Genomic DNA, 71,530 nt, shown 5'->3' on the forward strand with positions numbered 1-71,530 from the left:
GGCTGGGCCCGTGAGCCATGGCCGCGGAGCCTGCGCGTCCGGAGCCTGTGCTCCGCAACGGGAGAGGCCACAACAGCGAGAGGCCCGCGTCCGGCAAAAAAAAAAAACAAAAAGAAAGGACCTCTCTGGCCCTCTCTGAACCTCTGGGAGGCCCCGTCCTGAACGCAGCCACAGGACAGGTGAAGACGGGTGGGATCTGTGGGAGGTGGGAGATGGGACAGGGTCTGAGAAAGTGCCCACACTGGGGGCCCTGACAGGGCAGGAGGGTGGCCTCGGGTGTGCAGTCCAGGCTCTAGTCCCAGCTAGGTCTCTTGCTGGCTGAGATATCTCAGCCGAGCTATAACCCACTGTGTCTCAGCCCTTCGGCTGCAGTGTGAGGGTAACAGCAAAACTCCTAGAGAAGGTGTCAGGAGAATTAAATCTGCCTCTGGCACCGGGCCTGGCACATTACAAGTGCTCAATAAAGTTTCGTGATTAGTGTTAAGATGATCGAGGGAGGATTATTGCAGCTGTAGTCTTGCCTGGACCTGCCTCAGAAATGCCTTTTCTAAAGGCAGGAGCCAAAGAAAGAAGATTTAGGATTAACTCTTCCAAAATAGCAAATGTTTTCTCTTTGGCATTAGGTCTAACACCAGCTGCATTGTTACACCCCAGGAGAAATGTGTCCTCATCAAGACACAAAAGGCTGGTTTCAACCCACAGAGGGAACAACAACACAACAAAAATAGTCTGAAATCCTGAAAAAGCCAGTAGCTTCAGGTACACATTATCCAGTCCACCTTTGATTTGGGGGTTCACTGAAGCATGGCTGACGCGTGGTTATCATGGGCCCTATGTGTCGCTTCTGTAAATAGACTTTTGTTTAAAAAAAAATTGACTGACTTGGAAAAACTGAAAGAAATATGAGGAGCAGGGAGAAACATTTTTCTCTCTATCCCTTCCCAGGAAATTGACAGGTCTGAGGAGCCTGGCTGTTCACACAGTAATTAACCTCTAGTAGCCTCTGTTTCTGCCCTTGTACGTGGGATACACACAGTGGAGACTAGGAATTCTGGAGTCAGACTCCAGGGGGTATCTTCACACCATCACTTTCCAGTTGCTTGGCCTGGGACCAGTCATGGGGCTCCCTGTGCTTCTGCTTCTTCCTCTCTAAATGGAAGAAATAATGATACCTGCCTCCTGGGGTTCTTGTGAGGATGCTAACACGTGTATGGTATTCAGAACGGTGCCTGGCATAGTAAGTACTCAATAGATTCTAGCTGCCGGTCACAAGAATAGTGCACCCAGACACCGTCGTGCAGAATAATGAGGGAGTAGCAGTAGCAACCATCGTTATTGCTATTTAGACCGCCCTAGGACCTCTGGGCTTGTGGCTGCAGGTCCCTTTTGAGGAAGCCTTCAAGAAGGTCACACCAGTGATGGTTCAAGGCCTGGGAGACAACCTCCACCTACCTGAGATCTTCCCAACCTTCCGAGGGCAGAGACTCTGCAGCTCGAAGGCATTTTAATGTCAGAGTGAAAAAAGCTGGCCTTCGTGGGCAGCGAGTCCACATTCCTCATTTATAGGTGAGGAACCGAGGCTCAGAGAAGGCAAGCGACCCACCCAAGGTCACACAGCAGAATATGTGACCTGAGCTGGGAAGCCGGCGCAGGGCTCATGACTCAGCACAGCCCCGCCCTGCTCTTTCCCTCCCACAGCTCGTTCTGCCAGAGCTTCTGGCACCTCACACAATCCTCCCACCTCACCATCTCCCAGGTGGGCTCTCTATCAGGTTATGGGCTCATCTAATTCTTGGCCACATCCTGCTGAAGACCCATTTTTCTTGCTGAATCAAGCCGCCATTAGGTCCTGAAAGCCCCATAAGTCTTCTATGGACGAGCACATCCTTTAATCTATTATTCCACAGTCCTATTTATATATATTTATCCATATGGCTATATAAATAGGGCTTTGAGACATATAGTGGCAGGTTATTGCTGTAGCATAGCTGTTCTCCCCAAGTGGAAAACAGAAATGATGTATGGCTGAGCTCTTTTCCATGTAGAAAGCTCCCATCTGATTTATTAAGAGTTAGGTGGCAGCCACATGCCCTGGAGGAAGAGAATGTATTGCAAAGTTATCTAAGAACAGGACACTCTCGGCTCCAGACACCAAAAGGCAAGGCTGGGGTGTGGCAGGAGCTCAAGGAGCCTTAGAGCACCTGCTCACAGACACCTGCCATGTCCTGGTCTATTAACTAGGAGCCCTTTGTTGCAAATTTAAGCAAAAGGGGAGTTTGGTATAAAGATACTGGGAGTTTGGTATAAAGATACTGGGTGTCTCCGGGAGCCCAGAGAGGAATGTGGCTGGGTATCAGGAATGGCTGAGTTTGGAGAGATGAACACCCGTGTGTCTGTCTGTCTGTCTCTCCCTCTCTCTCCCGCTCACATCTCTGCTTCTCTCCATGCCTTGCTTCCAGTCTCCCTGCTCCCTGCAGAGTGACATTCTCCACATAGAAGAAAACACTCCCAAGTTCTCCTCTTACTGCTTCCACAGGCTGACTTTGCATTTTCTCTGACCCCGAGTACAAAAAACCCATGGACTTGAACTCCTGTCCCCTGCTTGGTCCAAGGGCCATAAGCAGGGTCATGAGAGACCAGAGCAGCTACTTCAGGCAACATATGGACAGACTGGGTGTGAGAAGAAGCAGTTCCCAGATGAAAGCGCAGGGATTTTGGTGAGGAAGTGCCAGTAGACAAAGCCACCAGGTTGCTTGTCCTGTTCATTTGCTCCATTCGCTGAGTAAACTCAGAAAAGGCGCTTAACCTCTCTGTGCTCCAGCATCCTTAAGTGTAAAATCGGAATTGTGGTGTGCTCCATAAAGGCAGACATTTGCAACTGTTGCATCTCCAGTGCCTAATCAGAGCCTGGAACACGGCCATGTTCAATAAGTCTCTAAATAAATAAATAATATCTAAACCTCCATTTAAATGAATGGATGGTAACTCCCTTGTAGGGTTGTTGGGAGGATTCATTGAGGTTAAAAATAACTAACATTTAGAGGGCACTGACTTGCCAGGAACTGTTCTAAGCATGTAATTTAGTATGTGAAATGTGCTTAGAATAGAGCCTGGTGCACGCACCCACACATAAGAATAAACTAGGGTCCCAGGAAGTTAGGCAACGTGCTGAATGGCAAAAGCAGGATTCAGATCGAGGGCTTTCTGAAGCCACAATGCTACCTTCCCCATCACCGACATCTCTAGTCCAGTAGTTTCCAACCACGGATGGAGAGGTGGAGTGAGTATAAATCCAGGATGTGGAGCACATGTCCATATGTGTATAAAACACGGTGTTGAAGAAATATGTTGATCACAGATACATTTATGACCATTTCAAAATATATTACATGTCACAGTGTTTAATGAAGTACAAATTCATTGTAAATCATTCATGAACTCACAGTAGCCTAGGATGGTGTTGTATTTTCTCAATCACAGAATACTGTGAGTACATCTGTTTTTTATGGGGAAGGTGGTGGAATTTTAATTTTGAGTGAAAACACTCAGATTAGGAACCTCTGAGCTAGCGCTACCTCCTCGTGCCACAGATGAGAGTCAGGCTGGGGTGGGGGCCCAGGAAGTGACTCACCCAAGGCCACACGGTGAGTTAGGACAGGCTCAGGGCTAGAACCCAGTCCTGGGACAATCAAGGTTTCCGGAGGGCAAGGGTATCACACACTAGCAGGATGGTAGGGGGCACAGTCCCCTTCCTTTCTGACAATTCCAACACAGGTGATGGGGAGTTACAGGGAGTGCAATGCAACTCTTATAAGCACTATGGAGACGACTTGGCATTTTCCGGTGAAGTTGAGGGTATATACACCGTGTGGTTTATGATTGTACCCTAGAGAAGCTCTAGACACGTGAATAAGGAAATATGCTCAAGACGGTTCACTGGAGCTTTAAAAAATGGAATAAAGTAAATGACCATCAAGAGGAAGACATAAGTTGAAGCATTCGAAGACTTTCTTTCCAGTGGTTAGAAAGAATAATCCAGTTACATCCATTCACAGGAATAAACCTCATGGCTGGAAACAGGACAACGTAGGCTGACGCTGGACCTGTTGTGAGGCCTTAGTCCCTTCTCTGCTCCAGGCCTCAGTTTCTTCATCCGTAAAATGGGAACGTGTGATTAGACCAGTGGTTTTCAAACTGTGCTTGGCAAAGCCCTAGAGAGGCTTCACAGTTTCTGCAAATTTAGATGCAAATGTCACCTTTCAAAGAGATTTTAAACTATTTTAAAACTGTAGGAAACAGTATGCACACTCCAACGTGCTTTGTACAAATGTTAACCCTTCGCAGACTGGTGGTGCCAGGGCAGCGGGAAGGCTGCTCCGCTCCCATTCTACAGAACCCAGAGTGAGCTCCCCGCCTTCCCCGTTTCATCGGAGCACATCCTGAGACCGCAAGGCAGCAGCTGTTAAAATCTGTTGCCATTTTCAACTGCTCAGCTGAGAAAGTTAAGGTCTTGTTTCAATGTTGTGTAACCAAAGCAAAACACAGCAATAATTTCTGTGTTTTAGAAGATGATAATGGTCACCCATAATTTCAAATTTGTACTTTTTGTTAAATTTTATTTACTAATGCAATAAAATTGTTAAAATGACCTTTTTCTTTCGCTAATTTTATATTCACAGGAGACTTGTAGTCCCAAGAGTTCCTGAATACCCCCATACAATTTCAGTTTCTCCTACTATTTGCTATCATACATTACGGTGGTATATTTGCCAAAACTAAGAAACCAACCTGGGTATATTACTATTAAGTAAACTCTAGATTTTATTTGGATTTCCCTGTTTTTTCCCCCACTAATGTTCTTTTTCTGTTCTAAGATCCAATCAGTCCAGGATACCACATGACATTTAGTAAAATTTGTATTTTCCTCAATCTCAATGTCCTCATTTAACAAATAAATGTGCTAAATGTAAGCCCGTAGTTTTATACTAATAAAATTTTATCTGTTTTGTGTAATGAAATTCCAGGAAGACTCTCTGGGGGAAGAGAGCAGGGATATACTGTTTTTTTAAACGGTTTGCAAACTCCTGGAGGAGCTGATCCTTGAGGTCGGTGTGATCCCAGCAGCCCGTGGGGCACAGTTCCAGCACTGTTGGGTCTACCAGGACTTGCTAAAGAGAGCTAAGTCCCCAGCTCTCAGTGCGGAAGTTTCATGCCCTCTTTAGGTTGAAATTGCCTCTGGCTGTTCATGCTGAAGGGACTGGGATGCTCTTCTCCAATAGAACGAACATGAGCCAGGCGTTCATTTATTCATTCGTTCTTTTGACAAATGTTTAAGCACCTGCCATGTGCCAGGCAGTCTAGGAGCTGGGGCTACCGATGGGTCAAGTAGATGAATTACTGCCCTCGCAGAGCTTATATTCTAGTGGAGGAGATAATGATAAATGAGAGAGAAGTAAACTATACGATGTGCTAGATGGTGATGCCTAGAGAAAAAAACATAGTGGGAAAGGGACATGAAAGGTTGGTGGGAGGTGAAATTTTAGATAAGGAAGGAGCACACATCCTGGGGAAGAGCATCCTAGCAGAGGGATTGGCAAGTGCAAAGGCCCTGAGGCAGGAACACACCTGTGTGCTTGAGGAACAGCAGGAGGGCCAGTGAGGCTGTGGGGGAGAGACCAGTTAGGAGGCTGGATGGAACCTGAGGGGCTGCCCAGAGCCTTCCAGAAACTATAGCTGGAGACTTTCAGGCAGCCCTGAGGCTCTAGGTCAGCAGCAGGGGCTGAGCACTCACAGGCTGAGCTTTCATACGAGTGTGACCATGTGTGCATCCCCGGGGCAGCAGGAACACACCCTGACGGACAGTGGGGCATCTCAGATGTGTCCCTACATGGAGCGAAGGGTAGAGTAGGGCTGGCCTGGGTACCGTGCTAGGGCGGCTGCTGGTACCTCTCCTGACCCAGCTCCCTGAGGAGCCACAGACACAAGGAATGGGTGTTAGCCAGCCTGCCCTCGGATGGGGCCCATGGGGCAGGAGTGAGGCAGGGCACTGCCCAGGCAGGTCTCCCTGTGCTGGCAGCAGGCCCTGAACTTAACAACCCACGGAGAAATGAACACTGCAGCTCTTGGGGCTCTTGAGAAATTAGGAGAAACTTGGGAAGAGGAACTTCCTGCAATTCGTGGCATGGGTTGGGGGGGGGGCGTTAGAGATATTTTTGTGTTAATATTAAACCGAAATGTCCTTCTACACATGGCTAAATCTACAAAGTGTGGTCCATCCATTCAATGGAACTCAGCAGTAAAAAGGAAAGCGCCATCGATATTGGCACCAACATGGATGTGTCTCCACAAAGGATGCTGAGTGAAAGAAGCCAGCCAGAGGGACTTCCCTGGTTAAGGATCCACCTGCCAACGCAGGGGACACGGGTTCGAGCCCTGGTCCGGGAAGGTTCTCACATGACATGGAGCAACTAAGCCCGTGCGCCACAACTACTGAGCCTGAGCTCTAGAGCCCGCGAGCCACAACTACTGAGCCCACGTGCCACAACTACTGAAGCCTGCGCACCTAGAGCCCATGCTCTGCAACAAAGAGAAGGCACCGCGATGAGAAGCCCACGCACCGCAACGAAGAGTAGCCCCCGCTCACCGCAACTAGAGAATGCCCGCGTGCAGCAACGAAGACCAAACTCAGCCATTAAAAAAGGAAAAGAAAGAAGCCAGCCAGAAAAGAGCACATACTGTACGATTCCACGTATACAAAGTTCCAGAAAACACAAACTAATCTACAGTGACATAAAGCAGATTGCTGATTGCCTGGGGATGTGAGGGCAGCAGGGAGGGACAGGAGGGATTTCAAAGGGACTGGAGTGAATTGGGGGGGCGATGAATACGTTCATGACCTTGACTGTGGAAAGGGGTTCCCAGTTGTGTACATATGTCAGAATTTATCAAGCTGTATGCTTTAAATATGTGCAACGTATTGTATGCCAATTTATACATCAATAAATTTGAAAAATGTAAATGGAGTAAACACTCCAAGTAAAAGTTAGAGATAGAATGGGAAAAATAAAAGGTGTGACTTTCTTTTCCAAGATTTTACATATACTTTATGTATATATGTACATTTATATGTTTAAAACATGATTAAATGTTCTATATTTCATGCATGTTAAAATTTTATACATGATTATATACTATAATGTACACTTCTATGTATTTTATTTGTATTATATAAATATTTGATTTTTATGTCTTATGAGTTTAGACATTTATAAATATATTTAACATACTGTATATAATTTATACATATTGTGTGCTATATAAAATTTTGCATTTATTCATTTTATATATTATGAACGTACATATTTTTAAAATTTATTTAATTTATTTATTTTGGGCTGCGTTGGGTCTTCGTTGCTGTGAGTGGACTTTCTCTAGTCGTGGTGAGCGGGGGCTACTCTTCGCTGCGGTGCATGGGCTTCTCATTGTGGTGGCTTCTCTTGTTGTGGGCTCTAGGCACGCAGGCTTCAGTAGTTGTGGCACGCGGGCTCAGTAGTTGTGTCTCATGGGCTCTAGAGCACAGGCTCAGTAGTTGTGGTGCATGGGCTTAGCTGCTCCGCGGCATGTGGGATCTTACCGGACCAGGGCTCGAACCCGTGTCCCCCACATTGGCAGACGGATTCTTAACCACTGTGCCACCAGGAAAGCCCATGAACATATTCCTGTGTGTGTATGTGTTTTTATAAAGGAAAACCCAGGCTCCCTAAGGGGTGATTGATTCAATCGCCTCATTCCATCAGCCAAAGCTCTCTCCAAGATTTCTTCAAATTCCCAACTGTTCAAAGTTCTAGACTTCCAGCCTCTGTCTCCTGGCTGTGGCTTTATCTGCACCCCGGTATTCTCCCCACACCCCTGCTACTCCCCAAGTAACCTCGAATGCAAAGCTGCTGCCTAAAAACTGAATTTTCCGTGAATGCTAGGGAATCACCGCAGCACCTCACAGCAAGCAACTTGAAAGGGCATCTTATTCCTCGGGCCACCCTGGCTGGGGTTTTCTCCTCCGCCCCACCGCCCAGCGCTCCTCCCTCCCGGCTCCCACTTTCCTCTATGCCCCGCCCTGCTGGGCCACCTCCGCTTCTTCTCTTCCAAGCAGGGCATTCTGCCTGCCCAGAACCTCCTCCCAGACTCTCAAAATGTTCCACAGAACAAAAGACCAACAGAGAGGTAGTTGACAGCTGTTGTTTTCCAGCCTCCTACATATATATATATACAGGTTTGTAACTGCACATGCATATGTATTCATGTGTACACACACACAGGCTTACCCCCCAAACACCTACCGAGATGCTAACCCAAAAAGCAGCTCCCGAGGACCGGCCGGCCACCCCACCCCCTGGGTTCCTTTCCCCTCCCCACGCCCACGTCCCAGGGGCCCTCAGAGCTGCTGCCTCACCCCCTCACTCTCTGAAGTGTCTTTCCTTCCTGTCCTAAAGTGCTACTCCACGTCCCTGCTCTCTCCCTCCGGGGCTTCGTTTCCTGAGTTAAGTAGCAAGCCCGCCAGTACAAAGGCTGAATAAACAGTCGGTAGAAATTAACTTGAACGTTCAGGGAGAAGAACAAAGACTTTCGACATGAGCCGGGGAGGGAATCATAATTGCCAGAGAGAGAGTAGCCGCGGGCTCCGGGCTGCAGGAGACACAGAAGCAGGGGTGTTGACAGTGGTGGAGACAGGCAGGTAGGATGCTGATTTGATAAGTAGAAGGGTGAGAATTCTATTGTAATGGAGATGCTGATGGAAAGGGGAATTGGGACTGAGAAAGGAGAGGGTTTCTGCAGGCAGCCAGCTGAGGATGTGTGCCCGGATGGGGGGGCGGGGGGGGGGTCCCAGCCTCACCACCCAGCCCAGCTGGGAAGGAAAGGGCATCTGGCAGCAGGGGCCTGGGCAGCAGGCGTTTTGGTGGTGTCATCCCCCTGGAGCCATAATTATGGCCAAGGAGGCAACCCACGGTGGTTCAAGGGGACAGAGGAGCGGGGACCAGCAGTTGGGTCCTCAATGTGGAGGAAAGGATCCAGGGAAAGGGGGTAGACCCCACCCTGGAAGAACCCAAAGAAGCAGATAAAGATGGTCTGTTTGAGAGACTTCTTGAAAGAAGCATTCAGCCAATGTTGCCCTCACACCTACCCCATTCAGCAGCTGAAGGGCATAAATAATAAACAAAATATATAATAAGTGCATCCTAGATGTCAGAAACTTTAGGTCAGTGTTCCACAATTTGAGATGGCACTATTATTATTGACCCTAGTTCACAGATGAGCAAACTGAGGCCCAGAGAGGTTAAGTAACTTCCCTGAGATCACACAGCTCTTAGCCAGTCGCAGCCAAAAAATAAGGAAATAGTCACGGAATTCCCTTTGCGGCATTTCATCCTCTTTTAACTGAGTTTCTGTAGTATCTGCTTGAAGGCAAATGCACTTAATCGTTTATTCTGTCAACAAAATATTTTTGCGGGCCTATGATGCTCTGGGTCCTGTTTCATACACTAGTTACAGAAAGAGAAGACATGTCCTGCTCTCAAGAGACTCACAAATGCTAGCAGGCGATGTCTCAGTAGAAGGGTGCTCCACGTGGTGACGGCCCGGGCGGCCGTGAGGGATGGGTTGGGGGGGTACCGTTTCTCACCTGGTGGGGAGAATTCAGAAGTACTTCCTAGAAGAGAGACCTTCAACCGGAAGCAGAGACAGCTTTAGCAGAGGCAAAGAGCAAGAGAACTCGACTTGCCAAAGTTTGGAAAGACTGGAGTTGAAGGTTGAGGGGGGTGGTGAGTCCGGAGGCTCTGAAGGCCCACAGCATTCTGGAAGCCTCTCTGGACACACCAGGGGTCTCCCCTGAGGGTGGTGAGAATGGCCGGAGCCCCCATCCAGCCTGGAAATGAGGATAAAGAAATCTTCTGGGAGTGTTTCCCTCCCTGAGAGAAATGGAGGCAGCTCCCTAGGACCTGTGGCTGGTCCACTCAGGTTAGTGGGCGAGGATCCGAACATCAAACTGTGACCTTTCAGAGGAACATCACGCCATGCCACCTCCCCGGACGCCCAGGAAGCTGCAGGAGGGACACACAGTGTCCCTGTTGCTAAGTTGCTTCATGTTCTATATGTTCTCAGGTCCGAGGACACACCATAAATATTCATAGCTGGAAATACAAGTGAGGCCCCTCCGAGCTCTGGAAGAAACCACCCAGGACACCTGGCTTTTGTCATCCTGCCTTTAAATGCCAGGTGAGAGCGGAGGAAGAACTATACCCTCTAAAACCCGGCTTCATTCATTTGTTTAACAAAAGACATCTCCATGCTCTGTGGCCTCTTAATTTCCGTAGATGTTAAAGTGCAGAGAATTAAAGAATCAATGGGCAATTAAGGAGGCACTGGCAGGTTCTGGCCAAGAGCGTTTTATTTATTTATTCAGCCAGCCACACTGATTTTTAAAGCGCTAACTTTCCATTTTGTTTCTGACATCAAAAATAAATCAAACTAAACTGTACACGTCATAGCTGAAAAAAATTATTTGCGCTATGCATTGCCCCTTTGAAGGTGGGGCCACCTGCAAAAGGAATTTTTGTCTGTGTCAAAGAAAAAAAAGATATGAATTCATTCTGGCACTGGCCTCCCCTTAGGACACAGATAGGACTGAAAAGATAGAAATACGATTTTTTTTTTTTTGCCGTACACGGGCCTCTCACTGTTGTGGCCTCTCCCGCTGCGGAGCACAGGCTCCAGATACGCAGGCTCCGCGGCCACGACTCACGGGCCCAGCCGCTCCGCGGCATGTGGGATCCTCCCGGACCGGGGCACGAACCCGTGTCCCCTGCATCGGCAGGCGGACTCTCAACCACTGCGCCACCAGGGAAGCCATAGAAATACGATTTTAATACACTAGTGATTTTTCCACCTAGTCTCAAGGTTCTTTTTGATTTCAGAACATCCATCTTCCTGGATCATCTTGGGAGGGTTGCAAGATTTTAGTCCATTAACACAGTGGTTGCTTTGATGAAATTTCAGAACGGGTAGAAAAAACAGCCACCGTGGGGACATAGGTTGGCCAGCCTCTGTGTTTCTGCTCCTGCTCCAGGACCTTTCATCTAAAGTGCGGGTTCCCTAGTGACCCCCCACTTTTCCCCTCCATCCAGCTGACACCATTTGACATGCCTAACCTAAAAAGAAAAAATCGCCAGCCAGTCTCTTGTTCCTTAACTGCTCCCCTATTTGGACAAGCCCTGTCCAAATATGGACAACGTGGATGTCCCTGCACCAGCGACCTTCACTGTCCCCCTCCCCAGCCTTCTCCCCTGCCCCTGCTCACCCCTCTCCAGCAAGACCTCTATCCACTTCCACTCACATTTACCCAAGCTACCCCAAGGTAGATTCTAGGACAGTGATTCTCAAACTTAAGCGTGCAGAACCACCTAGATGGCACGTTAAAACAGTTTCCGATTCAGTAGATCTGGGGTAGAGCCTGAGAATCTGCATTTCTAATAAATTCTGAGATTGAGACCTTACTTGAAGAACCACTGTTCCAAGACAAATCGGTTGGTAGAGGCCATACTTCCAGAAACTTGTGCTATGGCGCCATCTAGTGATCTAAGACCACAGTGGCAGCAATCTGTGCTGGGCGAATTGCAGACCCTGAAAATTACCCAAGAAATTCTTGGCTTGCGGGGGAGTGCTTAAACCTTTGTTATCTCTACTTTTTTTTTTTTTTTTTAGGTAAGCTTTTTTATCGAAGTTAAATGATTTCTCTTCGTCCTCTGAGCAACCACAGGCAGAACTGAGACTGGAGGACAAGTCTTTTGAAGCCAGAAATTCAACTGTACAGACTTTGGTGTTTGTCCCCGAGATTCTTCTAACCTAAGGCATGACAACTCTGACACACTGGCAGACAGCAAAACAGCTACCCAGGTTACACAATATTTAGTTGCTAATTTAATTTAACCCAAAACAGTCCTCAACACTTCTGGCATCCAGGTTAAAGAAGGAAATAAGTGTTCCACCTTTTCACAATCTGAAGCAAGGGGTTAAAGAGGAGATCAAATTGCCCCAAGTTCTAGAAGCAGCAGGTCTCAAATTTAAGAGGGCAGGAGTTTAGCTGGGGGTTTTATTGAAAATGCAGATTCCCAGTCCCATTCTTAAGAGTTTCTGGTAGGACCCAGCACTTTGCATTTTTAACAGTCACTCCAGGTAAACTCTGAAGCAGATGGCATGAGCCCCTGATTTGAGAAAGACAGTCTGAAAAAGTAACCTCCTGTTACTTTTGGAGGTTAGGTTACAAGATGTTACAAGATGCTCATGTGCTTACTGGATGATTCCATTCATATGAAGTTCCAGAACAGGTGAGACTAATCTTGAGGTGATGAAAGAATGATGATTACCTGGGGGAGGGAGTATTGACTAGAAAACTCCATGAGAGAAACTCCGGGAAATGTTCCTCTTTATCTTCACCAGAGCGTGGTTACCCAAGGTGTAACTATATGCAAAAATGTATACAATCTACACTCAAGATCTGTGCACTTTACACACAAATATAGAGTATACATTGTACCTCAAGGGTAGTAATATATATACACACATGTATATATATTTACCTCAGTGCCCAGGCTGCAGCCCAGCTCAGTTAAACCTGCATCTCTGAGAACAGGTCCCAGGCATTGGTAGTTTTAGAAGCAGTTCCAATACACAGCCAGGGCTGGACACAACCCACCCGCCTGGACCCGTGCTTCTCAAACCCTGATGTGCACACGAATCCCCGGGAGTCTTATTAAGATGAAGATGTGGGTCAGTGGGGGGCCTGAGAGTCTCTCCAGGTGTTGCCAGCACACTGGGCTTGTGGACCACACTTTGCTGCCCCAGTGAGGGCCTTCCTGGTCCACCCAGGGCTCTGGCCTGGTCACCCAACCAGGAACAAGCCTTCAGCAGGGGGCAGTCTACAAGACACAGAGCTGCCCCTACAGAGAACCCCAAAGAACCTCAAGATTCTGTAATTCTCAACGTCTGAAGACTTCACGGTTGGAAGAGGCAGGACATACTGAGTTGGGTTTTTAAACTGGGGGGACAAGTGCACACGTGTCTACAGTGGGGGGTAGCTCAGCCAACTTTCCCCGCAAAGGACTAGGTATTTCGGGCTGTGCAAGGCAGCTTCTTCTGTCACAGGTTCTCAACTTCGTGGCTGCAGCAGAAACGCAGCCCTAGACGACAGGTAAACAATGGCCGTTGCCGTGTGAGTAAAACTATTTACAAACACAGGCCTGGCTGTGACCGTGTTTACGCCACACTATCACGCGTGCGGCTGAATAGGAACACGAGAACCTCATAATAGTCTCCCCAGAGAGGAAATGTGTGTCTGGGGGACAGGAAAGGAGGCAGCCTGGCATTGTTATCTTCACGTATCTTTGGAATTGTGTACTGTGTACATTCATTGCCTTTAAAAAAACCAAAAACAGAGACAGAACTCGCGCACAGGACGTATTTGCAGACAGCCTGCTGTGAAGCTGCGTCCGCTCTTCTACCAGCCCCTCGTCCAAGTGCCGCGAGCCAGACCCACGGGACAAGCCCCATCTCAGCGGGAGGAGGGCCTTGCTTCTCCTCCCCTCCCCCCACTTTCCCTGGCCTCCCCTTCCTTCAGCGGAGCCTGGTGGAGGCCACCTCCTGCCGGGAGCCCCCCCAGCAGCACAGGAAGGTTGGCCTCACTTGTCCTTGTCCACATGGCTCCTTTGGCTCCATAAAGTGAAGCAGAGGTACTGCATGCAGGGAAAAGCAGGCAAGTCTGGAAGGCTTGGGTTCAAGTCCAGCTCTGCTGATTCTGAGCCCCGGGTGCCCACCTCAACCAGTGGTTGCCAGGATCCCATAGGAAGTGAGGGAAGGCAGCTCCACAGCAAAGCACCATCTGTGCAGACCTCACGGAGCCCACCTCCCAAACAGAGGTGCTTCTTAAAGGGCCAGAGTGTGCCCCATCCTTGCAGCCCTCTAAGCAGGATGCCTGGCATACGGCAGGCACTCAACGGAGAGGAAGAGATCAGTGGAAATAGGTAGCGCTCCTGCCCTTCACCAAGTCAGGGGGGCCAGGAGAGCTGAGAAAACCATCCCTGCTCGAGGTAGGAGGTGGTTGCCTTCCCCAGCTTCTCACATGCCGTCTGTCGCCACCAGATGTCAGGGGGGCCTATTGCTAGCAACGAAGAGCCAAGATCTCTCCTAGATCATCTGCTTTGTAAAAATACAAAATAAGGCAGCCTCATTAAGCGGAATCTCCAGGAAGGCCCTTACACACCAGTCTAAAATCAAACCTGGCAAGTGCCTCTGTGCTCGTCTAATTCGGTTAAGGGGACACAGAGGGCAAGAGGGCAAGGAACTTGCTCCAAGGCCACGGCCAGAGCTCTGAGTCCTCAGAGGAAAGTCTGGGACCCAGAATGGTTCTGTTGCTCAGCACAAGCTAGGAGAGGCCACGTGAGACCCCCAGACCTCGTGACTCACGCCAGACCTGCTTTGTACACCACACCCTGTCTTGGGCTGGCTGCAGCTCTGTCCTACACCATCTTCATGCCGGGACCCAGGCACATGGACTAGTCTCCATTTGGAACTCGGTGGACGCCGGGCCAGAGGGAGAGGCCCAGTGAGTCACACGCTGGCTCTTGAAGCATCTGCCCTGGGACAAAGGCCACCTCGACCCACCTTTTGCTGAGATGCCCGAGTGCCAACATGTGTGATCCTACTATGCACAGGGGGGAGAGCGGGTGGATTTTTTGGCAATAAGGTGTCCACTCCAGCAGAGATGCTCAGCCTGACAAACACTGGTGTGTCAGGACAAAAAGACAGGATTCATACATGCAAGGATTCATACCTGTTCAGAAAACAAAAGAACTCAAAAGAAACACAACAGATAGAAGTGAATCAAAATAAAGAACTTGGGAAGAGGTATGTAAGAAACAGGTGAGCAAACAGAGCTCCCAATAGGGAGTTGGACCAAAAACTTTCTTGATAACGTGATTGAAGTTCAATATCACCATTTAAAGATTCCTGAGATAGAGGCATACGTGAGACGTTTGTAATCCTGAACTGAATTCTAGATGATTTCAACAAAACCCAGGAGACAGTGTGTGTGTGTGTGTGTATGTGTGTGCGCGCCTGCGCGCGCATGCACTTGTAGGAAAGGCAAAAATCTGACATTCTACTGAGTTTCTTCTTATTCAGGGAGAAAGTGGATAACTGAAATCCACTGATAACATGGAATCAAGATGCTGCATGCCAACTTACTACAGGGAAAACTTCTGACAAATAATGATGAAAGCAAAAAAAGAGCCAGTTAGAAAACATAATAGGACAAAGAAATGACAAATAATATTGCAACAGTGATCACAATCAACAAGTTATATTGACTTTCCAGATTTCGCCAAAAAAAAAAAAATTCTAGCAATGTGCTGTTTACAAACCACCTACCTCCTGTAAAGTGATAGAGAAAAGATGCTTTTGTTTTGAATATAAGTTCAAAACAAGAAGAACCAAACAGGAAGACATTTTATTTTTTGGCCGCACCACGTGGTTTGCAGGATCTCAGTTCCCTGACTAGGGATTAAACCCGGGTTACAGCAGTGAAAGCCCAGAATCCTAACCACTGGACCACCTGGGAATTCCCACGAGCTTTTTAAAACTAAGCTTCAACCAACTTATAAAAAGAAGCTGTCGAGGAAAAACAGGAAAACATGATAATACCAATATACAATCCTTTAATGTACTTTTCTTAAAAATGGACAGATAGTATAGGCAAAAAAAACGGGGTGGTGGTGGTGGAGGGAGACAGCAAAAAAGAAGATTTAAATAATTTACAAGTTGAATTTGATAGAGTACATAACACTTTATACCAAACCAACAATATGCGTTATTTTCAAATGTGATAGAACGTTTTCCATGATCCCCCCCCCCCCCAAAAATCATTCTAAAGTTCGTCTGGAGAAATAAATGCAAAAAAGAATCCAGAACTTTTTTTTTTTTGCAGTACACAGGCCTCTCACTGTTGTGGCCTCTCCTGTTGCAGAGCACAGGCTCCGACGCACAGGCTCAGCGGCCATGGCTCACGGGCCCAGCCGCTCCGCGGCATGGCGGATCTTCCTGAACCGGGGCACGAACATGTGTCCCCTGCATCGGCAGGTGGACTCTCAATCACTGTGCCACCAGGGAAGCCCTAGAACTTTTTGAGTAAGAACATATCCATGAGGCTGCTAGTACTGGTGTGATGGTGACCAATGGAAGAGTCCAGTCCTGAGCTGTACGGACTGGCAGCCTCCAGCCACCTGTAGCTGTGGAGCACCTGTGCTACTGTGAGTCTGAACCCACAGGCTGGAGTGTAAAATACACACGTGGGATTCCAAACTCAGTATAAAAACACTGTAAAATATCTCAGTATTTCTAAAGTCCATTACATGATGAAAAAATGGGTTAAATTATTATTAATTTCATCTGCTTTTTCCTTTTTACTGAGGCTCCTAAAAATTTAAACTATGTCTACTGGACGGCACTGGTCCTGAAACGGGCCTGGGTTTTCAATTTTCTGTCCACATCCTTTATGTGGACCTGTTCACGGATTCTTAGTCTTATTTTCTGATCATCATAGAGTTAAAAATGTTCACTCTCTGGCCTAGATGCTGCCAAGTTTCTCCTGGACTTGTTCACATAAAAATAGGCAAAATGATGGATCTCTCCTGCCAGTTTTTCCAGTTCTCAGTCCCACAGCTTTCCTGTGGGCTGGTCCGTTAGCCACTGCGGTGTGTGTTCGGGGAAACGGCACGAGGCATGATCCTCATGCTGTTGCAAAGCAGTCGTGGCTGAGAACCTGGCTTTGAGTCTCAGCTCCACTCCATCCGCAAACTGGTCTAGTCTCAATCTTCTACCTGTGGCATCAGGCCCTGCCTCGCTGGGTCGTCATGAGGACTAATAAGTATTACCTGTAAAAAAGCACGGCGTCTGACAGGAAGTTCTCCAGCTAAACCTTGTTCGATCTTCAGCTTGCAGTGGTTAGGTGCCACCTCTAAGCTGTACAAGGTGCAGCAGTAACCCCAGAACCCAGCCTCCACGCTGACACCCCACGAGGTCTGGTCACTCCTCCCGTACCCAGCAGGGCTCCAAGGACCAGAGAGGGGCTACAGGGCACACAAACACCTGCAACGAGAACAGGCTGGATGCTCTAGCTCCCGTGCTCAGCCACCCACCTCTCCCTTACACCCTTCTCCAGCCCTGGCTTCTCCCAAGAGGTCAAGTTCACCCTTCAGCTGGCCCCTAATGGCCCACAGGTAATTCAAAGAACATATCAAAAATGTACTCGCCCGGAGGGTCGCCGTCTGGCCGGGTGGAATAAGCACCTCTGTAAAACCGGAAACCTGCTCCTCTGTAAAAGCAACAAGATTACCGGCAAAATGGTCAAACTGAACTTCTTCAGAACTCTGGCAATTAATCAAAGGCCCACAGCAATCTAAGAAGTGTTCATCCGAAGAGTACATGCCTTTCAGCAACTTCCAACTCACTTTCCCTCCAATATTCCACCCCTGAAGGTTAGAACCCGAGACACCAAGCACAGCCCACCTCCGCATCCCCACGGCCTCCCCTACCCCGTCCTGGGGCCTTAGCCAAGGACCCTGACCCCGTCATTTGTCAGACCAAGAGCCACGCCAGAGGAAGCCTGTCTCGGCTGGACCACCCTGGCTTTGGTCTCTGCTCCTTCACCTCGCCCATCCTCCTTCCTGCACCAGAATCACGTGGTTCCCACCTTCAAAACCCCTCCACGGCTCGCAAAGATAGAGACCAAACCCACACACCCAGCTTTGTGAACCCTCCTCAAACTAGCTTGAAGGCTCCCATACACCCTTTCCTGCTCCAGTGATGCAAACTGTAGGGAACAAAGCTGAGACCTGAGTATAATCCGCCTTGGCCGAAGTCACACCCAACTGCCGCTGGGACTTAGGGCTGTTGGCAGGTAAGACCACATGAGAGCTGGCAGTGGGCCAAGCTCTGTGCAAGCGGAGATATCGGCTTGGCCAGAAAGTTCATTCGGGTCTTCCCGTAACACCCTACAGAAAAAGACCCAGACGAACTTTTTGGCCAACCCAACACTTCCATTTCATTTCATTGCCTTACGAGGTTGGTACCATTATCTGATCCCACAGATGAGGGAAACTGAGGCTTTTATTTTAACCACTTGGTCCCCACAGCTTGGGAGAGTGGCTGCAGCTCTGCAGGAGGATGCCTTCAGTGTGAAGGACCCCAGGGCTATCTCAGCTCCCCAGAGACCCCTGGAGGGGTGGGCAAGCCCAGAGGCACAGAGGCCTGGACCTACCTTTAAGAGGAGGGGCCCCTGGATCAAGACTTAGCTCTGCTCTCACCATGTAAATGTATTTTTTTTATATCATTCTTAGCACTACAGCACCTTAAATAACTTCACAGATCTATCAGGAATGCACAAAGAATTTGGGAAACCAGTGCTTTAAACTCAAGCCTGGCTATTTGAGACCATCACTGGGGGAAGCCAGAGGAAGCTTGGCTGCCATCGTGTGGGGCAAAGGCAGGGAAAATACCAGACGGAGATTTCTGGCTAAACTGTCTTCAAAGGAGCCATGGGTCTCCTAGTTTAGTTGGGACCCTACAGCCCATCACACTTACAACCATCCTTCACTCCCCTTTTTCACCATGGAAAAAAATGGACTCAAAGTTACAAGGTATACAATTTGAGATTTATATAAGCTTAAGTTATTTAAACTGCACAGTGCTGAATGCAGTCTAAAAAAGAATCAAACACACACCACTGCAAGGTAATTCAATGAGCTGCTTTTTTTTCTTTTCTTTTTTTTTAAACAAATTTGTACAGAAAATAAACAAAAACAAAAATCCCCGGATCACACCTATACCATACAGTCACCCTGTCAGGTATGCAGGATGCGATGGGAGCTGGGACGGGCAGCGGTAGCCGGCACAAGTAACTTCTGCTCACAGACAACATGGGGTGTGGAAAAATCGTGGGTTCCCTTTGTTCTCCAGTGTATCTTGTACAAAATAATTACATTTTTTTAAACATATTTACAGAGTTTGCACAAATAGAAAATGGTTACAAATTACAACAGGATTGGCAAGACAACAGTTCCCCCCTCTCCCACTGACCGAGGCTGGAGGTATGATTGCTTTGTATTTACAGATGCATTAAAAAGTCTGACTTCTTAGAGACCTAGACGGAATTTATAAAAAACGGTTAAATATCATAAATTCATTTGTAAGCTGTACAAGTGATCGATGCCCATCAGTCAGTTCGTGTCTTGCTCCCTGAAGATAGACTCTGAAGGTAAAAGAAACCCTTCCCCACAAGCAAGCAACACCTCCCCTGGCCTGTCTGCCACAGGGGCTTGGGTCTGGGTAGCGGAGGAAATAGGAGTAATGGAGGAACGGAATGGAGGGGGGCAGGACAACCTAGTTGAGACAGTTCTCCTTCCACTTTTTTAAATAAACAGCTTGCAACCAGGTTTAGCCAACTGGCTTGTTACGTGCCATCCTATGGCTTTGAAAAGAACCCACAGTTCTTTCCTTGTCTCAGAGACGAAACATCTCAACATGACTACAGTACAGAAAGAAAGGACTTTCGGGGGAGGACAAATGTTTGTAATTCTGATGTAAAGTCTTTGCCTTGAGTACCAAGCCCAACTTCAACAGTGCAAAAAAGACTCCAGAAGCGGCGTGGGGAGGGGGTCAGAGGCTCGAGTAATAGCTGTCCACCCACTGAGCAAGTCCTCGCTCCACCAGCGACCGGTTTATCAACACCACCTAGGAGAGAAAGGTCTCTGGAGAGCATGGCCACGGCACCAGGGACCACTTCCCAAGCCAGCGTGGGTTCCCCCCTCACAGCAGGCGCCTGAGTCATGGGGTGGAAATTTGATTCATCTTATGGGCCAACAGGGGATTGATTCACTTACAGGTTCTGTCGGCATGCAAACAGCCTTTCCAATAGGCTGAGGAAATCTAGGCTTTAGTACCAGGAGATGAAGGAGAAAACCCAAACGGACAAGGTCCAGGAAGGCTCACGGACATTCCATTGTGGGGACTGTCACGAGCACTGTAGGATGTTTAGCAGCACCTCCGGCCTCTACCCACTAAGATGACACTAGCATTACTCCCAACTGTGGCCACCAACAGCGTCTCTGGGCGTTAAAAGGGAAAGAAAGACAGAACTCACTTCATCTCCAATCACACTCCAGAGCTGAATCAGAGGAAGGCCAGTTGGACTATACCTCGTCACCTGAAAAAAACAAAACAAAAACCAAACCCTCCACACCATGTTTAAAAGCTACCCCATGCACCTCTCCTTAAAGACTGCTGGCCAACCCGGGGTGTGAGGCACAGGAAAGCAGGCACCGAAAAGTCAGTTCCCAAGAAGCCCAGAGAGTTAGGCGAGGCCGGGAGGGACTGCAGATGCCAGGGAGGAGGCTCCTGAGACAGACCCTGTCCGGCCTGCCCCCCACCCCGCCCCCAGCCACACACCTGAGCCAGCAGTGCTGCATTGCCTGTCATCTCACTCATAGCTGCATCCGCCTCAGGTGAGAAGTGGTCATCGTCTTTAGAAGGAAAAGCAGCATTTAGACTCTCACTGAGGCGAGGCACTCGTCACTCACACAGCTTGCAGGTGTTTTCCAAGCAGAAGACTGCACACACTCCCGTGGACTTAAGAACTCCATGGGGCGTAGCCACACCTACGCCAGGTTCAGAGCCCCAAGCCTCCCCGGGGCTCCAAGTGGGTACACTCGGGGTGCCTGCTGCATGCCAACCGCTGGGGGACGGAGGGCAAAGGGACAGAAACTCTGCCTTCAGCGGAAATACCACCACCACCGCCGCCACTTATGTGGGGGCCATGTGGACTGAGCACGTTGTATGTGTTCTCACACCGAATCAAGAACACGCTTTACAGGCGAGAGCACGGAGACACAGGCCAGTGGCCAAAGGTCAACCAGCTCCCAGAGCGAAGCAGGTGGAATTCAGATCGAGGCAGCTGGCCACACAGCCCAATTCAGGCAGTGACTCTAAGTGGGCAGGGCACGCAGACTACATCTTTGTCAGGTTATACAGGTCACGTCCTTGTACAAGGACATACCCAAGGCGAGAGGCAGTGAGGACGGGAGGGGCAGGATTAAGGTCTGGGAACGTCTTATGAGCCACGTTCTGGCAGGTGCCTCTTGTTGGAAGCCGGAAGCCTCTCAAAGCTGGAGGTCTGGGCAGAGTCTAGAACAGTGGACCTGAAAGAGTGGTCCATGGACCAGCAGTACTGGCATCGCTGCAGAACTCGTTAGAAATGCGAGTTCTCAGGCTTCCGCCCAGACCTATTCCATCGGAAGAGTGGCAGCAATCTGTGTTTGCTTAAGCCCTGTAGGTGAGAACGAGGGTCTCAAAGAGAAAGACCTACTTTCAACACCTGCCTGCACCCCCCCCAAGCCAGAGGCCCCACCTGTTACCTGACAGGGGCATCACGCTGTCCAGAAGGACCTCTGCTCCCTGGAACGGCAGGGTCACAAAGTCAGACCTAGAAAGGCAAGAAAGGCACAAGCTGAACACGGACTTCACGGCTGACTCACTCTGGGCTGACGTTCGCCTTCTGCTTAGCGCCGTGACCCCCACAACCCAGGGTGAAGCCACACAGAGGTACACACGACAGGCAGCAGGCCACAGCGCCCAGCTCGCCCTGCCACAGGCCTGGCCTCAGAGGCGCTGCCTGCGTCCCGCTCCCAAAGAGAAGCCGCCTCACTTTTGCCTAATGACACTTGGGGGAATTCTTCTACCAGACGGGCCTTTCTAGCTCCATCTGGCTGAGGCGAGCATGGAGTTTGTTTATATCATACTCTGCTAAAACAGAGTAGGCAGCAGCAGGGAAGAGTCAACCCACGTCCCAGGCTCCAGCTCTGCAGAAACCACTCCCGACTCACCGGATCTGCCGGAGCACGTCTACTTTCACTCTCTTGTATCCACCGTAGTCAACGTAGCGAATCTCGACTTCATTGGTCTCCTCGTAGGAGGCCACCACTTGGGCTCGCCACCAGGCACCGTCCACGCCAGGGGCAGCGCAGATGACCGTTACTGCAGGGCAGGACGAGAGCATGTGCAAAGGCCTGGCGCAGGGCAGGGCGACAGCAAGCGTCCCCCAAGGGAAGGACTTGGCCCGCCTCACATCTGCGCCGCCCAAAAAGCTACCCAGACCAGAAAGTGTTCATCCACATCTGTTTACTCTGAGACTTCCTGAAGCCAGAGGTAGACACAGATTAACTGGAATAAACCAAGTAAATTCCAAAATTCAGGGAATGGACCAGCAAGTCTGCCTTCTACTCTTTAAGGGAATGTCCCAGAAAAAAGTCGAGAGCCTCCAAGTGCAGACCTCCATGGCTGGTTGCTAGCACCTGCTCTGGCCCACGACAACTCAGATGCAGGGCTCATCAGAAGGCTGCCAGGCCTGAACCCCACTTCTTCTGGCCTTTGCTTCAGGAAGGCACTGAGAGCACTAGTGCCCGGGGCAGCCAACCAGGCCACAGAGCAAGTGCCCCCCAGCGTCACCAACAGCACCCTGGCGCAGCGGGGGGGGGGGGGGGGGTCTGTGACACAGCTGGCCACGCCGTGTCCTAACCCTTAAAGGCAGCCCCTGACGTAGTCACCTCCTGGCCTCCAGTTTGCTCTTTACTTCTGGGCTGAAGCAACACCAGAGAATCTGACAAAAGTGAAATCCTTATTCCTCTAAAAGAAAACCCATAAAAAATGCTACTGAAATTTCAAAGGTTTTCCTCGCGCCTTAAAGCCCTCTGGGGGCTCCAGGTTAGGAGTCCCTGATGGGGTGGGTTAGAGACACGTTTCAACGTTCGATTCCCTCCCGCTAGCGAGGGCAACAAAGGTAACGCTCCTGCGCAGGGACCACCTGGGCAAGTCACTGACTTTCTCACCTGTCCACTAGAGATGACCCAACCCACCACAGGACTTATTGCACTTGGGGATCTTCTATGGGACCTGCATCTGCATCAGGTACTGTTTAACACACACAGTAGCCAACTGCGATTCCTAGATCAAGTGGGTATCAGCCCCACTCAACAGGTAAGTAGCAGAGCTGGTGCCAACACTCTACTCTGACCCCTTTCCTCCGCCAGCCGATGGAAACGCCATATTGGGCTAGCCAGGAAACTCAGCCCAGCACACTCCATGCCAACAGCAAGAACCCAGGGATGCTGCTCCCATGAAGGGTCCAAAACAGCCTCCTCTCGGTCAAGACCAAGGGCAGAACAACAGGAGACCCCCAAAGCTTCTCCCCAAGCCTGGCCAGAGCCCAGGCTCCCCTCTGACCCCCGGGGCAGCACTTACTTTCCACTGGGGTGGGCAAGGTGGGGATTCCAGGCTGAGAGTAGCAGAGGTACATCTGCTGGTCCAGGCTGCGCAGCGCATGGAAGGTAGGGTGTGTGTGCTGCTGCACAAACAGGTGCCCGGCATTGACCTGGTTGACCACGATCACCTCCACAGTGATGCCATCCGGGAGCATGAGCTGCAGAGGAGAGGGGTGGTGAGCACGGCAGCAACTCTTCTCATGTCTGGGATGAGCACTGAGGCCCCAGGGGAAGTGTCTGAACTGGCACATCTTTGAAAAAGCCATGACTACCCAAAGCAACATGGCACCCAGAGGCTGACAGAGGTTCAAGGAGAGCTATTTTAGCCGTGCAGTGTTTGGCTCCACTGCGGCCCTTGCCCTGCAATACCACAAGTAACCACTAGAGGCGGCCTCAGCTCAGCTGGGCAGAGAGGCTCCCAGGAGCCAGCTGTGGATGCAACGTCCCTCCTCCCACTGGCCTGGGCACAACTTCCCTCCCTCGCCTCTTCAAGAGTCTGTAAGACCCAGGGAAGGCAAACAGGAATGAGGTGGCCACTGAGAACAAGAATAAGAGGTAGACCAGCCCTCGGACCCCTCAGCCAGCTCACTGGGACCTGCAGCTGACCCCAGGAGCTCTGGTTTGACAGCATCTCTCTGCTCTGCCTTTCTACCAGCAAGCAGAGGCCTGAGGTCAGGTCCACTGTCAAGGTCTGCACAGTCCGAGTCATTTGTTCTTCTCGACTCTCCACAGACATCCTCCCAACTCATTCCCACTCTGGGATTTGGAATGTAGGTTTGCTCGGTGCGAGGTCCCATGCTAAAGACCCTTGAAGAGGCCAAGACTGGTCTCTCAAAAAAAAAAAAAAAAAAACTGTCCTTAAGGCACTAGTTTCCCTGATACTAAGGCAACATCCAGGTGCGCCGGATGGACACAGTAGGGCATCTACTCCACCTCCCACCCAGGTGGCCACAAAAAGAGCCTCTGGCTGACAGTTCTGTGCCTCCCCCCTGCTCCTGCCCCCGTCCTCTCAGTGCTGCTGGCTGAGAGGCACCTCTCCAGTCCCACCCAGCCACAGAGCACAAGGGGAGGAAGCCTTACCAACCACTCACTTACTTAAAAAAAGAGTGGGTCTGTGGTCGAACCTGGTGGGGAAAACCCTATGATTCAGAAGTGGAGCGTGGAGTGGGGTTCAGCCCACTCCCAGATACCCATGGGAAAGGAAAGGGACATTCACCTCTCCCCGCAAAGCACAAAGGTCTTTGGAGGGAGGAAGATACCCTCCCCTAAACAAAATCCAGGGAGGCCATTTGCTTGGAGCTGCACATTCACTCCACCTGTGAAATGCAGTGTTCTCGGCCTTCAGAACCCTACAGCTCTACTCCCGGTGAGACGGGGCTCAACAGGGCTGGGGGCACACAGCAGGGAAGGATGACAGGCCCCAGAGAGCCTGCAGCCCCAGCACGCAGGCCTCCAATGCGCCCGCTACCCCTCTGCCAGGGCTTCCGGGGTGGGGGCGGAGGCAGGGGTTCTTCTCCTTTATGACCCAGGAACCTCCCGTGAGGCAGGAAGGCGAAGGGGAGCCTTCGCCAGGGCCACCGCTAGACCCGGCTCAACTAGGAGGAAGGAACACAACACAGTAAGAGCCTGTTCGAGCCCAAAACGGTGGGTCCCAACCAGGTCTCAGAGGTGATCCAGGACACAGCACCAGCTTTAAGGAGTCCCGAGCCAGCCTGCACACACCCAGTCTGGACAGACTACAATCCTCTCTAGGCAAACGCCCTGAAAACACGAAGGGTGCCCAGGCGGCAGAGCCAGGGGAGAGCGGTCCTTCCGAGCAGCAGGGACCGAGAGGCCTGTGGCTTCCTACCAGCACTCCGGCCCTCAACCCGATCCAGAGCACAGGCTAGAAGCAGAACTGACCAGTGGAGGGCAGAGGTAAGAGGGCACCGGCATCAGTGTGCTCCCGGCCTTCCTGGCCCACGCTCTTGGGAGTCTCCTGTTCGGGGTAGGCTGGGGGAAAGGGGCACAGGCAGCCCCGGCCCCCAGAGGCATGCTCACCCAGGAAGTCATCGGGAGAGAAGGCAGGGCCAGCGAAGGCAGTGGGGGAGCGTAGATGTTGGTGAGGTTCAGTTCCTTGAACTTCTTCCCAATCAAGCTCAGGGCCTTGTCCACATGATGCTGAGAGCCTGAGTGGGGTGTGGGAAGCAGGACACAGCCACAGGGGTAAGACAGACAGCAGAAGGGCACTCAGGCACACCCCCCACTGCACGGGACTTTTCCTAGAGTTCGGGTACATCTCTAACGTGCCAGAATGCCAGGCCTCGCCTCCGGATGAAAGGCACCTAAAGAAGCTTGCCGCCTGCTGACCTTTCAGACGAGACCTCTGCTGTTGTGACTACACTCACGGTAACAGGAGCCTAGCAGCCAGGGAGGCCCAGGCTTCCTCGACCATCAACCCAGGACCCCTGGCCTGCCCCTGAGTGCCCACGCCTCTCCTGACCAGAAGACCAGACTCAGGGGGGACCCAAGTCTCTTTCAAGCACCAGAAGTGGAAAGGAGGGTAAAGGGAAGCCCCACTCCCTTCACCTAGGGTGAGAAGCAGGGCTTTCCACTCAGAGACTTAAATCCCAAAAGGGGAGCAACCGGGACTCAAACGCTTCAAGTTACTTACACTTCAGGTAAGGAAACTCAACACAGGGCAGCAGCCGCCACTGACCTTCTATGTGGCAGATCTGGACGTTCTGGGTGTACGGAAGGCTCGAGATGTAGATCTTGGCACCAGACGTCTGCTTCAGAAAACTCACATACCGCCCCTGCTTGCCAATCAGCCGCCCAACTAGGTGCTTCCAGAGAAGGAAAGACGAGAACTCAGTGAGAAATCAACTCCCTGCATCCCCAAGACCTGCCTTTGTGTTATACCAGGTCAGGCTCGAACATAATATCTGTTAACACGTCAGCACTCACTTGCCAGGCACCGTTCTAAGCACTTACATTTACTCAGAGTCAATGTATGAAACAAACAGCATGTGTTTATCACCATTTTACAGTTGAGGGAACAAACCCAGAGGGGTTAAGTAACTCGCCCAAGCTCACACAGCGACTAAGCAGCTGAACTAGGCAGTATGGCTCCAGGCCTGGGCAGTTTCCATTTCATCCCCGACAGTGGGGCCCGTATTCAGAAGCTGCAGAGGCAGTATTTTCTCCTCCCAGATCCACACTATGAGATGTTTCACTAGCACAAAGTTTGATTTACAAGTCGTCCACTCCTCCAAGTCTGCTCAGGTCCGAAAAAGAGGCTCAATTTGAAAATAAAAGTCTATGAAAGAGCCCTTGGGCTCCAAACTTAGCCACAACATTAAGATGAGCCCTGAAACATTCCCCAACGACCCCACCCCGAGGAGCCGCTAGGGACATGGTCACTCCTCACCCAGAGCTGCCTGGGTGTGCCCTTTGCAACCACTGAAGGAGAAGAGGGCAGGACTGCCATCAGGGTGACCAGGGGAAGAAAGAACTCAGGGAGCCAGAACCGCAGGGCAGAGCAGCCCCCTAGACCCCGAGTTCAAACCAATCCAAGTCTCCACCTCGGTGGGAGGCTAAGAGCCTCAGGAGAATGCAGTCGGCCAATTATTTCTGAGCCCCAGAGACAGACATCAAGATCGAGCTAGTAAGATGTAAGTTAGAAAAGAAGCTAGAAACCACTTAAGCACCCTGGAACTGGGGGACTGGTGAAGTAAATTGACATTCACACAATGCATAATGCAGTTAAAATTACATTTTCAAAGAATAACTCAGAAAGCTAAATTGTTAAATATTTAAAAGCATTAATTAGAGCAACATAATCTTAGTTTTGTTTAAAAACCACAGGGTGCAAGATGAGAAGGAAATAAAAGTCTTCCCCGTCACTCTCGGGGGTGGAATTAGAGCCTGATTTTTATTTTCTTCCTACACTGCTATACTTCTCAAGCCCTCTAAGATACAAGTTTATGCTGTGCTCAATCATAAAACACACTTTGCGTCGGAGAGCACGAGAAGAGCAGCGAGGGGACTCCCGGCCGGCCCCTGCCCTCAGTCCGGTCTTGCTGCCATCTCCAAACAGATCTGAGTCCCAGGCCCACAAGAAAAGCCCCAGAGGAGGGGAGCAGGCCTGCGAGTGGGAAGAGGATGCTCCTGAAGGCAGCCGGAGGGATTCCACTCTGCAGGAAGCTCTCTGGATCCCGGCAAAGTGGAGCGCTCCCATCCCTTCAGCCTCTGGCTCCCTGGGGGCTTCTTCCGGTTTACGGCCCCTCCCTCAGACCCCTGACCCCAGCCTGGGGGCACTGAGAGCTTGCAGCCCTTACCTTAGGCACCTCGATCTCCCAGACGGTGAGGTCGACCTTCTTGGGATGGGAGCCTGCCTGGGCATTTTGGAAACCGTCAGGCTTCCTGAGGCCACAGCAGCTGTCCACCGAATCCATGCTGTTCCCGTCCGAACCTGCAGGGGAGGAAGCAACACGCACAGACACACAGACAGACACCAGCCGGAGCAGTTAATAACATCCAACTTCCAAACTCGCATTCCCGGGAGGCCCCCGCCCCTTGCCCCCTCCCTCAAACTTGGCAGGTGACTGTCAACTCGCAGTCTAGAAGGCTCAGAACAGCCCCCAATGAAAGGAGGCCTGGGGGTGTAGAGACACCTAATTTTAGCCTGTCACTTACAGTCCCACTTGCTTAATTGGCAGCCGCGCCCAGCACAGCTGCTGGAGCAGAGACAAGTGGTGAACTACGAAGAGGGCGACGCTGGCCCAGGAAGGGGGGCCCACGGGGGGGAGGGGGGCCGGCAGGTCCCACGGTCTCAGCAGCTGGAAGTAGGTCCCCATGGAGACCAACCCGTCACAGCTGGTCCGCACCCTTCCAACTAGGCAGCCCCTCAGACGAAGGGCCCCTGGTCCCCAAGGCCCCAGGCCTGGGCACACAGGCGGTGGCCTTCCGCCAAGCAGAGCTAGAGAGAGTCCTCCACGGCCCTTATCCCGGACAGGGCCCTGCTAGAGAAGGTGAAGGAAGGAGGCCCCCCCCCCCTCCGCTTAGGCCTGACTCGTGCCGCCCCTCTGAGTGCTCTTCTGGGCCCAGGGGGTCTTCGACCCCCGCTCAAAACCGGAGCGAAAGTTCGGTCCCGGTCCCGAGAGGAGAGAGAGGGAAGCGGGACTGGCTCCGAGAGGGGCTGCTCCACTCCCGCGCGGGGTGTGCCAAGGGGCCCATCTCAGAAAACGGGGGCCACACCAGCTTCAGAGAAGTGGCTCTGGCTTCAATATGGAAGGCTCAACTGCCAGGAGGTCGTTCCTCAGCGTCTACTAACTAGGTTATTTTCCACACCGTTTCTCCAAACCCTGGACGGACACAGGCCCCTGCCGAGCAATCCACCTGCTACCTGGATGCCGGGGAGGCAGGCGCTGCTGCCAGCTAAGGACGAGTCCCCGTGAAGCGACTCCTTCAGCCCCGGGGGCCCAGACGGGCTTCACGCAGGGAACGCCACCCCTTCGGAGAGAAGCCTGCTTAGCCGACCTGCTAGGACCAGAGGTGGCTGACGGGGGGCTCGGCTCATACACGGCCCCCAGCCGCTGCCCGACGGAACAGGATGCGCCTGTCACCCCAGTGACACCTAGAGGCAGCTCCAACCACACCAGGAACTCCGGCAAGGCCGGCTCCACTCAGCTGGGTGGTCCCTGGGCCACTCTAAGCTTCGACCTCCTCGCGCCCAAGGCAGGGCTACTGCGGGAGAATGCTGGAAGGCTCGAGCCTGGAGCCGGGCACAGCTAGTGCTCAGTGGGTGGCTCCACCACGCTCCCACCTGCCATGCCCACACCTCCCCGCTCACCACTCTCTCCCCTGCAGCCTGGACACATCTGAGTAGCTACTACAATCAAACTGGAGTCAGCATGGTGAGGCTGAGGGGCAAGAGGCAAAGGGAAACTCCTTTATTCCTAAAAGATTTTCACCCATTTTAAGATGCTTTAAAACAATTTTAAAACCCCTGAAGTTGGGTGCATCTTACGGTCTCTGGCTTCCTACACTCGTGAGCAGCAGCATTTCTTTTTTCTTTTGGAGGTACACACAGAACAGCAGCGTCTTAACAATAGCATCTTACAGGTGACGACTTGTAGCGTGTGGTACACACCAGATGGTGCTGAAAGCAGTGATATTCCCAAGAGTCCCGACCTTCCTGGAGCCGCGACAGTAGGGAGTGGCTCCAGGACAAGCAAGCTGGATACCCACAGAGGGAATCCATGGTCTCTTTCCGTGAGATCAATGAAAATACCCCAGGGAAGCTGCAAAACCGGGGACAGGAGCTGCTGACCTGTCTACGCTGGGGTCAGCACTCGAAAAACCCAGTGGACACTTCGTTACCAAAGTGCCCCTTTCCCGGGGGTGGAACTGCGGCTGCACAGAAAGGAAATGGCTGAGGTTCTCTGCGAAGGAATAGGTGACAGCAACACGCAGGGAGGCATGAGCCTCCCGCAAGGATTCAAGGCTGTGGCCATTCTCTGGGCACTTACCCCGAAAGAGCTTCTGGAGAAGGAAAGCAGGCGGAGACATGGGAACAAGCACATGATTAAAAGGAAATAAACCATAAAAAAAAGCTTACCCATCCTTGGTACTCAAGGGAATTAAAGCTGAGGAGGCCTCTCCTTTTTAGAAAAAAAGCTACTACGAGGTTAGCGTTTAAGAGAGAGACACACTCAGGTTAATGGGTGAACCCAACTTTGAGCTGGTTCCTTCGGAAGGACTGGGAAGGGTCCCTGGCTGACGAACCAAGTTACAGTTCCCGTGGCTTTGGGGTTCAGGGCAGCTTAACTTCTCAGTCACCCACCAGCTCTATGCTGTACCCCGACTTTCTGCAGGCCGGCTGGGACACAGCATTGGAGAGCGTCATTACTTGCACAAGGAGCAGAGGCAGGCCGGCTGCCTTTCCCGACCAAATAAAGGGAGACCCCCTGGTCCTCTGAGGGACACCCCAGGCCCTCCTACCTCCCGAATGATCTGCTTCCGCACCCACGGTCCATCCATCCTCAGCCCCCAGGTCCGACAGCTCCCCTTTCAGCACCCCGTTGCTGAAGGGCACAGTACTTTCTGGCAGCAGCGGGGTGGCAGCCTTGTCCCTGGGGCTGGAGGTGGTCTCTGTACAAGAGTCTTCGAGCCCCGAAGTGCTGACAGAATCTGAGCACTGCCCAGAGGAGGCCACGGAGGGGACACCCTGGCCGTTGCTGGACACGCAGGTGACACAAGCGGCATCTTCTGCCAGGATGCTTGCCTCGTCCAGTGACTCTCCAAGGGAGGCAGCCGGTGGAGGGCAGGGGGCCAGGGAGACGTGGTGCGCGGAGTTCTTTGGCTTCCTGTCCTTGGTGGGGCTGGACAGGGGGCTGGTCAGGCAGCTCACGTACGTCTTTGGTGGGGGCAGATCCTCTGCCGGCAGGTCTGCGGAGGGGAAGGCGGCGTCCACCGGGCCCGTGGCTGCCTCCGCTGTGGCCAGAGCAGGCTCCGCGGCATCCTGGCCCAGGGCAGCTCTCTGGTGGGCTCGGGCGCAGCTCTCCTCCTTCGGCCCTTGGAGCTGAGCGGCCGAGGCCGGATGCATCCGACCCGCGATCCTGCCCATCGTGGTGCTCAGCACCTCCTCGGTGGCCTCCAGGATCACTTTGGAGATGATCTGGAAGGCAGCCTGCTCGACCTTCTCGTTTCTGTCCAAGGTCTCTTCCTTGCCCAGCTCCCGGCTGAAGTCTCCGTCCCAGCCTCTGCTCCCCCTGACCCGGGGTGCTGGTGTCTCATTGGGCATTGCCAGCTCCGAGTGGGCCGACTCCACGAAGCTACTCAGCAACTTCCCCACGGGCTCCTCGTCCACCGCCAGCAGGCTGCTCCCCTTCTCTCCCCCTCCTCCCAAGGGAGCCAGGCTGGGGGCTCTGCTGCTCGGCAACTCGGGGCCCTGCTCCCGGGACACGGGACCTTCTTCCGGCACGTTTTCTCCCGTCACCGCATCACCTGTGCCTTCGGTGCCACCCATCTCCCTGGTCTTCTCCCCAGGGTCCACCTTCTCTGCGGGGGCTGCAGACTGGCCCTGCTGGCACCGCCCTGCCGGCCTGCCCATCACGGTCTCTCGATTACACACCTCAGCTGCTTCGTGGGGGAACGGAACGCCTTTTGGGGACGGCAGGGGACACTCTAGAGGAGCACACTTGGCTTCGTCACCCGTCAGAGCGAGCTCCACCCTTGCACTGTCCTCTTTGCATGGTCCTGGTGGAAACCTCGTGTCCGTGGTGTTGGGAAGGCCGCCCGAGGACTCTGGTCGCCGGTAGGCCGGGTGTGCCCGCAGCAGGGCCGGCGGCTCCACAGGGGGCTTGCTGGCGGTGGGGAGCTCCCTCTCCAGCGGCTGGGCGGCACCGGGGGGCGGGGCCGCTGCTCCAGGACAGGGGTCCTCCACGGGGAGCGCGTCCTCCGTGGCAGGGCCAGCCCTCAGCTTCACAGCGCTGGCCCCCATCTGTTTGTTGTGGCTGCTGAAGTGCTCTTTTTTACGAGAGAAAAACCACCACCAGCCGAGGAGCGCCAGCACTCCAGGCAGTGCCAAGGGGAAAAGTGAGCGGAACTGGATCGCCATCCTGGAGGCCTGAAGTAATTATACCTGCGAGAACAGGAGAGAAAAGGGGATGCTGTGAGAGCCAGGTAAGAGGATCCTGATGTGACTGCACAGCAAAGACAAACAGGTTATGGCAGAGCCTTCGCTCCCCCACTTTCCCTGACCCCGCAAGGAGCATCCCTCCCTCTCGGCACACCCAAGACTCTGGGTGATCCTTGGAGGTGGGTGGGCAGGAAGACACACCTCCCCCCACTTCTGCTCCCTCATCCATGCACACTCCCTTGAAACAAGCTGAGCCTTCTCTTGAAACCAAATCCCTTCCTGCATCACTTCTTTTTTTTTTTTTGCGGTACGCGGGCCTCTCACAGTTGTGGCCTCTCCCGTTGCGGAGCACAGGCTCCAGATGCGCAGGCTCAGCGGCCACAGCTCACGGGCCCAGCCGCTCCGCGGACCGGGGCACGAACCCGCGTCCCCTGCATCGGCAGGCAGACTCTCAACCACTGCGCCACCAGGGAAGCCCTTGCATCACTTCTTGATGCCAAATTCTCCCTATGTTCCCCCAAGGGACTAGTTATGTTTAGTGCTTTAGTTCTCTAAACTCCCAGAGCACTTATCTATCCAGGTGGTGTTGGAGCATTTTTAAATACCAATGGAATCCACATGTACATGTCCCTTGCGTGCACCCCCAAAATCATGAGTCAATGAAATAGTAGTTACGCAGCAGTAAAGTCAGAACAGAGGATGAGTAAGATTTTTAAAAGGATAGGGGAGGACTTCCCTGGTGGCACAGTGGTTAAGAATCTGCCTGCCAATGCAGGGGACAAAGGTTCGATCCCTGGTCCGGGAAGATCCCACATGCCGCGGAGCAACTAAGCCCGTGCGCCACAACTACTGAGCTCACGTGCTGCAACTACTGAAGCCGGCACACCTAGAGCCTGTGCTCCACAACAAGGGAAGCCACTGCAATGAGAAGCCCGCGCACCACAACAGAGTAGCCCCCGCTCGCCGCAACTAGAGAAAGCCCACACGCAGCAACGAAGACACAACGCAGCCGCCCCAGAAAAAGGATAGGGGATACTCCAAGGTGAGGGACCAGTAAAACACACAGTGGCGTGGAGATAGGGTCATGTTTGAGAGTCAAGTCGTTTACTGGGCTCGATGAGGGTCCTGCACCCGCTGCAGAGTCTGGACTTTTTCCTGTAGACAACAGAGAACCAGCTTTGGTCTGCAAGGCACACACACCAAACTGTGTCTCTAGCTTATTCTGGGAGCAGGACAAAGAGTATTAAGCGAAAGAAAGCTAAAGACCTAGAGTCCGTTAGATCCCGGTAAGTAGAAATAAGAGCCTAGAGGAAGGCGGGAGACACGTAAAGGAGACAGGGAACTGTTTTCTTCACCTGTAAGGTGGGGACACACCTTGTAAAGGATGGCTGGTATAAGATCACTTGAGATACGTGTTAATCATTGTAAAGCAGGTTAGCTCTCATTAGAGGTATGCGACAAACTTATTCTAGAATACACACTTGTATCCTCTGCCTCCCATACAGCAAATTTTATTCTGTCTGCAAAAACTGTAAGTCTTCTTAAAACCAAAAATCCTCCACTGATATGGTGAATTACTCCTTAATTTGGTTTGTGCTTTGTTGCAGAGATGAATGTAAATGCTTTAACAACTCTTATTTACTTATATCAATGTTTAATTTTCTTATATCAATGTTCTCGGGAAAACCCAGAGCAGAGTTCCCCAGGTGGTTCTAATGTTCAACCGAGGCAAAAAAAGTTTAACCAGTGCACACACAAAAAAAAAACGTCCTGGAGACTCTGCTTCTCAAAGTGCAGTTTATGGACCAGAAGCACTGAGCATCACCTGAGAAACTGCTCTAAATACAGTATCTCAGCTCTACCCCAGACCATTTAACAAGACCAGCAAAGGACTCACAAGCAACATGACAGCTTGTGAAGGACTAGGAAAAGTGTTCTGCTCCAAAGTGAGGGGGTCGGGGAGGGGTGGGAGGGGTCATCTCCAGAAACTCCTTCATCTGTAAAAATAAACCTTCTTGCTAATATCTGAAGATGAAGCAATGGAATTGGAAAATACAAAGCAGAGTTAAACAATGGCCAGGGCTCAGAAGACTATATTAATCCCTTCAGGCACAAAACTCCAATGATGCTACCTTAGAGCTTCAAATTCAAACACGGAACCTCACTAGATGCTTTCCCTTGCATTGCTTAATCCTCAACCACCGGGTTTGCAATATGCATTACCATCCTAAAGGTTAAAATAACTCCAGGTCACACAGCCAAGAGGTTGAACTCAGGTTCTACTCCACATTAAATCTAGAACCCACTTTAATGAGTCTGTGCAGACGAGGCATTGTACAGGCCAAGGAAAGGAGAAGTTTGTACCCCTCTTAAAACTTGATGGCCCTATTTTTTGACCCACCTCCTCGAGTAATGGAAATAAGAACAAAAATAAACAAATGGGACCTAATGAAACTTAGAAGTTTTTCACAGCAAAGGAAACCATAAACAAGACGAAAAGACAACCCTCAGAATGGGAGAAAATATTTGCAAATGAATCAATGGATAAAGGATTAATCTCCAAAATATACAAACAGGTCATGCAGCTCAATATCAAAACAACAAATAACTCAATCAAAAAATGGGCAGAAGACCTAAATAGACGTTTCTCCAAAGAAGACATACACAGATGGCCAAGAGGCACATGAAAAGATGCTCAACATCACTAATTATTAGAGAATGCAAATCAAAACTACAATGAGGTATCACCTCACACTGGTCAAAATGGCCATCACCAAAAAATCTACAAACAATAAATGCTGGAGAGGGTGTGGAGAAAAGGGAACCCTCTTGCACTGTTGGTGGGAATGTAAATTGATACAGCCACTATGGAGAACAGTAGAATAGAAAAACAGAATTACCATATGACCCAGCAATCCCACAACTGGGCATATACCCTGAGAAAACCATAATTCAAAAAGACACATGCACCCCAATGTTCACTGCAGCACTAATTACAGGTCATGGAAGCAACCTAAATGCCCATCGACAGATGAATGGATAAAGAAGATGTGGTACGGGCTTCCCTGGTGGCGCAGTGGTTGAGAATCTGCCTGCCGATGCAGGGGACACGGGTTCGAGCCCTGGTCTGGGAAGATCCCACATGCCGCAGAGCAACTAGGCCTGTGAGCCACAACTACTGAGCCTGCGCATCTGGAGCCTGTGCTCTTCTACAAGAGAGGCCGCGACAGTGAGAGGCCCGCGCACCGTGATGAAGAGTGGCCCCTGCTCGCCGCAATTGGAGAAAGCCCTCGCACAGAAATGAAGACCCAGCACAGCAAAAAATAAATAAATTAATTAAAAAAAAAAAAAAGAAGATGTGGTACATATACATACAATGGAATATTACTCAACCATAAAAAGGAATGAAATTGGGTCATTTGTAGAGACGTGGGTGGACCTAGAGACTGTCATACAGAGTGAAGTAAGTCAGAAAGAGAAAAACAAATATCGTATATTAATGCATATATGTGGAATCTAGAAAAATGGTACAGATGAACCTGTTTGCAAGGCAGAAATTGAGACACAGATGTAGGGAACCAATGTATGGACACCAAGGGGGGAAAGGAGCGGGGTGGCATGAATTGGGAGATTGGGACTGACATATATACATTATTATGTATAAAACAGATAACTAATGAGAACCTGCTATATATAGCACAGGGAACTTAACTCCTCTTTGCTGTACAGCAGAAACTAACACAACACTCTAAAACAACTATACCCCAACTAAAAAAAAACAAAACACCTTGATGACCCTACCCTATGACCCCAAAATCCCACACCTGGAATCTTTCCTTAAAAAAAATACCACAGGCAGAGGTCTATATAAGAGTGCTCACTAGGGTACCATTTGAAACAAGACTCAAAGCAACGGCTGCTAAATCTATCGTAGACTCCATGGTCATACCAGTTTTGGAAAATGAGGCTGATTCTCCTGTACTGACATGGAAAACTTGCCATGATACAGAAAATAAAAGCGGTAGACCACTGTGGGTACGTGATGTCTATGTCCACATAATCCCATGGAAAAACTCGGAAGGATCCAGGCCAAACCTTTCAGCTGTGGAAGAGGGGAAGGTTTGTACATTGATCTTGTATCCTACAAACCCTCCCAAACTTGTTTTTTTCCTTATCTGCAAATAGGGATAGTCTTCCCTTTTTCCTTTTGGAAAGAGAGAGTTTTAAATTTCTTTAACAGAGATCCTCCAACTTGGCTGCCCACCAGCATCACTTGGGAGGCTTTTAAAATCTCACAGTGGTACCCAGAACAATTACATCAGAACCTGAGGGTGAAACCTGGGCATCGGGTTTGTTTTTTTTTTCCCACTGTGCAGTCAAGTTGGGGAAGTCACTGTTCTGGAACAACCTGCACACGCCCGCAAAAAGGTGGTGGCAGATTATGGAGATTTGCTTTCTGTTCAACGTCCTTCACATAAAAATAAATAAATAAATAAAATGAAATGTGAGAAGGAAAAGAGGTTATGGGGGACGGGCACACTCAGGATAAGGCCCATTATCAGGAAATCAAGTCCCACCCAACAGATCACCTGCCACAGGAAGTGGGGCTGGGGTCTGAACACAGGTTTTCTCCTCGTCAGTAAAGTTATATTCTAATTCCTTATTATTCTAATCCCATTTCAGCAGGGCTTATAGCTGTGATTCCCATAGTATTCCAGCAATTCTCTGCTCTCAGGTAAAAGACTAAATGGAATGGGATGGAGAGGAAGAAAAAGAATCCTATGTCTTAACTACCCATAGGGGGCAGTCTCCTCACTTTACACACCAAGGACCCAAGGCCACAGACTTACATTGGGGGGTGTGTGTGTGTGTGTGTGTGTGTGTGTGTGTGTGTGTGTGTGTGTGTGTGTGTGTGTGTGTGTAAGGGGGGAGTTGCTACCAAGACGTAAACTGCTTCTCAAAATAGCTGAAAGAAGCCCCCCCCCCCTTTGGAAGTAAAAGCCAATCACAGGGGTCTGCTCTCCAGCAGGTGTCCCCATCCAACCCCCAGGATCTCAGAAGTTGGCTACACTACAATAGGGCAGAGGCCCAACACAAACCACCAGTCTAGCTCTGGTTCTGCACTCCACGAGGTCCACACCGCGACCCAGACCACAGCCCACCACGTCCCTGGCCTCCCCTGCCGCCTCATCTGTTCCGTTCCCAGCCCTAGTTCAGATTGAACGCACAGAACCAGCCGCCTGGGGCCATGACACGTGTTCCCTGCCTGCTGCTCTGTACCCAGGGACACCGCTGCCACCTGCCCACCTAACCCTGCCAGCCGAGCTCGGTCCCCAAGAGACTGAGGCACAAGCCCCCGGATCCACCATCTATAGCCCCCCCACCGCCCCCCAACAGGCTACTCAGCTAATGACAGCTCAGGAGACACGTTCTGCATTTCCAAGCCAGACAAATAGCCCGTTGTTGTGCCAGAAGGGCCTCAGAGAAGGGGGGTGATGCTGCCACCGTGAAGCAGTGTCAGCCACCCCACAGGACCCTGAATGTCCCACCTGATCCCAGTGGCCACCACTCACCCCAGGGACTAGAGCTGGGGCGCCAGGAGCCGCTGCTTCTACGTGGGGAGCAGCAGTGGCCCCTCTTCTCCACGCCCACAGGGACAGGAACCGCCCGACAGGGAGAGCTCCAGGCGCTTGAGAAAAGAAGTATGAGATCCCCAGAAAGAAGGGGAACACAGGGCTCGTGTACTTTTTCCCAGCAACCAGGGGACCGTGAATAGCCTCAGGAGCCAGCTCCACCGAGAACAGAGCCAGGAGCCGCCGGGATCAGCAGACACCCCACCCAAAGGTGGCGGGTTCAGGAGGCTAGTGGGTTTCACCAAGGGCGCGGCGGCCTGGGGGCATCTCACGGGGAGCCCCACTTCTCACCAGTCAAGGAAAGTCCCTCACTTCCTCGGCCCTTCAACTTGGAAGGGCCCTACCTGAGCCAATTCACTCAGACAGACTTGTGCATCGGTAAGGCACCGTTTTCCCTGCTCCACCCGGTCTGATAGGCCTGGACAGGGGGTGCAGGATGTACCCACCTTCCCTGAATCCTGAAGGGGCTGCCTTCACGCACACACACAGCGGCAGCCCTCACGAGGCCCGCTGCTACCTTCCTTCTCTGGGCACAGACTCATGTATGAGCTGCTCTCTTTGCCCTGGTTTTGTGTGCATGTGGTTTTTTTTTTTTTCTTTTTTAAACCTGAACCTCTGAAGAGGTTTGTAGTGGCATTTAACACTGGAGGTCTAACGGCCTTCACACTCACTCACTAATGAAGACGGCCTCCTCCCCCAGGGCCTCCCACCCCAGGCCCAGGACACTCAGGCGCAGGAAAAACCTTGCAGAAGAATGCAGAGCCGGCCCTAGCACTGGTGGGGAGGAGACCTGGCTATTTTGAATCTGGCTGCCTGCTTATTTTTAGCAGGTCCATTTGCTGGGAAATAGATGCAGGCTGGCTGGCCGCCCAGTGGTCACACAGAGCTCAACGCAGGCACATGCCACAGCCCCCCAAGGCTGCAGCATTCACCTGGGTCAGTCCAGGTCCTAAGAAGACGTCTTCCTTCTCCCAGAGGAGCAGGCAGCTTCTCAGAACAGCTTACCTCCGGAGAAGTAATGGTCTCACTCCCAAGCGTGATGACCAGGGCAGTCACTGCAGTCTAGAGCCTTCTGCTAAATAAGAAGGCAGATCTTTGCGAGATTTACTAAACAAGAAAACAAAGAGTGTTGGTTCCATTAAATCAATTTGGCTGTGGTTATTGTGGGAAAAGAGCTGCGTGTGATTAATGATGGGGGGGGAAAATCGACCCTAAAACAAGAGCTTAGGGGGCCAAGAGCCTTACAAGTCCAGTGTGGGCTTGGGCCTGGCCAGTGAAGCCAGATCTACTCTATGATCCGGGTCTTAGTTGCGGCATGCATGCGGGATCCAGTTCCCCGACCAGGGATCGAACCCAGGCCCCCTACAATGGGAGCGCAGAGTCTTACCAGCGGGACACCAGGGAAGTCCCTACTCTGTGTTCTGAGTGGGCTTTTAAACACTCTCCAAGAAATCTGAACATTTCTTCCATTATTCCAGCATTACATGTTCACTTTTGCTGAAGACGGTCCCTGGGTGTTCACCAACAGGGGGCGCAAGACAGCCCATCTCTGGAGTGTCCAGCACATCAAATTCTTGCTAAGGGGCTTCCCCTCTTGAAGGGGGCCTTCCAAGGACAGGGAACAGCTACATGACTCAGAACCTAAAGCCTAGCACTTGCTGCCGCTGCATTCAGAGAATAACGGCAGGCTGCTGGCTGGGCCCATGTCGTCCCCCACCTGCCCCCCACCCCAGAGGTCTTTACAAGACTACAAGGGTGTCTCTGGGTTTGTACAGGATGCATTTACCCAATTCCTCATCAGGTTGAGCTTCCGCACATACAAATACGTTTAAGTCGCTGCAAGAAAACGCTGCTGGCCACCAGAAGCTCACAGTCCGGATGGAGGAATCTCTCTGTCTCTCACACACAGATGACCAAGCTGAGCCTGACTTCGGAAGTGGGCAAAGAGAACACAAGGAGGCTGTCTCAAGGAAGGCCATGACTTCCTTAGGCTGTAATGGTGGGCTAACAGCATAAATTAAGGTTCTAAACCCAAGATGCCTTGGGGGGTGGAGCGCGCAGCAGAGTAGAGCAGGATGAGTCCGGGAGCTGGAGCCGAATGGCTGGCAGGCCCGGACAAATGGTGTTTGACCTCTGCTGTCAGGACAACGGGAAGAAGCCGTGGCAGCTGTGGCACGGCCAAAGCAGCAGGTCGCAAGAGGCAAAGGCCTGAGCCGCCCCCGAGGGGGGACTGCAGTCCAGGACTGGTGGCCACTTAAGGCACAGGGGGCCCCTGAGCGCTGGAAACGTGACCAGTGTGACTGGGGGACTGAATCTTAAAGTTTATCTGATGTTAATGTAAATCTAAACAGCCACATGCAGCTGGTGGCTACCTAGTGGACAGCGCAGTGCTAGGTGGTGTCCCCGAAGACCTGAAGGAAACACAAGGGCTGGGTAAACGCTGCAACGGCCAGCGCCTACCTTGCTGAGCAGAGCATGGTCCTGCCCCTGGGGGTGGGGGACGATGGTGAGCTGGGCCACTGACCCTCAGCAGCATGGCTGGGGCCCAGGAATCACAGCGCTGGGGCCATGCCTCAGGCGGCTGGCCTCGCCCAGCCCATGTTCACAGGCTTGTTACCTTCATCCTTAGGGGGCCTGGATGGGCTGTGACTCATGTTGGCACCCTAAAGACTCCAAATTAGCTCACAGTAACGACTGTCCCCCACACCCTCCATTGTGATGGCCCAGCACAGCGGCCAGGGGAGCTAGACCAACCACACTGCCCGTTCTGCGTGGACCAGCTGTCCCACGAAAGTCACGGAACACTTCCAGTCTGCTTTCTGGGAGACCAGAGGCTTCGCCCAGTAACATCTGGGTGGGAGAACCTGCTCACTGAAGCCTCCTCCAACCAAAGCGGAAACTCGGGGTCCAGTACCTGAGCTCCAGGTAAGAAGAGTCAGAAGCAAAAAAATCCCATCTGGACATGGTCTCAAATTAAGAGCTCTTCCTCCTCCAGCTCAATTGAAAATTAAACTTCCACTTAGGAAAACTCGAGAAATCAGGGACCCACGCAGGGTTAACTGCCCAACCTCTCTCCTCCTCCTCTGACCAAACCCACAGCCATCCAGTCTCACCAGGCTTCAGATGATATGGGAAAATCAGCATCTCCTACAAAGGACTTCCCATTGCTTCCCTTGGGGGTAGGGATGTGGTTCTTAAAAACGTGAAAGACTATGTCACATCCATCCTGCCCCTTATCCCTGGCTCCTGGCAACCTTCTTGCTTTACAAGTGAATTCTGACAGGTTTCTGAGGACAGTGATAGAGCAGGGGCCAGGAAACTGTTCCCAGGCACATGGAGTTCCCACCCATGACCACAGAACACAAGACTGCCCAAAAGGTATGCAGGTGTGCTCTGACAACACGCTCACCTGAAAGCTAATAAGGACGGCATGTGCCTTCAGAAGGAATCAGAAAAGATGCTGCTATGAAGCAAAAGACCCTTCCCACCACCATCTCGGGTGGGGAAAGCAAAGAGGTAAGACAATGGCTTTCCAAATGGCAGACAGTGCAATATGACCAACTCAGAAATCCCATAAAGGCACATAACGTAATTTCTACTCAACAAACATTCATCGGTACCAACAGCGTACAAAGCTCGGTGCGACACAGACAGGAATCAACAAACGCACTGCCCTCTTTCAAGACTTTCAAGTTCTTTGGGGGCAAAACCCCCCAATGACCTCTTCTCCAGTGGGCCTGGTACTGCCACCCTCTGCCACAGCCCAAAAGTCAGGCAAATGTCCTGGCTGGGCCAGGGGGCGGGGGTAGGAATCAGGCTGCCAGACACCCCAAATTAGGATGTTCTAGTGTCCTGGGGTGAGAGGTGAAAGGACGTTAGCCTTAATGGCAGTGCCATGGGAGCCAAGGGGGCGGGGGTGCCCCCTTCAGCATGTAGACTTTCATTCTCACCACGACTTGGTACCCAGGTCCAGATCCCCTCTCATTTCAACTACTCCTGAAGTAAAGGCCGGCCTTTTGCTGGTGTGGCAGAAGGGACCTGGGGGCCTGGTTGTCTCTGCCGTCTTTCCACCAACCCTCAGCCTTCAGCTGCACGGCTCCAACCCCTGCCTTCAAAGGGGCTTGTCCTTGGGCACAGATCAGCGTGCTTCTGGTTGGCTGCCCACCCTCGCACACTTTCTCACCAAGACGAGGGAGTAAAACAAGAAAGGAGGGGGCACCAATCCAGGAAGCAACACAAGAGAAGGGGAGAAGGAAGTCCCAGGATGCAGGGCAAGCGGAGCCAGGGGACCGGGGATGCTTCCCAGGAGCGACTCGGAACTGCTGAGTCTGCAGTAAGTTTAAGCACGAGAGGAGCTTCCCGAGAGGAGCTTCCGGGCAATCGACCCGCAGTGGCCAAGGCCCAGGGGTGAGTCAGAGAACTGGTGAGACATACAAAGAAAACCAAGCTAAGGAAACAAAGGAAATTAACTAGGAGAAGAGAAGGGAGGGGGGAGACAAGAAAGGAAATAGGATTGCAGCCATAGCAATATTTAGATCACAACACTGTCATGTGACCAAATGTTGGGTTACCTCTATACTGAGAGGATGAGGGGGGAAAAAGTGTAGGAATGGACCAAGTCCTTATCTTGCAGAGCAGAAAAACAAAACAGATAATATTTTTAAAAAGGAAGGAAGGAAAAAAAGGAGTAGTATACTATTTAGAAATACAGTCAGCCCTCCCTGTCTATGGACGCAGAACCCGAGGACAGAGGCTGTAAGGGATTCGAGCATCCGCAGATTTTGGTTACCTGCGGGGGTCCTGGAACAAATGCCCCAGGAGACCAAGAGTCAACTGTGTAGAGGTAAATGGCAGGGAGGACGGCTGCCTCTAGAAGAGAACAGGACAGGGTGGGGAAGCACTCCAAGCAAAGGGCTGTTCTTTCAAAGCTTACCAGAGTCAAAAGTCAAATCTGTCTACAAGCAACGCTTTGACAGAAAATTAATACATTCTTAAGTATTAACTACAATGGACGTTCTACTACCATACAACTTTATGTTTCTTGTTAACCATTATAACAAATATGTATTAGTGCCAATTCATCTTTTTTTTTTTTTTACGGTACACGGGCCTCTCACTGCTCTGGCCTCTCCGTTGCGGAGCACAGGCCCCGGACGCGCAGGCTCAGCGGCCACGGCTCACGGGCCCAGCCGCTCTGCGGCATGTGGGATCTCCCCGGACCAGAGCACGAACCCATGTCCCCTGCATCAGCAGGCGGACTCTCAACCACTGAGCCACCAGGGAAGCCCCCAATTCATCTATGCACAAACTTATACTGCTTTATTTTCCCATAATAACTGATACCAACCTTCCTTCAGAAAACCCCCAACTGCCGCGCTGACACAGAGTAACACTCAGAAAGAGAACATGCTTACTGACAGCTAGACCCTTTCAGAGACAAGGCGTATGATCCCCCCACCCCGGTGAGGTCACACCAGCATCAGGCAGCAGAACCCCCCCAGGGCTAGCCATTTAATAAAGATTTTAATACCCACAGCGAGCCAGGTTCCACTGGGGTTGGGGGCAGGGAGGTGGGGGAGCCCTCCGGAAGCAAAGGTGGAAGGAGGGGTAGGGAGTCACATTTCAAATGAGATAATACCGCAAAGAAGCCGGAACCTGCAGCCTCTCTCAACAGATTCAGACAGCTGAGCCCTAGGCATCCCCTGCACGTAATGAATTAACCATACTCCTGTGCATCCAGAATGGTACTAGTTGGGAGAGCTGAGAAAGCCAATCACTTTCTGTGTTGCGTAGATTAAACGAGGAAGCCAGGCTGACGAAGGCTGGATCAAGTGTGCCTGGGAGAGGGGGAGCTTTAGACAGAATGGTCAGGGAAGGTCTCTCTGCAGAGGTGGCAGGAGAGTGAACAGCAAGGAGCAGCTCTGCCAAGATCTTGAGAGGACAGGGAAAGGAGAGGGGGAGAAGGCTCCAGCGGGCAGAAGACGTGCCAGCAACCTAAGGCAGGAACAAGCCTGGCTGACTCAAGAGACAGCAAGAAAGGGGAGGCAAAGACGAGGCTGGAGGGCCGCTGCCAGAGAAACTGCTCCCCAGCATCGCTGCGCAGAAGCCACGCTGAAGGTTAAGAACCTGGAAGACCAGGTTCACCCAACTCCCTCCAGAGAGGGGGACCGACTTGCCCGAAAAGCCAGGGGACTGTAGTTTCTGAATGAACAGAAGTTGACTGCAGCATCCGCTCCAGGACAGAGTGCCTCTGTGGCTGGTAGCATGGCAGGCACGTACCGTGTGAGCCAACAGAGGTTCGCTCTGAGTTCTCAGCGAATGCATCTGCCAGGAAGCCCTGGGGTCGTTAGCCCTGGAGGACCGCAGCTAAGCCCTCACCCACAGTGCCTCCACACCCTCAAGTGCATCTGTCCCAATAAGGTGGCCCAGCCCCCCTCCGGGGGTGGGGGTGGGGTTGCGGATGGAGGACAGAGACAGACAGACACACACACAGAAGTCCCTGCCACTTCTTTGAATCGGACTTTGCGAAAACAACCTTGTTCTCCAGCCAACGTAAACCATAGGCAACAGAGGACCTTATATGGCTCTAAGCTTTCTTAATCAGAAACAAGAGAGATGGGCTGGAGCTGGCAGCTCCAAGTTAGAGGAAAGAAGGGACAAGAAAGGGGGGAGAATGGAGGGCAGCGAGGAACAAAACTTGTTTGTCAAACCCCTTTTTCATATCTCTTCAGCCTCAGTGGCTTCCCAGTAAGAATTCCTGCTGAAGGGCATGGGTTTGCCTTCTCTCGTGGTTTTATTTTGGCTTAAGTCAGAGGATGCCAGTTATGAGGCTGCCGCGGATTCATAGTTTTACAGAGTTTTTAGTGGCCTGTCCTCAGGCTGGGTGACTTCCCACGAGACAGAACTAATGTGATTTCCTGAGAAATCGGCTGCTGGGTCGTCCTTCCCTAGGACAGCAATCCTGACCTAGGAGTGCCGGCTCACTGGGCTGCCTCGATCACATGCCTGCCTGGCCCGGGAGGCAGGGGTGGGTCCTTGCCACAGGTCCAGATAGAAAAAGCAGCCCAGGGACCTCTTAAGTGACCGCACACACGTATACATCCCCCATGACAGTCTCTAGGGTGGTTTATTCTCCTTCCTCCCCTGATTAGGAGAGGCAGCAGCTCTGGCACCAGGACCTGCCCCGTACACTGAAGCCACATGCACTTGGCCCTCCTAAAGGATACCACCTGCTAAAAATAGCATGATAGCACATGCTTGGCTGGGCGGGCCTCACCAAAGTCAAAGGACAAAGCAAGGAGGTTAGTCTCAGCATGGCCTCTCCTCACTAGAGACAGAGCTCACGCCCATCCCAGTGCAGCTCAGGGCAAGCCACTCCTCTCTCTCAGGAGGGGCAGGAAGGGGGAGGGGCAGGAGATCTGTCTTCCCAGCCAAGGCTGGAGGGAAGGGGGGGGCAGGGCAGCGTGCTGAGAGCTGAGGGCTGGGCTTGAAGGGATCCTGCTGCCTGCTCCAACAGGGAGCAAGCCAAGCTACTCTCAGGCGATGGCCTGTTGAGGCCAGGGGATGGTCTCGAAACCCTGTGTGAGGTCTGACAGGCCACACTATTACTAGCCAGGGAATGAGTGACTTCAAGGCTGCCTTTTCAACCAGGTGATCAAACTAAGCCAGAGTCTCAAGAGCAGTTCTCCAGGCCCTAAGGCATGGTTATGCAGCTCCAAGGCACTGGACGGTTGCGTAATTCTGATAAAATACTTGCCTTAAAGATCCTTAACTTCTGTTTCCTGTAAAATGATAACATCCAAAGAAATGGGATACAAATACCTCCCTCCTAGGGCTGAATGAGGCTGTAATGACCTAACAGTCTGACTCAGTTTGTGGGATTTTATTCTTTTAAAAACCCAGTTTCACTTTCTGGATGAGGATGGAGGGGTAATGGGGCAGTTAACAAGAAACAGCCTCTAAGCAGGGAGCTAGAGATACTGAACCCTGATCTAAGCCCCAAGACAGCCCAGTCCTGTGCCCTGGGATCAGCTTACCTTCCTTAGGGCCTCTGTTTCCACATACACAAACTAGAAATTCTTTTTTTTTTAAATTAATTAATTTATCTTTGGCTGCATTGGGTCTTCATTGCGCACGGGCTTTCTCTAGTTGCTACTCTTCATTGTGGTGCGTGGGCTTCTCATTGCAGTGGCTTCTCTGGTTGCGGAGCACGGGCTCTAGGCGCGAGGGCTTTAGTAGTTGTGCCTCGTGGGGTCAGTAGTTGTGGCTCGTGGGCTCTAGAGTGCAGGCTCAGTAGTTGTGGCACACGGGCTCAGCTGCTTCTCAGCATGTGGGATCTTCCCAGACCAGGGCTCGAACCCGGTCCCCTGCATTGACAGGCAGATTCGTAACCACTGTGCCATCAGGAAAGTCCACAAACTAGGAATTCTTAACCTCACAGGATTGAGAGAGAATAAAAAGGGAATAACATGCAAAAACCCTGCCAAATTATCAGGTATACGGTAGGTACTCAGTAAGTGTCTGTTATGCATCTTCTGCTGTTGGGGTCCAAAGAAAGAGTTCACATTATATGCCAAAGGCCAGTCTAGTAGGGTTCAAACTAAGCACACCCAGGACTAGATGAGGGGCATCTGGAAATAGAGCGCACTCCCCAGAGCCGGCTCCACACCAACACTTCGGGATCCCCACTGGGGACCAACTCTCCCCGAGGCCTTCAGTAAAGCCAGGCCTCCTAACACTGAGATGGACCGGAGGAGCAGAATGAAAATGACGCTTGTCCGCAAGGTGTCTGCAACCTGGTTCAGCAGAGGGCCCACACTGAGACCTGCAGGAAGTCATCAGGTGAGTGAAGGACCAAATAGCAAGCCTCCTGACGTAACGACCAAGCCAGTGAGCACTGGCCTTGGAGAAGCAGCGAGGACCTTTACACTGATAAACAGGCTCTCAAGCGAAAACGGCTTTCCAAAGGCTTAGCGTCTGGCCCCTTCACTTCACACTCCCATCCCCAGAGCCCTCACTACACTCCTTTCTCAAACTGTTTCATAATTGATCACTGCCCTCCAAGCTGGCAGACCGGAACTTGCTCTGAACATGCCATGGAGAGGACTGATAAATAACTTGTCACCAAAGCTGTTGGGTGTGTGGAATATGGAAGACTAAGCCCAAACACATGATGCTTTACAAGGCGAGACAATGAAGCTTTTAGAGTTGGGCAAAGAACTAAGTCCAGTGCTGTCCAACAGAGCTTTATGTGATGATGAAAATGTTCCAGAACCTGCACTGTCCAGTACTGCAGCCACTGGCCACATGAAGCTACTGAGCACTTGAAATGTGACTACTGTCACCAAGGAACTAATTTTTTAATTTTACTTAATGCTTTAAAAAATTTATATTTAACTAGCTACACATAACTAGTAGCTACCCTATAGGACAAGGCAGCTCTAGACCCTCAACCCTAAAGACAGACTGAGGAGATTAAGATATTGTAAAAAATAAAAATATTTAGTACAGTAGCACCTTAGAGTTAAATGAACTTCAAATGCACCTGAAACAGTGGGTTGTCATTTTTTTCTTAGACTTCGGCTTGTACTACCCAGGCATCCCCAGCCCAAACACACCCTGCTTCCCATACACAACCTGCAGCAACTCTACCTCCCAGCAGCCCTAAGGGGCTGACTAACTCCAGGGGTTAGTCAGATTGTGCTCTTAGGGGCACAGTCTGAATGGCTTTGGTGTTGACCAATCTTCTTTCACCAGCTAAAGAAACTAAGACCCTGAGGGCCAACAGACCTGCCTGGAACCCCAGCCAGGTTTCAACCCTGAAAGCGGCACCCAGATCTCAACCTCCACTCCACCCACAACCCCCAATCCAGGGCTCTTGCTAGCTAAGCCCAGGGTGAAACAAGCCTCATCAGCCCTCAGCACTGCATACCTTTACTTCCAGAACTCTTCTGAGGCCCTGCTTTGTTCCTAAGTACATGGGCCTCAGTGAGGACCGGCTAAGTGAAGGCAGCCAGGCTGTACGACCAGATGGGGACAGAATGTTTACTGTCAACTGTTGCAAACTTATCAAACCGAGCTGCAGAGACACTCAAGATGGCAAGAACTGGACAGAACAAAGACCACTTAGTAGAACCATTTAGGAGGAGGAAAAGGACACCTCGAAAGTTCCTTATAGCTGAAAGCCAGTCCTCAGAATGCTGAATGATAACACACATTCCTTTACTGCAACAATCTGCTTAGAAAGCAACAGAAAGATTAGGTGAAAAGCCCATGGACTTGATGACTCCTTGTCCTTCTCACAAAAGCCCTCTAGTTCAAGTCCAAACCCACACTTGTCGGTGTCTCTATCCCTCTATTTGTATTTTTTATTAGCCACTGAAACAATCCCGAATGAACTCTAGCTTCACCCTCAACTGCACTCAGAGGTGTCAGGATTAAAGGATTAGGGAGGCGTTTGCTTGTAACTCACCTCCCAGAGTAACTATCAAGGAAGAGGTGTCCCCTAAATTTTAGTTTCCATGTCCCCACCAGCTATTTCTCCAGCTACTCTGTCCTACCCGAAACACTGTCACTGTTTTACACGGCCCAAGTTTAAAACTAGGTACGAGGGCCAGCAGGTTTGCTCGGTGGAAATGCCACACACAAAGGGTACTTGATGTTAAACGATCAAAGGTGAAACCTGTGTGAGACATTACACCAGAAAGGGATGTGGAAGAAACAACCTGCCCTAGAAATGAAGGTTTAGGATTAAAATACATCCCACAAAGATCAGCAACTCAAATAGCATGAAATGATTTCAGTGGGATAAGAGGCCCGTAAGGACCCACCACCACCTGCCCAGAGCAGAGGGAAACTCCCTAGAAAGGTAAGCTGAAGGTACTAAGTCACACCCAAAACTTCCCCACAAGAGCACAGCGGTCCAAACTGCAGAGAAGCCCATTCATTCTAGACTCACAAGGAAGATGAGGAAGGAGGAGCCTGGGGAGAATGGGCTGGAAGGCACCAGCTCACCAGGCACATGGGGTGCTGTAGGCTTGAGCCAGGAGGCTGGCTGGCAAAGTGTGGGGAAGCCAATTTGTTTTCCCCCTCCTTCCAACCAAGTTTCCAGGTCAGAGGTTGGGGAGCAGGGTACTTTTATTAGAATTCAAGTCACTTAACAGATTCAAGGGAAACTTAAAGTCAGTCTCAGAGACTCTTTAAGAAAGAGGGAAAAAAAAGAAATCAATGCTTGAGCACCCATCATGTACCAGGCACAGTGCCATGCCCCACAAATATTATCGTAATTTGTCTTTAGGATGGGAGAACACTGAAAAGCCTAAAACTAGCCTTCACCCACAAACGATGGTTATGACCTGGCCTGGGTTCAAAGCCCAAGAATAATTTGGGTTACCAGGTAGAGCAAAACAAATGACTTTAAAATATTGATGCTGAGCAACCTTATACTGGAGACACATCCCCGTGGCACCTGAGCAGCCACTTCCAACAGACACCTTCACTGCCACCCTGCAGTGGCCAAGTCTGAGTGTACTTCCTAGAAACAGCTGGGAGGAGGAAATGATATTCACACAAAGGGCTCCAGCTAGACACTCACAGGCTGGGAGGGGATCAGTTACCTGCAACTTCTGGGCCATCACCTGACAAAACATATGACAATAGAGCCTATTTAATCCAGGTAGGCACAAAGGCTTCAAAGATTTGCATACTTGTAGGACGCAGAGAACCTACTCTAGCCTAGGGCCATTCTTCATCCGAGAATATACCCAGGAATTACTACCCAGAACCCACAAAACTAGTTTTGAGGTTCAAGAGGAAAGGTTCAACACAAGTCAGAAAAGCTCCCCCAGAATTACTTCACTTGTTTCCAGTGCTGAGAAAATCTTAAATAATCAGCAGGTGAACCACCTGAACTTCAAGAAAAGAGGAACTGATAAATGGTCAAATCATGCTGCCCTCTCTGCATTTCAAAGATGCTCTGTACCTTTAAGAGCAAAGAGGGTGGGTGGTGCTTACTAGGAGCCCAAACTTCTAAACAGAATTTAAAAAAAAAAAAAAAAAAAAACTAATCCGGGAAGGACTTAGTTACAATAACAGGGTAGCAAAGTAAGGTCACTAGTTGCCAGAATTAACAGCTTCTTGTGAATGGTGCTTCTTGATCAATAATTTCGACAAACGGGGTGGGGGGCTTGGATAGCAAACCAACAGATATGACTGTACCAAGTGTCCAGCAACCCAGATTTCCCTGCAGGAAATAAATTTAAACACCAAGCAGCCTGAACTTCATAGGGGAAAGATGGCTAGTTTAACCTAATTGTCCTGCCCACACACCCTACCCGACCTGAGAGGCCTCCTCTCACACCTGGAGTTAAGTGCACCGGGTTTGTGTTAGTAGAGGCCGGGGGGCAAGAAGGCGCCAGCCAACCTCTGCATCTCCGCGGAGAAGGGAGACCGCGAAACGCCCAGGGCTTCCAAGCAGTCCCAGGTCTATTCGGCACCACCCAACACACCAACAGCTCCTATCCGTCTCTTGTGCCTTCCTTGGTGGGGAAATGGGAGGAACCGCACCCAAGGGCACAAAATAGTAAAACTGGTGAAAGCCTGCCCAAATACACTTTGATCCAGAACCCCGAAACCAGCGTGGTCCCTCCGGCCCGAGGACCAGAGGTGGGTGCAGGCGGAGCCCGACACGTGACCCACAAACCCGCGGGCATTAAGTCAGCGGGCACACGGGACAGGACAGCCTCCGCCTCTCCGACACCCTTTAAGGGGCTGCAAAAGCTAATCCTCTTGAGAGTCACCAAGCCTTTCACATCGGGACCCTAACTCGGTTCAAACGGTTTCCCTCCGCCCGCAACAAGGTTCCAATCACGACCTATCTCCTAGCTCATCCTCCCGGCTCTGCAAACCGAGCCCCTTCCCCTGGTTCGCCGCACTGAACTCCCAGGGGCAGAGCGACCAGCTCCAGTCTGCCACCGCCGGCCTCGATGGGGAGCACCCCCGGGCGATATAAAGGGGCCCAGAAGTTGGGTGAGGTTCCTGAAGTGACCAATTCAACTCAGTGGGGAAGGAGTGCCCGCAGGCCTTGGGACACTTCCTCGCCCTTGTGAGCACCTGGCCCTGCCCACAGCCCGCCCGCCGGCGCCTCTCCCGGCTCAGACTGGGTACACACAACCTTTGAAAAGTAAACGCGTGTGGGGTTGGGCGACCTTGGGTGGAACGCACTCAGGTCCGTCTCTCGGGAGAGTGTGTGCGCTCGGGGAAAGTTAAGCCGCAGAGGGGTATCCCGGGCGTCGCGCCCTCGCTTCCCGCCCCCGAGGATGGTGACGCGCGTAGGGGACACCGCGCGGCTGCGGAGCGCGGCCCCAGCCAAGCACAAGCGATTTGTCAGCAAGAACCCGGCGGAGAAGGACGAGGGGGCGCGCAGGCGACGAAAGAGAAAGGGCCTGCTTGACAGCAGGCGACGGGCCGGAACCCCTCTGCACGCCCTCAGCGTCGGGAGCCTCGCACCCCGTGAGTCCTGGAGCACGCGACGCACCCTGCACCTGCACCCTAGGATCACCATCACCCCAACGGCGCCGCCCTCGGGGCCCCGGCAGGTGGTCCCCAGTTCAGCCGCTCCCTGCGGCCCCAACTTACCAGCTCCTCGGCGACCGTCAGGATGCAGAGTCCTCGCGCCGCCGCCGCCCCCTGGCCCCTCGGCCCCCGCCTCTGCCCCGCCTCAGCCCCTCTGCCAGGCCGGTCCCGCAGCGTTGCACTCCGGCCGCTCCCCCACGTGCTCGCCCAGACCCGTGGAACACAGAGACATTAAATACTGAGGACGCGCAGAGACGTGCCCGCGGCGCGACGCAAGGCCCCGCCCCCCGCCCTCGTGCCCCCGCGCCTTCCCGGCTCACCTGCGCGTGCGCGCCGCCGGCCGCTCCCGCCAGCGCCTCTGCCAGCTGCGCCAGAGGGGGCGCGGTCTAGAGTGTTCCGCCAACATCCCGCCCCCGCCGCCCGCAGCCGGGCCTTGCTCAGGCTCTCGCGAGATGAGCTGTAATCTCGGCTGGGCTCGGGAGAGAGGCCTGGCTGGAGTCTTCGGAACGCCCCTCGCTCCTCCCCCACCTACGAACCTCGAAGCTCTGGACCCCTCAAGACCTGCGCGAATTCGCCCGCCTCGGGTGTGGGAGATTTCGAGGGGCCAGTTAGACCGTCTGCCTGCCTCTGTATAGAGAGGCCCCTGGAAAAGGCAAAGGGGCAAGTGATGCGCAGGGCTCCTCTTGCCTCCCTTGCCTATATATACTATATAGATAGAATATAGATCTATATTATATAGGTATATTCACTGTAATTCATCATTACATTGTACGCATGATTTAGTGATATTAATAACTGCACGATAATAACTGCGTGATGGGAGTACGTGGCACCACTCAGATGCGGCATTCTTGCGCATTTTCACAACTTGGTGATGTCAAAGTGAAACAAACTTTCCTCCAAAGGGGGTTGGGTTTTGGAATAATTCCTGCCAAGAGATAGTCATCATGATCTATCAGTGACTCCCTGAGGAAACTTGAGAAAATAAATTGCCCCCAAACAGGTGGACAGGGTGGGGGTTCCAGCTGGCCAGAGACATAGGGACTTTAAGTGAAAAGAGATCATGCTAAGAACTATTACTTGGGAACATGGTTAATCCTAACTAGTTATCAAATGCAAATTTAAATGATGATGAGATACCTATTAAGTTTAAGTTCATATATGTATATGAATCCCAATTGCATGGTGTGATTAGGGACATGAAGGAAACAATCAGGAAAGAAATAACAAGAGACCTATTTTAGGTTCTGTGGTTCAAAAAGGCCTAAGGTGAGACTTCAACTGAAACCTGTTTGATGAGAAGGAGCTGGCCTTGCAAATTGTACTTGAGAATAAGGGTTGGGGAGTATTCCAGCAGAGGCAGCAACACTGCCTGTGTTGCAGGAAACAGCGTTTGGTGAACTAGATTGGTGTGGATGGACTACAGTGAGGTGGGGAGAGTGCTAGAAAAGAAGGTTGGAGACTATAAAGGGAGGAGGGGTTTTTTTGGGAGGGCAGGGGGTGTGAGGGAACTGGACCACTTTATAAACCATAGTAAAGCTTAGATTTTCTTCTTCTCTGTTTAGCTCCCAGGCATACTTCTACCCCAGGGCCTTTGCACTTGCTATTCTCTCCAACTGGAATATTCTGCAGAGCTCAACTCCCTCATTTCTTTCAAGTCCTTTGCTCAAGGATCACCTACTCAGTCTCAGTGAAACCTTCCTTGGAGTCCCTGTTTAATAACTGTAAAGACACACACACACACACACACACACACACACACACACACACACAAAATTCCCTGTCCTTCACGCCTTCTTTATTTTTCTTCACAGCATTTACCACTATCTACATACTACATATTTCTTTTATTTCGTGAGTGGAGGCGTTGTTGAGGGTATGGCACACCGAGGGCACTCAGTAAAAATATGTTTAGTGAATGAATGGGAAGCCATTAAAGAGGGTTAAGTAGAGAGTGACACAGTATAATTTCTGTTTGGAAATGGGAGCTGTAGCTGCTGTGGAAAGAATGGACTAGAGGAACACTAGCATAGAAGCAGTGAGACCAGTTGGGAGGCTGGTACAGTGGCCCAGGTGAGAAATCATGTTGGCTGAGCCGAGAGTCATGGCAGTGAACATGAAGAGACTGCTTTGGACTCAAGACAGATTTTAGAAGTAGTAGCAACAAGACTCACTCATGTTGTTGGGGGTAAAGAAGAAGGAGCAATGCTTCCTCTGGCCTGAGTTACTGTGTGAAATGGGGTACAGTTTATTGAGATGGGGGAAGATGAGGGCAGAGAATCATTCGTTTCATTTTGGACCCATTAAGTTTGTAATGTTTTCGTAACATCCAAGTGCAAATAGTAATTAAGCTGGATATGCAAGCCTGCAGCTCAGAGGACTTGGGCTCAGAGGAGTGGATGGGAAATACAAGTATGTATTGAAAACCATGTAAAAAGTGGATATTTTAAAGACAGACAATGCCCTGGTGGTGGTGGAGGTAGGAAATATCCACAAGGAAGAAACTGAAAAATGATGCCGGGGGGTGAGACCTGGAAAGGTGGCAGGAAAAAATGGGGGGACGGAGGCAGAGGGGAGGAAGAGGAAGAAAGAGGGAGATGGAGCTATGAGTATGGTTATGAGAAGGAGGGACAGAAAGCAGGGGCAAAGAAGACGGAGATGTCAGTCATATCTATGCCTGGGGATGAGGGCAAAGCCTGCCAGGATAAAAGGAATGAGGGGAGAAAAGAGGAGAGGGAGAACGGGAACACTAGGGAAGATACAAGACTCAAGTCCAAGGGGGAAAGGTGAGAACACAGATTAACTGTAATCACAACTAGAAATCAGCCCAGCAGCTGTGGCTGAGGAGGTGACCACAAGGTCAGGGCAGTTCAGAGGTCAAAGAGTGATTCTAGTATGAGATTAGAGGATAGAGGAATGAGAAGGGAGGTGAGGATGGAATGTGAGTCTAAGAACGTGGCCATGAGGAAAATAGGATTCTATTATTAAACTCCAACATGAGCTCATAATGGGCAAAAGCCTGCTTAAGGCAGGGATTTTAAGCTAGGTTGCCCAAGCTTCTGGATGTCCATGAGCTCCCCAAAATTGCACACATAGTTTTATAAGTATGGTATTTTCTGTGGAAATAGGTTATTTTTAATATATTGCTTTTGTCTCATTAGATTAATATAACACCCGGAACAAAGTGAAACAAACCTCTCTAACTCTCCATCCCACTCCCTGTTCCCTTAAACTGCAGAAGCATTTGGTTCTGCCCCAGGACATGTGTGTCTGCAGGGAAGAATAAATGGTCTCCTTCTAGGGAAGTCAATGGACAGAGTTGGGAAGTAACAACACTAATGGCTAATGCTTAATGAGCACTTAACGCGCAGCACCGTTCACAGCACCTTATTCTAACCTCCACAAACCTCAGTCACACAGCAGCAGAGACAAAGTTTTTAACCCAAGAAATCTGGCTCGGAACCCATGGGTTAACCAGTTCACTATACTAGAGGCGGATCTAGGGATCCAGAGAGCGGTATTATACAGGAACGTGTCTGCTATAAATTGAATTGTGTCCCCCCCCCAAAAAAAGATAATGATGAAGTCCTAACCCCCAGCACCTCTGAATGTGACTTTATTTGGAAATACGGCTGTTGCAAATGTAATTAGTTGAGCTGAGGTCATAACTGGAGTAGATTGGACCCCTAATGCAATATGACTGGTGTCCTTATAAGAAGATGGCCATGCGAAGACAGGGAAACAGAGAGAACATCATGTGATTACAGCAGATTGGATTTATGCATCTATAAGCCAAGGAATGCCAAAGATCACCCACAAACCACCGGAAGCAAGTAAGGGCCAAGGAAGGATTCCCCTGCAGGCTTCAGAGGGAACAGAGCCTGCTAACATCTTGATTTTGGACTTAATCCCTCCTATACTGTGAGACAATACATTTCTATTGTTTTAAGCCATCCAGTTGGTGGTACTTTGTCACAGCAGCCCTAAGTAACTGGTACAGTGCCCTTCTTTCTTGAACCCACGGGTGCCAGGTGGTACAAGAGAATGTGAAGTCATTCAGCAGTTGATAAAAGGTGGCTGTCCCCTTCCTCCCATCTGGGCCCAAGGTGCCATGTCTTCACAAGGCAGAGGCCCCATCCAAGTGGCTATGATGAAAGGGCCTCAGATAGGCACTACCCAGGCTCTGACACCATCACCACTACATAGTTCTTGGGAATTTTCCAGCTACATAGTTAAGATCTTAATTCTGGTTCTGTTCAGTGGGCGTCTGGCAGGGGTACGGTTGGCCATTTCCCAGAGCCCCCTCCACTCTTCCCAGCTTCTTCCAGTTTTGAAGTGGAGCCTGAGAAACTCTGCAAGCTACTCCAGATAGGGTGAAATTCTACCCCAAACCAAGTTAGGTCCTTCAACTATAGCCAAGCTCGTGCATATAGAGAAGCAATTAAATCTTCTATAGATAGACTGTTACCGACCTCATTCTGTTGCATGAGAGGCATCTCTTTGGGGCCAACTGTTGGGATCTGTAAGGCCACACATGCTGGGTGCTGTATGAATGTTTGAATTGCTTGGACTGTATGAGAAAAATTGCAGTGAGCCCTCTCTGGTAAGGTTAATAATCTTTATGAAATATTTTTGTTAGTTTGCATACCTTGCTGTGCACCACTGCAGCTGGGAGGGTCTGAAACAGCAAGATCCGGAAGTCTCAAGTAACTGCAGACAGACCGGAACTTCCCTGGGGATGAGACATTTAGTCAAGGTGACCCACCTCTAGGAGGGATGGGGCAGAGCACATAGCACTATGGGGGCTCAGACCCCTCTCAAATTTTCCATTGCCCCCAGCCTCCGCATACCCTCTGCTATTTCTCTGGAACCATTTCCTTGCTCTATCCATTCTAAAACCTGGCAAGTTTCTTAGTCATCTCTGTCTTCTGTTTGATCAGGCATTCAGGTTTCCCATAGACTAGCACATTCTACCCAGGAGTATCACTAGTCCACCCAGTGGCATTGTGCAAATTAGGTAACAAGGGTCCCTTCCCCCAGACAGGCAGCTCTGTGCCAGGCGCCATGGTGAGCACAGTGTGATAGCATAGCCTGGATTTCAGTCCCTACTTGCCCTTGGGCCGGATGCCCTTGTGCAGAACTTGACCTGCACAACCCTCCTTGACGTTCCTGTAGTTGGGAGGCAGCCTTCACAGAGCGAGTGCTGTCTACCATGACACAGTCATCCAACCAGACGCCTGCGGGTTTTGGGCACCATACTGAAGTGGCTTCATTCATCTAATTGCTGCGAAAGCCTAAAGCATTGCCTTGCTCAGCACAGGTACACTTGTGACCTCAAGGAACTTTGCCTAGACTCTGTTTCCTCCTCTGTAAGATGAGGATAATAATAAGACCTACTTCATGGGATCGTTGTGACAATTAAATGAGATATTCAGCATAAAATACTTTGCATGGTGCCGAGCCCAAGAATAAAAGCAATGATTGCATTTCAAGTTCTTTCATCAATAAATCAAGAGCAAGTCGAGGTTCATTCAACAAGTATGTATTAACAGCTATTTTGTGCCAGGCATTGTGTAGGGTGTTGTGGTTACCAAGGTGAATACTCCCGATGTGGTAGAGAAGGCAGACGTGGATGTATACAAAGGCTGTGTACAGTGGGATCAGGGCTGTGACAGAGGTCAGTACAGAGGTGGGAGGAGAGGTGGTAAATGTCAACGAGTTTCATTCTGCTTGTGTTAGGGTTAAGGAAGCTTGACTATATCATTGGTACTTCTTCTGCATTTGACATTCACCAAAATAAAATGTATTGCTTTAGTTCTATTGTTGCGTATCAATTCACCCCCAAACTGAAATGGCTTAAAACAACCATTGAGGCCTTCCCTGGTGGCGCAGTGGTTGAGAATCCGCCTGCCAATGCAGGGGACACAGGTTCGAGCCCTGGTCCGGGAAGATCACACATGCCGCGGAGCAACTAAGCCCGTGCGCCACAACTACTGAGTCTGTGCTCTAGAGCCCGTGAGCCACAACTACTGAAGCCCGCGTGCCTAGAGCCCGTGCTCCACAATGAAAGAAGCCACCACAATGAGAAGCCCGTGCACTGCAATAAAGAGTAGCCCCCATTCGCCACAACTAGAGAAAGCCCACGCGCAGCAACGAAGACCCAACACAACCAAAAATAAATAAATTAAAAAAAAAAAAACAACGATTGATTGTCAGCTCATCGGGAGGGTTTGTTTCTGCTCCAGATGTTGTTGGCATGGTGACTCAGCCGAGATTGGAGGATCCAAGATGGCGTCACTTCATGTCTGGTGCCTGAGGTGAGATGGCTGGAACAGCTGGGCTGGCCAGGCATTTACCTCTCCCTCCTCGCGGTCTCTCCAGCAAGGAAGTGGAACACGTCTATATAGTGGCTTGAGGTTCCAAGAGGATGAAGGCTGAATCCGCCAGGTGTCTTAAGACCTAGGTCCAGACCTAGGCAGCATCACTTGTGCTGCATTCTATTGGTCAAAATAAGTCACCAAACCAGCCCAGGTTCAAGGGAAGCACCAATAGACTCCACCTCTGGGTGGGAGAAGAGGCAGAGAACTGGAGACATGTTTAACCCACCACAACTGTTATATCATATTCCATTTTACAGCCTATTTATTTATTTATTTAATATATTTATTTATTTATTTATTTATTTATTTTTGACTGCACTGGTCTTCGTTGCTGTGCACTGGCTTTCTCTGGTTGCGGTGAGCGGGGGCTACTCTTTGCGGTGCGTGGGCTTCTCATTGCAGTGGCTTCTCTTGTTGTGGAGCATGGGCTCTAGGTGTGTGGGCTTCAGTAGTTGTGGCACGCAGGCTCAGTAGTTGTGGCTCGCGGGCTCTAGAGCGCAGGCTCAGTAGTTTTGGCACACGGGCTTAGTTGCTCTGCGGCATGTGGGATCTTCCCGGACCAGGGCTTGAACCCACGTCCCCTGCATTGGCAGACGGATTCTTAACCACTGTGCCACCAGGGAAGTCCCATTACAGCCGATTTATGACTTAGGAGGTATCTATCAATAATTGGTGAGATTCCGTGGCTGCTTCAGAAATCAGTGGCGTAAAATGCTGTGTGGTATAGCAGTGATAAAACACAGGGTTCAAACCCTCATTTCAGTACTAACTTGCTGTATGACCCTCGGGCAAGTTATCATACCTCTCTTCCCACCCTTTCCTAATCTGTAAAATGAGGGGCAGTATGATCTAATTTGCCAGGGTTATTTTGAGTATTAGAGAGAATGCATGGAAAGTGCCGGCGCCTGGTAGATGAGATAGCTGAGCAGTTCTGTAATACTGTTGTTATTAGATTGCCTTTCTTCTTCTTTTTTTTTTTAATTTAATTTTTTGCAGTTATCTTCGGGTCTTTGACCATTTCCTGGGCAAAGAGAAACATTTTATTTTTAATATTTTTTATTTATTTATTTATTTTTGACTGTGTTGGGTCTGTTGCTGTGTGTGGGCTTTCTCTAGTTGCGGCGATTGGGGGCTACTCTTAGTTGCGGTGCACGGGCTTCTCATCGCGGTGGCTTCTCTTGTCGTGGAGCACAGGCTCTAGGTGCGTGGGCTTCAGTACTTGTGTCACTCGTGCTCAGTAATTGTGGCTCACAGGCTCTAGAGCGCAGGCTCAGTAGTTGTGGCGCACGGGCTTAGTTGCTCTGCGGCATGTGGGATCTTCCCGAACCAGGGCACGAACCCATGTCCCCTGCATTGGCAGGCAGATTCTTAACCACTGTGCCACCAGGGAAGCTCTGTCTTTCTTCTTAAGTAAGGTAATAGGACTGGTAATAGAGTGATTTCTTCTACCTGTCAGGAGAACACCTAACAGACCTCTAGTATTGCTTGCCCCTCCCTGAAAACCTCGGCAATTATGCTGTGGAGTTGAGGCATGGCTTTGTCAATTTGTTCAACCTTTTGGAAAGCAATTTAGTAATCATTAACAAGAGTCGTAAAAAACGTTCATATCCTTTGACCCAATAACCAGATTTCAAGAAAATTATTCCAAGGGAACTGATTCAAAAGAAAAGCAAAATCCATATACATCAAGTTCTTCATTGCCATTTTCTGTAGAATGGCTAAAAATAGAGAAACAGCTTAAATGTCTAGTAATAAAGAAATGGTTAGTTGAATTATGATACAAATAAAAACTTGTTGGAATATTACATGATTCCTAAAGTGACAATTATTATCACTACATGAAAGCATGGAAACATTTTTTAACAAAATGCTAAGTGACAAATTCAGAATTAAAGAATTTCTCTACATAAACAACAACTAGAGACAAACAAGGAAAAAAAAATTGTTAGTGTTTGGGAAGTGGTTTTGAAATTGATTTATTTTCTTTAAAAATATTCCTTATTTTTTAATATCAAAATCAGAAGAAAAATTTAGGCAGGGCCATGTGGGAAAGTGGTTTATTAAAAAAGAAATTCCACATCATAAAAGCCAGAGAATAAATTGCAGAGCTTTTAAAAATACAAATGCCCAAGCTCCTCCCTGGAGATTCTAATTCAGAAGGTCCCGGATAGGGCCCAGTTATTTATACTTTTTCAGAGCTCCACAAATGATTTTGATGTACACGAGGGTGAAACTCATCATTATCCTTTCAAATGATCTAATAAACACTCTGTTTGATCAGAAATAGCAATACAAGGAAAACTTACATAACTAGAACTCTTTCTCCCTAATAAAATTGGTTTCTACTTGTGGGCCTTCTCCATTTCCAGTTATTTAGTTGTACTCTGATAAACTGTGGCCTTTGTACATAATCCAGAACACAGAAAGGACAGCTTTCGATAAACATGTGTGGTTCTGTACAATGTAAGGAAACAACATGACATAAGAGCTGATGACCTGGGGTTTAGCAGGAAGAGTAATAGCACCAGAAAAAAAATCTCATCTCCATATCAGTCAAAAGATATTGACAGAATTTCAAGGATCATCTCCCACTGTGACCAGCTGTGGCCCTTTCTTGAAGAATAGAGGTAGTGGGTAGGCTCATGACAATTAATATGCATATTTTTCTTTCTTTTTGTATTGCTAACATTAACCCATAGACAGTTATTGTTAAAAACGGAAGAGTAGGAACAGATAAAGCCATATAGAGCCTTGTTCTACCCAACTTAGCTTCCACAGAATATAGTGAAAGAGACAGCACATTCTTTGAGAAAATCCTGGAGTTAACCAATTTTCACAATAACTGTTTCCTGAGACCATCTTTTCCCAAAGTGAGCTCTTTGTAAAAAGCAGTTCCTCAGAAGGCTGAAAGGTATTGCCTGAAAAGGGGTTCCGTGATGAAATAAATTTGGGATGAAGGATTTAACTGAGGTAGAGAGGTTTCTTTGCAGGACTTGTCAGGGCCTTTGTGAATCTCTCAGAAAGAATTGTAATATGGAATATGAAAACCTCCTCTTGGTCGACGAGACATGCTTTGCAAAACACTTCCATAGACCATATGATTTCCAGTAGGAGCTAAATAAATGTTAGTTGTTAAGTCAAAGAAAATTAATTCAGGGCATTATGATCCTAAGTTTACATTACTAAATTTGCATATTTCGCCTAAGGAAAATTAACTTTTGTGTAAAAATTAGGAGATAAAATTTCTAGAAAATTCAAGAGCCTCTCCAGACAAATCCTCAGAACTGATGGATTTCCAGTAAAAAGAAAGTGGCAAAAAAAAAAAAGCAAATAATTGGAAAATTTGATTTTAAAATACCATTCATAATAGGACAAAAATCTATAAGCTATATAGGAATAAGTCTTATAAAATATGGTCAGACTTCTATGAAAAACAATTTAAAGCTTTTACTGAAAGACTTAAAAGTATTCCTAAACAAATGGAGAGATGATACCATGTCTGTGGCTGCAGAGACTCAATGTAGTAAAGATGTAATAGTCTCCATCTTTCACTTCCTTTGCTTCCTAATGAAGACCTTTACTTCTCATCCTTTCATTCTCTTGTTTCTTGTAATGTCCAAAAACAAAGAAGGTAGTAGCTCTTTCATTGCCAGAATGTCTTCTGCCTATCTTAACAAGCCTCTAGTGAGACGCATTTTAGAGCTCCATCTAAAGATGCCCAGTGGTATCCTGGTAGTTGTTTTTAAGGTTTCCAGTGTAATATTCGTGTAATATCAGATTCTGTGAGGGGCCTAGGCAAGTTGTGTCTTCCAACCATTGGATATCTCTTTGCATGGCTTAGTTAGAAAGGGCTTTTCTTGTGTTCGAAATTGCCAATTTAATTTACTAAGCAGGGTGCGATAGAGATAAATGAAGGTAGCTTCCTGGCTCACAATAATACTCCTAGTGGCCACATTTGTGCTACAGTTCCCCTGATAATAAACTCAACCTCAAGTCACAGAGGTGGGCAAGCAATCCCACCTGGGTTAATTAAAATGCCTCATTTCTCAGGCCTGTAATTGGACCAGTGGTGGATACATGACCTGAGCTGGGCTGATCAGTCTTTCCTGATAGGCGGAAGGATAAAGCTAAGAGGAAAAGAGCAGAAGAGATAAGAGACTCATAGTTTTTGAAATCCTGGCTCCAGTCACCCCTCTTCTTTCATGGGTTGAGGATATAAGCCAAAAACGGTCCCTCTTTTGCTTAAATTGGTTCAGTATGGCTTTCCGTCTCTTGCAACAAAAGAATCTTCACGATAAGTAAGCAGGTGGAAGCTTCCGTGCATCGATTTCCCAGGAGTCTCCACAGGCTACTAGTAATGCAGTCAGAGGTTATTTAGGGAAGCAGAAATGCTCCAAGTCATAGAGTAGGAATTTATTATAGGAAGGAGACTTACACAATGGTGGGAGAATCTGGTGAAGAGAAGGACCAGGAGGAAAGTTGGGGATCAGAGAAGAGATCACTGTTTGGTCAATCTGAGAAGCTAAGCACATCCAGCACCAAAATGAGCCAAGTCTCATGGGAGATCAGTGGGAAGCTGTGCCTTTGGGGAGCGACTGCCTTTGTGGATCACTGTCAAGCATCTGGTGTCGGGGGCCACTCTTAGTCATCAGGGTTAGCAGTTGGTAAGAAGAGGCAGATCAGGGACTTCCCTGGTGGCGCAGTGGTTGAGAGTCCGCCTGCCGAGGCAGGGGACACGGGTTTGTGCCCCGGTCCGGGAAGATCCCACATGCCGCGAGGCGGCTGGGCCCATCCCACATGCCGCGAGGCGGCTGGGCCCGTGAGCCATGGCCGCTGCGCCTGCGCGTCCGGAGCCTGTGCTCCGCAACGGGAGAGGTCACAACAGTGAGAGGCCCGCGTACCGAAAAAAAAAAAAAAAGAAGAGGCAGATCAGGAGCAGAGGAGAACAAGGACGAGCTGGAACCCACAGGCACCTCTGCATCTATCTGTAACCGCTTCTGACCACAACAACCTGCCGAGGGTGATGGCTACTGCTTCCCCTCCACCTTCCAAATCTCATGCCAAACCCTACCTGGAACCATACAGAGAAGGGGATCCTGGGAAACGTACATCCCAACTTAGTCAAACAGACACAGTACAAATTATCCTAACTTTATCCGGGAGGCACACATTGAGAACGTCCTGTAAAGGTTCTCCATTGAGAAGGACAACCAGACGCTACTGCACTTGACTTGACCGTGGGCTCTGCAACAGTCTGACCCTCCAGATACTTCTCATCGGGCAATTTTTCTCACCCCCTTCCAGGTTCTTAGCTCTGCAGCTCTCTTCCCTTATACCCGAGAGCCCTTGATCCTCCTCCCAAATCTGTAGACTCAGCCTTGTCACAATTTCTAGGACCAATTCTAACTTTAGAAAAGGAAGATTAATGTTTAGTCTGATGATCAGGGACACGACATAAAGTTACGCTTGCTCTGAGATCATCTTTGACTTCTTGCTCTGTCCTAGGTTCCTTTGGCTGGGGCCAACAAGGCCCTTTTTTTTTTAGCTTAAACAACAGAAATTTATTTTTTTCCCAGTTCTGGAGGCTGGAAGCCCCAGATCACGGTGCCAGCATGGTTGGGTTCTGGTGAGGACTCTCTTCCTAGCTTGCAAATAGCATGTGTCCTCACATGGCAGAAAGAGACAGAAGCATCAAGGCCCTTTTTCTTATCACCCTAGTCCTCCCAGGACTAAGTCCCTACCTTGCTTTGGCTCTGCCCACGCCCCACCCAAGTCCTGCCTCTGAACTCCAGCTGGGAGAAATGGCTGCTACCTGCAAACACGCTTTCCTGAAACCGGCGCCTACAGGCTTGATTTCCAATTGCAGCAAACCCATGACATGCTTGAGCAATACTCTTCCAAGCCATTTCGAACCCCAACATTGTACAAGTGACTCCGTTGCGGAGCGCAGGCTCAGCGGCCATGGCTCACGGGCCCGGCCGCTCCGCGGCATGTGGGATCCTCCCGGGGCATGAACCCGTGTCCCCTGCATCGTCAGGCGGACTCTCAACCACTGTGCCACCAGGGAAGCCCTGTATAAGTGACTCTTGTTCTCCAGAATCGAAGGGTCACCTGCTTATCGTGTGTAGCCTCTCATCACCTACTCACCTCCCTTTCAACGTTCACTAAAATTTAACTCTCTTTTGATGACCAGTTTCTGTGCCATACGCAAACAGCTTCTTTAATTTCTTTTTTTTGTATAGAACACAAGTGGACCTGTTCATCTCTTCCAGCCCAGCACAGCTGAGTTTGACATTCAGTTATATTTCATTTTTCTGACTAAATTTCTTTTCAGTTTAATACCAGCATCAGCAGCTAACTTCCCCTTTCAAAGAAAAAAAAACATCGTGGTTATTGTTATTTTTTAATTACCTAAGGAAAATTTCTGTATGCCCAACAATGAGCAAAGAACCACAGCGTCATGGTGAGATGGAAGACAGTCATTCGCTCAGTTAGCTCACACGTGCTCAGGTATTTAAGATGCTTGTCCTGGCAAAATGACAAATGGCTGCATGTCATGGATCTTTGGGGTCCCTCGAAAGTGTTTTAAGTGGTGACTGTGACATCCAAGAATTCCAAGGGTGTTAATTTATTAGCCGCTCTGTTGTTACCCTGTATCCGCCTCTTGTCATATCAGATGACCCTGATGTCTCCTATTTTACAAAACAACTGCTTATCATTGATTGCCCTGTTCCCCAGATTCCACGTTCTGCCTGCAACACTGGAGAGCCTCCTAGCACCCCAACCTGTGGGCTGCATTCCCAGGGCATATCCTGGGTGGGTGTGTCAAGTGCCAGGTCCCCACCCCTTCCAGTGCACCTTGTTTCTTCAATGCTCTGGACCAGATTGGCTAGGATGGCTGCCATTACCAATAACACATTGAACACTGGATATACTGACTCATGGAAATAGTTTTAAATACCTCAGCTGGTTCCAGGGAAACATATCAAGAGAAAATACAGGAATCCATAAGATATCTTAGATCATTAAATCACCTCTTAGGAGCCATCTAAACTCTAACAAGTTGAGCGAGATTATCATTTACCCTTTATAGCCATCAAATTAGGCTCTAGCTCAAGTGTATGATCCAACGGCACTTTTATGCACTTACAGCTCATTGGGCTCTTGTGTAATCATTGCAGCTATATTTAAGTCTGTTTTATAGAAGTTGAGGCAGCACACTTTTATTGTTCTAGGTGATAATAGATTTTATAATCTTTTCTCCTAGGATGTATTTTTGACCATGTCTCTGAGTTATTTAATGCTGAGTCCTTGGTTAGGAGCCCACTGTCCCATTTTAATAGTATTCCTATGAAGAAATGAAATACATCTTTATTTTTTCATTCAATGAATATGTTAATGTTTAAATGACCCATTCTGCTACTGAGGACATCATGAGCAGTCTGCCTCTGATTTGTGCACTGAGTGTGTGTGTGTGTGTGTGTGTGTGTGTGTGTGTGTGTAGCCAATAGTGAGGGATGGGGTGGTGTGGAATGGATATGATCCTTGGAGAAGAAGCTCTATTCTAGGACTGATAAGTGTGACAAGTTTCCCAAATGGCAATAAAAGTAGAGAGCCTGCTGGTTGGGATGACCCTGAGCCAGGCTCCCCCAAAGATTCAACATCTTCAGCTTCCCCTAGGTTTCCTCCCTTAGAATTTCAGCTCATTCTTGTTCTTTCTCTGGACAAAATGGAGCCATTCCTTTTTATCTTGACCCTACTTTGTCTAGATGCCCTAGCGTCTTTTCCCTGAAGCCTCAGCCTCTCCTAAGTACCTCCCAGGGATGTCCACATCTAAATCCCCAGAACATGGGAATATGCTACCTTGCAGGGCAAAGGGGACTTGGCAGATGTCATTAAGTGAAGGATCTTGAGATGGGAAGATTATCCTGGATTATTTGTGTGGGCGCAACATAATCACAACGGTCCTTATAAGAGGGATGCAGGAGGGTTAGAGCCAGAGAAGGAGATGTGACTATGGAAGCAGAAGTTGGAGTGATGTGGGGCTATGAGCCAAGGAATGTGGACAGCCTCTAGAAGCTGAAAGAGGCGAGGTAACAGTGTCTCCAGAAAGAAGGCAACCTGACCAATATCTTAGCCCAGTAATACCCATTTTGGACTTCTGATCTCCAGAACTATAAGAAAATAAATTTGTGTTGTCTTATGCTACTCAATTTGGGGTGACTTGTTACAGCAGCAATAAGAAACTAATACAGTGCCCCAGCCAACATTGACTAGAAGGTAGAGACAGAGGGCTTATCTAGAGCCGTGCTGTCCAATATGGTAGCCATAGCCACACGTAGCTACTGAGCAGTTGAAATGTGGGAGGTCTGAATTAAGATGTGCTGCCAGTGTAAAATACACACCAGATTTTAGGAACTTCATGAACATTTTGGATACATTGGGTTAAATAAAATATACCATTAGGATTCCTTTCACCTGATTATTTTTACTCGTTTAAATGTAGCCACTAGAAAATTTATTTATTTATTTATTTATTTATTTATTTATTTATTTTTGCGGTACGCGGGCCTCTCCCTGTTGTGGCCTCCCGCTATTGTGGCCTCTCGCGTTGCGGAGCACAGGCTCTGGACGCGCAGGCTCAGCGGCCATGGCTCACGGGCCCAGCCGCTCCGCGGCATGTGGGATCTTCCCAGACCGGGGCACGAGCCCGTGTCCCCTGCATCGGCAGGCGGACTCTCAATCACTGCGCCACCAGGGAAGCCCCTAAATGTAGCCACTAGAAAATTTAAAGTTACACCTGTGACTTGCATTATACTTCTATTGGTCAGCGCCGTTCTAGGGATTTGGATGAATCTTGCTGCTGGGGTTTCTTTTATTACTGTGAAACCTGACTGGGTTGGACCAGGCTTTGCTTCCAGCTCAGATGCCTCTAGTCCCTGTTGAGTACTCCAGGATGCTGCCAGAAGGAGGACCAGTCCTGAAGTTCCCTGCCTGTCTTGAGTCCTGGTATTCCACTTTAAAAGTTTTATGGACTGGGGGCCACCTTTAAGAAAAAGAACAGAAAATTAGGTATGGGTCTTGGAGCAGTCTGTGCAAATAAAGGGCTTGGAAGCTTAAGCCTCATTTAGCCTCATGGTGATCTGCCTCTGCCCCCTCTCCCAAATCTCACCTAGCGGGTCTCCTTTCTCCTGGTTGCTGATCTGCCAGGTTTTCCAGTCTCCATAGATTCTCACTATTCCAAAGACAACATCCAAAGTGGCCACCACAGCCCTTAATCCAGGCAAAAGGGGCCCAAGCCTTGAGCTTTACACAACAGATAAGTGTATTAAGGAATGTAAGAGTGCCCATCATTTGGGGTTTGGCAGTCAGTGCTACCACAGCACAATCCGTAAACCCTAAACATTTGTTCTCATGACTCACACTGCTCAGGTCCCAAGAAATGGCTTCCTTACATTTCTAACCCTATGTCCTTGAAATACAAAGGGACTGAGACCAAATGCCATGGAGATTTGTCAGTGGTGCTACCGCTAACATAGAGCTAGACATTGCCTCCGAGCGCAAGGAGGAGGAAGAATTTAAGAAAAAAAGACAAATCAATTAACTTGTCAAATCTTTCCTCTCAGCTAGCTTGAATGCAACAGATTCCTGCATAACGAGGTTGTCATTTCCCGGTGGTGCATGGTTCTGGTATTTGCAAGAGTTGCAAGTAAAAGCTAAGGGATATTTTGTAACACTAAATAATTCATATCACTCTTAAATTTGTATATATGCAAGTTTAGATGCAACATTCAGGAAACATATGAATTGGCAACTAGGTGGACAGATACAGTGGCAACTAGATGCACATTGAATGCTAAAATGATTAATTTTCATTAACATTTGAATAAGATGTAAATTTTTCCAAAATTTAGATATACATTTCAGCTTTATTTAAATAATTTTGAAAATGAGTACAAGATCATCATAGAGATAGAAAATACAAAAGTGAAGCTCAGTGAAGAAAAAAGATGAAGGAAAAGGAAGTATTGATAGAAAGCAGTCCGCTTACATAGAGAACAGACTTGTGGTTGCCAAGGGGAAGAGAGGGTGGGAGAGGAACTAATTGGGAGTTTGAGGTTAGCAGATGCAAACTATTATATATAGAATGGATAAACAACACGTCCTACTGTATAGCACAGGGAGCTATATTCAATATCCTGTGATAAACCATAATGGAAAAGAATATGAAAAAGAATATATATATAGATATATATACACATACATATATGTATGTGTAACTGAATCACTTTGCTGTACAGCAGAAATTAACACAACATTGTAAGTCGACTACACTTCAATAAGAAAAAAAAGCAGTGCTTAAATTTCTAAAAACTAGAAACAATGAAAGTGAGCAGGTTTCTGCTGAGCATGACCCACATAAAGAGACAGACAGGATTTTACAAATTTTTTACCTAATAAAGATTTCATTACTAATCAAATAACAATGAACAAAATAATTTCCAACTCATCTTTTGGAAAGATAAGATGAAATCCCTGCAACTTCATATTCTCCATTAAATAAAGGCTTAATTATTGATTAAAATGATAACAGCAACAAAAAGAATTATTCATAACAAAATTATGACTCAGGGAGCCAAATGCAATTCTGGCCTGTCCGATAGCATATGAAGAAAATTACATTTATAAAAGCTGAAATTGAATGTGAAAACGAAAAACCTCTGGAGCTTTACTGTGCTTATTGGACAGTGATCCTGAAAAATGGCTGTCACATCTTTCTGACAGTGTAAATATATTTCTAGCAAGATGCAATCCAATTCAAATGAATGAGTACAATTTTCCACTGTATGTATATGGCAGAATTAAATTTAGTATTTAATTTTACAGCAAAATTATTTTAGATGGAGAAAGAAATTGTAGAAATAGCTGTTATATGTTTTTATATCCTAGGTCCAAAAGCAGTATTTTGTTACCACTGTGACAAAATTTTAAAGCAAGCCTCATGATCAGTTTTGGCCAATTAAGGTGTTTGTTTCTGGAATCACTTAGGTTCTTGACTAAAATGAAACACCACTTGCACACAAAAAATATTACATATGTAACTACTACAATTAATTTTTAAAAGATTGAATAAACAGCAAAACAAAAATAGTATTCGACAGAGACAAATGATGTTCTTATATTATGTATGATGCTCTTATAAAATAGTATGTGTCCAGATGGCAAATAGGCACATGAAAAGAAGCTCAACATCGCTAATTATTAAAAAAATGCAAATCAAAGCTACAATGAGGTATCACCTCACACCAGTCAGAATGGCCATCATCAAAAATACACATACAGGGCTTCCCTGGTGGCGCAGTGGTTGAGAGTCCACCTGCCGATGCAGGGGACGCAGGTTCGTGCCCCGGTCTGGGAAGATCCCACATGCTGCAGAGTGGCTGGGCCCGTGAGCTATGGCCGCTGAGCCTGTGCGTCCGGAGCCTGTGCTCTGCAACAGGGGAGGCCACAACAGTGAGAGGCCCGTGTACTGCAAAACAAAAACAAAAACAAAAACACATACAATAAATGCCGGAGAGGGTGTGGAGAAAAGGGAACCCTCCTACACTGTTGGTGGGAATGTAAATTGAGGCAGTCACTAGGAGAAAAGTATGAAGGTTCCTTAAAAAACTAAAAATAGACTTGTCATATGATCCAGCAATCCCACTCCTGGGCATACATCCAGACAAAACTATAATTCAAAAAGATAGATGAGGGCTTCCCTGGTGGCGCAGTGGTTGAGAGTCCGCCTGCCGATGCAGGGGACGCGGGTTCGTGCCCTGGTCTGGGAAGATCCCACATGCCGCGGAGCGGCTGGGCCCGTGAGCCATGGCCGCTGAGCCTGCGCGTCCGGAGCCTGTGCTCCGCAACGGGAGAGGCCACAACAGTGGGAGGCCCACGTATCGCAAAAAAAAAAAAAAAAAAAATGCATCAGATGATCACTATATAGAATGGAGGACTCAAAATGAGATTATTAATTTAATGTGTTTTAAAGTAAGAGGGGGCTTCCCTGGTGGCGCAGTGGTTGAGAGTCCGCCTGCCGAGGCAGGGGACACGGGTTCGTGCCCCGGTCTGGGAAGATCCCACATGCCGCGGAGCGGCTGGGCCCGTGAGCCATGGCCGCTGAGCCTGCGCGTCCGGAGCCTGTGCTCTGCAACGGGAGAGGCCACAACAGTGAGAGGCCCACGTACCACAAAACAAACAAACAAACAAAAAAAATTATAAAGTAAGAGGAAAAATCATATACAACATACTTAGAAGTAAATTTTACTTAGGTACTCAATTTACTTAGATCATATTACAGAATATAATCAAAAGTATTATTTCTTTTTCTTTATTATTATAAAGGTAACATTTCAAAAGTCATGGAAAACAAGTCGTATTTATTATATATATTGATGAACTACCAGAAGGAAAAAAAAGACAAGGAAATTGAAATTAATATTCACTGCAGTAATAATTACATTCAGTTATCTTTGCTATTTTGTTGGCTTTAAGTCATGTTAAAAACCACAGCTTTATGGGTTTTAAAAAAAATTTTGTTATGAAAGTATGTTTGTTTTGTTGTGATGAAGCTGTATGTGAGAGTTAGAATTTATTTTATTTAACCATTTATTAGTTTGATTCTAAACTCTTAATTATTTAGACATATGGTACATGAATCTATTTAATATTCTTACTTGGGCCCAGCAAATGTTAGGTGTAGACCCAGCATGGCATCTGGTCATGAAGCTTTGCTAGATCTTCCAGAAAAATCACTCACTGTTTCTCTTTCTTTTATAATGACATGGCTTTTTTGTTTCTTTTTATCATTCCATAATAGTTGCTATGTATTGTACAAACTAGAGGAATTACAGATTGGCAGAATAATATACAGCCAACTGCATATGTGCAAAGTAAAATATAATTTTAAAAATCACCTGTAGTTCCACCCACACTATCATTGGTAAACTCTGGTGTATATCCTTCCATTTGTGTGTGTGTGTGTGTGTGTGTGTGTGTGTGTATTTTAATAAAAATGAGATCATGTTGTAAATGCTCTTCTGACAATCTGACTTTTTAATCTATAATATTATGAATGGTTTTCATGGCTTCGAATTTTCTGCTATATTATCATGATTATTATTATTGAAAATGAATTCTCAGTATATGATAGCTACTTCTATGTGCCATGTACTATACTAAGCACTTCACCTATACCATTTAATCATTTCTGTGACCCTGGGAGGTAAGTATTACTATCCCTATTTCACAGATTAGGAAATTAAGTCTCAGAGAGATTGAATAAGTTAAAATATGCCAAAGAGTTAGTAAATGCCATAGCAGATTGGAGCCCAGTTCTCTCTGCTGACAGAGCTCAGGTTTTTAACCAATATGATAATAATTCTGATTAGCAGAATTGAGTGTTCTAATAACCTTTTAGTTAGAAACATGGATAGATCAACAGGTAGTAGGGACATCAACAATCAAAAGACATACATAAACATATGTAAATATAGTCGAGTATGTCATCATATACATGGATGTGCATGGGTATTTGTAGACACATACATACGTGCGCATGCACACACACACACACACAGAAAAACAATATAATCCAGGATCAAAAGAAGGAAAACCAGAAGAGAGAGTAAGGTCAGAGGCAATGACATAGAAAATGTTCTCATTCTTTCCCTGGATAAGTTGTGGATGTCTTGGAGAAGTAGAAACTACCCTTTAGTTTTCCTTTAACTCTTTTTTTCTCCTATTGGAGTAAAATTGCTTTACAATGTTCTGTTCGTTTCTGCTGTACAATGAAGTGAATCAGCTGTATGTACACCTATAACCCCTCCCTCATGGACCTCCCTCCCACCCCCCCATCCCACCTAT

At 49.3% G+C, this 71,530-nt stretch overlaps 1 protein-coding gene across 1 annotated transcript; it reads right to left on the reverse strand.

Annotated features, from left to right (window-relative positions):
- Positions 1-18,733: 18,733 nt before the first annotated feature.
- On the reverse strand, positions 18,734-51,469 carry AKAP1 (A-kinase anchoring protein 1). The gene is made up of 11 exons (XM_004271788.4): positions 51,306-51,469; positions 30,399-32,040; positions 27,734-27,867; positions 26,113-26,239; positions 25,455-25,582; positions 23,395-23,572; positions 21,981-22,131; positions 21,513-21,580; positions 20,548-20,621; positions 20,243-20,305; positions 18,734-19,833 (listed from the first exon to the last, which is right to left on the reverse strand). Exons 2-11 carry the CDS (start codon positions 32,014-32,016, stop codon positions 19,759-19,761), a joined length of 2,616 nt encoding a protein of 871 aa, XP_004271836.2. The 5' UTR covers positions 32,017-32,040; positions 51,306-51,469; the 3' UTR covers positions 18,734-19,758.
- Positions 51,470-71,530: the final 20,061 nt, after the last annotated feature.

The sequence above is a fragment of the Orcinus orca genome, chromosome 19 (genome assembly GCF_937001465.1).
Source record: "Orcinus orca chromosome 19, mOrcOrc1.1, whole genome shotgun sequence".
NCBI lineage: Eukaryota > Metazoa > Chordata > Mammalia > Artiodactyla > Delphinidae > Orcinus > Orcinus orca.

What these genes read in the sequence shown, in the direction of transcription:
- AKAP1 (XM_004271788.4), bottom strand. Translation starts at nt 32,016, where the DNA reads ATGGCGATCCAGTTCCGCTCACTTTTCCCCTTGGCACTGCCTGGAGTG. An exon ending in GGAAGCAGATCATTCGGGAG is followed by an intron (nt 27,868 to 30,398) that starts GTAGGAGGGCCT and finishes CCTCCCCTGCAG; the next exon opens with GTTCGGACGGGAACAGCATG. An exon ending in ATGCAGCACTGCTGGCTCAG is followed by an intron (nt 20,306 to 20,547) that starts GTGTGTGGCTGG and finishes TGTTTTTTTCAG; the next exon opens with GTGACGAGGTATAGTCCAAC.